This window comes from Bos indicus, chromosome 9 (assembly GCF_029378745.1).
Source record: "Bos indicus isolate NIAB-ARS_2022 breed Sahiwal x Tharparkar chromosome 9, NIAB-ARS_B.indTharparkar_mat_pri_1.0, whole genome shotgun sequence".
Taxonomy (NCBI): domain Eukaryota; kingdom Metazoa; phylum Chordata; class Mammalia; order Artiodactyla; family Bovidae; genus Bos; species Bos indicus.
Genome location: NC_091768.1, coordinates 51,156,266 through 51,228,354, shown reverse-complemented (window position 1 = coordinate 51,228,354; position 72,089 = coordinate 51,156,266). Strand labels below are relative to the sequence as shown.

Here is a 72,089-nt window from a genome sequence, read left to right as displayed (position 1 = left end):
AGGGAAAAACAGCTTAAAGGTGGTAATGTCAATGATTCTGATTTTATATTTTCAAATGAATAGGCACTCCACTGTGGTCTGCACAGTAGCTGTGTGTAGTCTATATTGAGAATTCTTGGTCTTCACTTTGGTCGTCACTTTCAGGAGGAAAAGAGATTGGCATCAAACCTAGAAATAACCTATAATATTTCGGAGCTGATAATCCAACCTAACCATTATGAACTTTTCACCTTTCTGCTTTTGAAAGTTTAGCTGCTAACTGGCCTCTTTTCCCCCATCCTTTCTTCCCCTCCCCCGCTGGAATATAAGAGATTTCAACAGGCTGTTAATACTCCTTGATTAACTTTGGCAGATTCTACAGTCTCTAAATCATTTTCATGGAGCACACTGCATTCTGGGACAAGTTATCAATTTTGCGTTCCAATGACAGCCTTGTCCTTTTCCATTCACATCCTTTACTCTCACCCCTAAGGGAGTTAATCCTAACCATAAAGTGGAAAACTGTAAAGGGGAAAGTGTCTAAAAGGTTTGAGTACTGAGAAGCACAAAATTGAGCTAAAATAAAGATGTGAGACTACTTAAAGCCTCAGCAATTGGCACAATACCTAGGGTGAAGTTAGCGATCAATTAAAGTTCGAGTGGGTACAAAACATTAACAGTTATGTCTTTTATTGATGATATACTTCTATATACCAGGCCATTTTTCTAAGCAGTTGATCAACATTATCTCAGTGAACGTTCACAACGAAGCTTCCAATATAGGCAGTGTTGTTCCCACTTCACAATTAGCAAGTGAAATTCAGAAGTTATGCAGTAACAACCATAACACAATCATATGGGAAAAATTCCAAGCCCAGGTGTTCCTGACCTCATGGTCTATGCCCCCTTTATGACCCCAAAATGAATGAAGGGATAATCGCTTTTTTATTGTGGTTTCCAATGACAGTTCAGAACACTGATGCTCAACGACTCCTTCACCCATAGCAGACTGATTTGGAAATCCCATGGACAGAGGAGCCTGGAGGGCTACAGTCCCATGGGGGTCACAAAGTGTTGGACATGACTGAGTGACTAACACTTTCACTATGGGGCTTCCCAGGTTGCACTAGTGGTAAAGAAACTGCCTGCCAATGCAGGAGACACAAGAGACGTAGGTTCAGTCCCCGGGCTGGGAAAATCCCCTGGAGGAGGGCATGGCAATCCACTCCAGTATTCTAGCCTGGAGAATCCCATGGACAGGGGAGCCTAGTGGGCTACAGTCCATAGGGTCACAAAGAATCAGAGAGGACTGAAACCACTTAGCAGGCTCGCATCCTTCATTTATAAAATGACTCCTGCACAACTCTGGTAAGGGATATGCTACTGACAGCACTAAAGTGTCTCCTTTGGGTCAAAGATCATTTCCAAGATGCTGAGGTACAGGTCATTTATGTGATATGGGGCCAGAAGAACCCTGTTCCATCTTGGATTGAGTGCAACAGTCACTGAGTTTGTATAGACAGAAGTTAGGAAAGTGGTTCGGACAAGGCGATGGCAACCCACTCCAGTACTCTTGCCTGGCAAATCCCATGGGCGGAGGAGCCTGGTAGGCTGCAGTCCATGGGGTTTTTAGGAGTCGGACGCGACTGAGAGACTTCACTTTCACTTTTCACTTTCATGCATTGGAGAAGGAAATGGCAATCCACTCCAGTGATCTTGCCTGGAGAATCTCAGGGACAGAGGCGCCTGGTGGGCTGCAGTCCATGGGGTCGCTAAGAGTCGGACACGACTGAGCAACTTCACTTTCACTTTTCACTTCTATGCACTGGAGAAGGAAATGGCAACCCACTCCAGTGATCTTGCCTGGAGAATCCCAGGGATGGGGGAGCCTGTTGGTCTGCTGTCTCTGGGGTTGCACAGAGTCGGACATGACTGAAGCGACTTAGCAGCAGCAGCAGCAGCAGGAAAGTGGTTCAGTCAGACCCCTAATGAGGACAACTGACAATTTAGGCAAGAGAAAGCAGAGTTCATCGTGAGAACAAAGGATACCAGAGGGAGAGGAAGGGATGGGGGTAGAGGCTTCAAACCATACTTCACCTGCTTTGACATTCCACTTTGATACAGTAATTCTAATATTTGCAAGACCAGACTCAAAAATTCTCACCATGTCTAACTGTGTTACTGATCAGCTTCCCTGGTAATCGAAAAGTTTTGAGTGTAAAAGAACAGAATCATCCTCAGGAGAATCATCCAACATAAGAGAAAATTTCTTTAAAATTTTTTTTGTCTAGATACTTCATATTTTCCCAATAAAAATAAAATAAAGCCTAATCTAAGTTAATTTTCATCAGGGTAACACTGTACTCATTTTGCTCACATCAGCAGGATAGAAGTTCCCAGAGAAGAAAAACTATTCATCCTAAACAAAGTGTGGATTTAAAAAAAAAAAAAAAATCACAAAATGATTAAATCTCTCTTCGGAATACTATTGTCTTCTAGAAAAAAAAATTTTTTTTATAGGACCAAAAAAACATGAGCCCAAGAAAAGAGAGAGAGCCACAATTAATCCATTTCTTTCACAAATGTTTATTAAACATTTCTTCTGTGACAGGCACTGAGGGAAATAAAAACATGAATGGGATCATCCTCTCCAACTGTCTATTTGAGGACACATACACATAAACAACTACAAAACAATTCAACAGGGGCGGCAGCAAAGGTTTACACGAGGCCCGGCTGGAACAGAGAGAAGGGAGTCAGGTGTTCAGCCTCTCTGTATGGAAGAAAATTCCAGAGAAAGGACATTTAAGTTGTTCTTAAAGGAACAGTCCCACGTGCAAATTTCTGGAGGCAAGACAACATGAGGCCTGTTTGGGACCAGCGTGAAATTCCACATGCACTTGGAGGAAGAGTTTTGTATTTCTTGAACATTATGTAGCTGATGTCTACTTTTCAAAGGACTTTGGATGCATGCACGCATGCATTTTTCAATCTTTAAAATACCTTTCAAAATAACTCAGATTTTACAGATGAGAATACTGAGGTTTAGAGAAGTTCAATAATGTGTCTAAGATCTCATGTGAACAAAACTAATATACAAATAGCTGTACTCTAGCACAGGTGTCTTTTTTATAATTTCTACATAACTGACATATAACATTGGATAAGTTTAAAGTGTACAATGTGTTGATTTGATCCATTTATGCACTGAGATATAACCACCACCCGAGCATGAACCAACACCTCTATCACAGCATGTAATTATTTCTTTTTTGTAATGGGAATAAGTAAGGTCTAGTCTCTTAGCAATTTTGAAGTTTATAATACACACTTGTCCATAATCACTATGCTGTAGCAAGTTCTAACCATTACACCGCACTGCCCATGAGGATAGAAAAATAAATTGTGAAGGACTTTATATGTCCTGCAGTAGAATTTGAACTTGATAGAATATGACCATCAAAGGTTTCAACAGAGTCAGAATTAGGATATGGAAATGTTTCTCTAATGGCAGCATGTAGAATGGACTAGAGGGCTTCCCTCGTGTCTCAGTGGTAAAGAATCTGCTAGACAATGCAGGAGACACAGGTTTGATCCCTGATCTGGGAAGATTCCATATGCTGCAGAATAACTAAGCTCGTGTGCCACAGCTATTGAGCCTGTGCTCTAGAGCCCAGAAGCTGAAATTACCAAGCCCATGTGTCACCACTACTGAGGCCCAAGCACCTTAGAGCCTGTGCTCCACAAGAGAAGCCACCACAATGAGAAGCCTGCCCACAACAACGAGAGAAAAGCCCGTGCAGCAGTGAAAACCCAGAACAGCCAAAAATAAATTAATTCATTAAATTAAAAAAAAAGAATGCATTGACTTTGGTGGAGAATTTGTTACTTAGAAGATATATTTGTTAGTTATTTGAAGTGCTGCTGCTGCTGCTAAGTCGCTTCAGTCGTGTCCGACCCTGTGCGACCCCATAGACGGCAGCCCACCAGGCTCCCCCGTCCCTGGGATTCTCCAGGCAAGAACACTGGAGTGGGTTGCCATGTCCTTCTCCAATGCATGAAAGTGAAAAGTGAAAGTGAAGTCGCTCAGTCATGTCCGACTCTAGCGACCCCATGGACTGCAGCCTACCAGGCTCCTCCATCCTATTTGAAGTGAGAATTATACCAATTAAGAATTATACCAATTAATGGATCGGACATCAAGGAAATTAGAGGTAAGAAGACCTGTTAAAATTTTATTGCAAAAGCACAAGCTAGACACAGTGAAGATTTTCATCATGATGGTGAGTCTGCGCAGGAAGAAACAGAACAAACAAAGATTTAATGGTTACATTAACAGCGTTTGGTGACCCTAGGTACAGGAGGTGGAGAATGAGGTGGAAACTGGAGTCCAGGGTGACATAGTTTCTAGCCTGAGCCACTGGGGAGATGCTAAGTCCCTCGGTCAAGCATCAACAAAGGTGGAAATGCAAGAAAAGGAAGTTTGATTATGGATGTTAGTAAGTTCCCTTTCAATTCAGTTCAGATCAGTCGCTTAGTCGTCTCCGACTCTCTGCGACCCCAGGAATTGCAGCACGCCAGGCCTCCCTATCCATCACCAACTTGCGGACTTCACTCAAACTCACGTCCATCGAGTCGGTGATGCCATCCAGCCATCTCATCCTCTGTCGTCCCCTTCTCCTCCTGCCCCCAGTCCCTCCCAGCATCAGAGTCTTTTCCAATGAGTCAACTCTTCGCATCAGGCGGCCTAAGTATTGGAGTTTCAGCTTTAGCATCATTCCTTCCAAAGAAATCCCAGGGCTGATCTCCTTCAGAATGGACTGATTGGATCTCCTTGCAGTCCAAGGGACTCTCAAGAGTCTTCTCCAACACCACAGTTCAAAAGCATCAATTCTTTGGTGCTCAGCCTTCTTCACAGTCCAACTCTCACATCCATACATGACCACAGGAAAAACCATAGCCTTGACTAGATGGACCTTTGTTGGCAAATGTCTCTGCTTTTGAATATGTTATCTAGGTTGGTCATAACTTTCCTTCCAAGGAGTAAGCGTCTTTTAATTTCATGGCTGCAGTCACCATCTGCAGTGATTTTGGAGCCCAGAAAAATAAAGTCTGACACTGTTTCCACTGTTTCCCCATCTATTTCCCATGAAGTGATGGGACCGGATGCCATGATCTTCATTTTCTGAATGTTGAGCTTTAAGCCAACTTTTTCACTCTCCACTTTCACTTTCATCAAGAGGCTTTTGAGTTCCTCTTCACTTTCTGCCATAAGGGTGGTGTCATCTGCATATCTGAGGTTATTGATATTTCTCTCAGCAATCTTGATTCTAGCTTGTGCTTCTTCTAGCCCAGCGTTTCTCATGATGTACTCTGCATAGAAGTTAAATAAACAGGGTGACAATATACAGCCTTGACATACTCCTTTTCCTCTTTGGAACCAGTCTGTTGTTCCATGTCCAGTTCTAACTGTTGCTTCCTGACCTGCATACAGGTTTCTCAAGAGTCAAGTCAGGTGGTCTGGTATTCCCATCTCTTTCAGAATTTTCCACAGTTTATTGTGATCCACACAGTCAAAAGCTTTGGCATAGTGAATAAAGCAGAAATAGATGTTTTTCTGGAACTCTTGCTTTTTCGATGATCCAGCAGATGTTGGCAATTTGGTCTCTGGTTCCTCTGCCTTTTCTAAAATCAGCTTGAACATCTGGAAGTTCACAGTTCACGTATTGCTGAAGCCTAGCTTGGAGAATTTTGAGCATTACTTTACTAGTGTGTGAGATGAGTGCAATTATGCGGTAGTTTGAGCATTATTTGGGAGATGTTAAATTTGAGGTACTCCTTGAAATACATTTCAAGTGTTGAGAGGAGGTAAAGCCAGAAGATAAAAATTTGTTTGTCACTGTCAGAGGCATGGCTGAAGCCATGGAGGGACATGAGTGAACTTAGCAGTGATGATAAATTTCGTCCAGAGGTAGAAGAAGAGATCACCTAGGATGTGACTCGTGGGTGAAAGAGCTGAGATGAGGAAGAGAAGTCCACAGACAAAAAAGGAAAAGAGGGAGGAGAGATGGGGGAAAGGAAGCAAAAACAGAGAGAAGTAATAAAAGAAAAGTTGAAGTAAAATAAAGAATTGTTGTTGTTCAGTCATTCAGTTGCTCAGTCGTGTCCAATTCTTTTCAACCCCGTGCACTGCAGCACGCCAGGTTTCCCTGTCCTTCAACATCTCCAAGAGTTTGCTCAAACTCATGCCCATTGAGTCGGTGATGACATCCCACCATCTCATCCTCTGTCATCCCCCTCTCCTCCTGCCTTCACCTTTCCCAGCATCAGGGTCTTTTCCTGATGAGTCAGCTCTTTGCATCAGGTGGCCAAAGTATTGGAGCTTCAGCATCAGTCCTTCCAATAAATATTCAGCGTTGATTTCCTTTAGGATTGACTGGGTTTATCTCCTTGCTGTCCAAGGGACTCTCAAGAGTCTTCACCAGCTCCACAGTTTGAAGGCATCAATTCTTCGCCACTCAGCTCAGCTCTCACAGCCATACATGACTACTGGAAAAGCCATAGCTTTGACTCTACAGACCTTTTGTCAGCATAAGGAATCTGACCATCTTAAATTTCCAAAACATAATCTTACTTTTAATAGAAATTTGGCTTGTAATTTCCTTATATTTCATTTTCCCTTTCATTAATGGTATTTAAAAATATGATTATTTTAATAGCTGAATAGCCATTGTATGGGTTTCCCTGATAGCTCAGCTGGTAAAGAATCTGCCTGCAATGCAGAAGACCCCAGTTTGATTCCAGGGGTGGGAAGATCCCCTGGAGAAGGGATAGGCTACCCAATCTAGTATTCTTGGGGGCTTCCCTGGTGCCTCAGACAGTAAAGAATCTGCCTGCAATGCGGGAGACTGGGTTCGATCCCTTGGTTGGGAGGATCCCCTGGAGGAGGGCATGGCAACTCTCTCAGTATTCTGGCCTGGAGAAACCCCATGGACAGAGGAGCCTGGAAGGTTACAGTCCATGGGTTTGCAAAGAGTCAGACAAAACTGAGCAACTAAGCACACACAGGCACTGTATTATCTGTAAATAACTAACAAATATATCTTTTAAGTAACAAATTCTCCACCAAAGTCAATAATTTCTTAAACATAGAGGGGAGAAGTTTGTCACAGACCTTGGGAAAACCCTGTCCCCCTAAAAAAGAAAGAAGACACTTTCACACAGGAGGAGTTTAGGCATTTTCTACTTTTGCTTTTCCATGAGAGCAAATTCAGATCATTGAACAAAGAGCATTGGTAAATAATTTTCAATGAAGTGAGAATTATACCAATTAAGCAAACATTGACAGAATTCTCATTTGTAACTTGTCTCCACTAATTAAAAAAGAGATAAATATTTGCATTTCTGATAAATTAATGATAATCATTAAAAATCATATTTGTCTAATACAAAAATGAGTTGGGTTCTTTTTGAAACACTTTTTCAAAGACATGAACATGAATTTCTGTATGTGAGAATTTTTTACATACTGTAACACTCTATCAAGAGAAACAGGACTTATATTTAGTACCCAAGTGTGTGCTTCGTGGACCAGTATACCTAGTCTGGAAATAACCAGAGCTGGTGACATCTATGAATCTCACAGCCAGCACTGGATAATTTGATCTCAAATGAATAACAGTGGTTTAAAAGCCAGAACCATGGAACCATGAATGACAGCTCCCTTGGCTATCTTCCTTCTCTCTTTGGTTATTTGTTCTTCCAGCAGTCAGATTTCAATGAAAATCAAAATTATAGGCAATACAAATACCACTTGTTGTTTGAATAGGATAATAAAACTTAAGACGTATACATTATCCATATATGGGTATGAACATTCCTCACATTACATAATCAATATATCCCTTCAAAGTGTTATACAAATAAATTATAGTAAATGAGCTAATATTTTAAGTGCCTACCACTTAAAGAAATATTATGTTTCTATAAAGTGTCAGTCAGTCAGTTCAGTTGCTCAGTCGTGTCCAATTCTTTGTGAACCCATGGACTGCAGCACGCCAGGCTTCCCTGTCCATCACAAACTCCTGGAGTTTATTCAAACTCATGTCCGTTGAGTCGGTGATGCCACTCAACCATCTCATCATCTGTCGTCCCCTTCTCCCATCTTCAATCTTTCCCAGCATCAAGGTCTTTTCCAAGGAGTCAGTTCTTCACATCAGGTGGCCAAAGTATTGGAGTTTCAGCTTCAGCATCAGCCCTTCCAATGAATATTCAGGACTGATGTCCTTTAGGATGGACTGGTTGATCTCCTTGCAGTCCAAGGGACTCCCAAGAGTCTTCTCCAACACCACAGTTCAAAAGCATCAATTCTTCAGCACTCAGCTTTCTTTATAGTCCAACTCTCACATCCATACATGACTACCGGAAAAGCCATAGCTTTGACCAGATGGATCTTTGTTGGCAAAGTAATGCCTCTGTTTTTTAATATGCTGTCTAGGTATATGCTATAAAGTGTAGCATTTTCCAATACAATAATTATCTGTTAGGTTTGCTTACAGATGCCTCTGCTAATCCCTTCATAAGTGAATCAGTCCTTACTTGATATTTTTAAAGAACTTAAATTTTCAAACATTTCCCCTAAAGCAGAGCACAAGTACAGCCACACTGCTAATATCATCAAGTCAAACCCGTAGGTAGCTTTCACAGCCACCCTCAGAATGTGGCCACTCCTGGGTTGTGATGAGATTCAAGGACTACAGGCTGCTGTGTGGGGAATGGAGTGCAGGTGGATGGAAGGAGAGTCCAGTTAGGAGGTACTTTTACTGGTCTGGAAAAGATGATGATGGCCTGGACTGGGATGGGGCAGTGGAAATGAGGAAAATCAGATGGATCAGGAGTAGTCAACTAGACATGTTCATGGATTAGATGTGAGATGACAAAGCAGTGAGTGGAGATTATCTGGATGGATGAGACCCTGCTTCCTGAGATGCAGAAGACTTGATTGGAGCAAGTGTGGCCAATAGTTCTTTTGAGGCCAAGTTTGAGACGCCTTCTAGGTATCCAAGTGGATGTCAATTTTCTCTGACTTTAAAATATTGATAATACGTACCTTGGTGGGTTGTTGGACAGAGTACAAATAGTATATTTAAATCACCCAGAAGACTGGCTAGCCCACAACAGGTACCTCATAGCAGAAGCTGTTTTTATTATTATTGGACATACACAGGAAGGAGGTTATTGGGACTAAAAGTCAGAATTATCGATTCAGACTTTGGAATCATCTGCACAGCTTAAATTCACTGCAATAGACTTAGAGCGCCTACCGCGACCCAGGTATTGGGCTAAGCAATAAGGAACAGATACAAGAATGACAAAAACACAGTGTTCCCTCTTTCACAAAGCTCAGAGTAAATTGTAGAGAACAAAATGCTCAAAGGGCTGAAATTAAAAAAGAAAAAGAAGAGGCTTCAACTTGGTGAATCCTCTGTTGAATATGCAAGAATTAAGAGGAGCCAACAGAGACAGGGTGGAGAAAACTAGGAAAACAAGCTGGATAAGCCCAGGGTCCCTGCCACCCAAACAGGGCTGTGTTTCAACAACGGGACTTGATGGACATCACTAACTAGAAGGAAAGCTGAAGGTGAATCAAGGCTAGGAAAATGTCAGAAGATCACAGGTGACTTTTGTCATTTTCATGGAGAGTTAAAAAAGTCAGAAACTAGATTGCCAAAGATTAATTAATGAGAAAGCATATAGAAAGTAGTGTCCCTAGGATTAAGAATGCCCCACAGCAGAAGTCTGACAGGGTAAAGAAGGATGGAAAGAAACAAGAGCAGCTCACCTGGCAGGACCTAGGACTCAAAGCTATCAAAGACACAGATGAAAGGTTTTCACCCAATTCTCCCTAAGAGACAAACTGAAGAATGAACAAAACTCTGGCCCTCAAACAACGGAAGACCTAGGGACAGCTGTCTGATATCTTCTCCAGTGCTTCATTTTATTTACACAGGCTACATATGCATATGTGTGTTTCTATAGACTTATACACACACACACTTAAGGACCTCTTTTATCAATTCTCTTTACTTTATGAGAAAGTTGAACCAATGTAGCATCAATTCATGGTTATAGTTTCAAAAAAAATACCATATTTTACGTTCTCATACTTGAGTTTTTCTGTCCTAACACTGTTTTGCACTCAGGTTTTATTGTGAATTCAAGAGCACCATGGAATGCTGGTTCTTTATTCCAGGTTTCACTATTAACTGATGCGTTAATAGTGGACACAGAATCTCTGGACACAGAACTAAGCGTTTGCAAGATTCTATTCTGATACTTATAAAAGGTGGTTGGAAACCACTTTCTTATGGAAAAAAAGTATGACTGTCTCCACCTCAGGTCACCCTAAGTAGATGAAGGGCAATTCCAAGCCTCTAAAAATTAAGGAAAGCACTAATTTTAAAATTCAGTAAGCTTGATATTGCCAGGTTTTAGAGATGGATAGGATATAAAGATGGACACGGTCAGCTTGATAGCCAAGTCCATGGCTGGTGCTGCTGGGTGAGGTCACTGTTATAACAGAGAGAAAAAAAGATGAAGAGACACAGGTCACTGTGTAAAAGTGTACATGGCCACGCTCTCGGCATGACTAAAGGGAAAGTCTAGATTGAGATTTATATTATTTAAATGGGAAACATGTTCAACTAATTGAGTTACAGACTCAATTTAATATGCACAACTAGTTCATAAAGGTGTGTAAAGATGTGACCATTCTCAGTTGAAGATATATCTATAGCTATAGATGATAGATAGCTTCACACTGCTTTTAAACGGCCATATTAAATATTTTAATGACTATCTGTAGTCAATTGTGTGCTTAATCTGTGCTAGGCACTGTTCTAAACAGTTTACATGTAGTAATTCAATGATCAACACAACCACATCAGGTGAGGACTATTAAAATCCCCACCTTTCAGATAAGAAAGCAAGACCTAGAAGAGTTAAATAACTTATCCAAGATTATATGGCAAGTAACTGGCAGTCTCGGAATTTGAACCCAGGCAGTATGGTTCCTGTTCATCTATCTCACCATCACTTTATACACTCTGCTACAAATATTTATTTGCCCCCTCACTATATTACAAATATTGGGGTGTGCACTGGGACACAACAGTAAATGAGGAAAATAGGGATTTTATAAAACAATGGAGGATATAAACAAATGTGTGTATAAAATAAAGGATTCTAGGTATCAGCCTAGAGGAGATACAGGGTGCCCTAGGAGCACTGGGTCAGAGCAAAACTCAGATATGTTTGGAGGGAGGAGGAATCTCAGGGAAGGAATCCTTGAAACAAAAACTGGAAAGAAGAGTAGGGAATCACCAGGAGAAATGAAGTGGGGGTGAGAGGGTGAAGAGTAGGAGAGGGAGAGAGAGAGAGTCCTAAGGGAAGAGAGTGCATAGAGCATCTGCAGAACTGAAGAAGCACTTTTGGAGTTGGGGAAAGACAGACAAGAAAGGCGAGGTGAACTCAGACACGTGAACAGGAGCCAGATCACCCAGGTACCTGCCATGATGAAAACTTTGGATTCTGCTTTCAACCAAAAAGGAGCCAGTAAATGGTGATAGAAGTGGAGTTTCTTGATCGTATTTGAAATGTATAAAGAACATTGACTGCTGTGTGGAGTCACCTGTAGGAAGACAAGCACTAAGGTAGAGACTCATTAGCAACTCAGTGCAGTGATGTACGTGAAAGAGTATAGTGCCCTGATCAGAGCATCAGTCAGTTTAGTTCAGTCGCTCAGTCGTGTCCAACTCTTTGCAACTCCATGAATCACAGCACGCCAGGCCTCCCTGTCCATCAACAACCCCCAGAGTTCACCCAAACTCAGGTCCATCTAGTCAGTGATGCCATCCAGCTATCTCATCCTCTGTCATCCCCTTCTCCTCCTGCCCCCAATCCTTCCCAGCATCAGGGTCTTTTCCAATGAGTCAACTCTGGTCACGGGCAAAATGAGAAGAGAACACGTTTAAGAGGAATTTAGGTAAGAAACACAGAACCTTCAGGGAATGGAAATAGGGAAAAGAGCTGTCAGGGTTGACTAACAAATTTCTGGTTTGCCAAGCAGTCTTTTCCAGCAGGTTAAGGCAGCCTGGTATAGGTCCGAAGGAGGCAAAGAACTAGAGTGACCCAGGATTGCAGTTCTGTAGGCCTGTGGGGCAATGGGGCAAGTGGGTGGAGGCTGCTGGCAAGAGAATAATTTAAAGGATGGATTATAATATCTAAGTTAAGTAGGGAAGAAAAGAGAGAGAAGTTAGAAGGTAAGAAATTAAAGGAACTAGAGGTTTTTACCAGGCTACAGAAAAGATGCACTGAGAAGAAATGATGGATTGTGGTCAGCAACTGGGATGCTGAAACAGAAAAGTTGGAACAGTCCCATGGAACACAGACTTTAACATAGAATGGAGGGAAATATCAAAAGAGGGTTGGGTGTTACCTTAAAGTCAACAGGGTGTCATGTCACAGAGGGGAGACAGGTCTGAATGACGAAGAGGGGGCTGTGTTGTGCTTAGCCCCTCAATCGTGTCTGACACTTTGTGACCCCATGGACTGTAGCCAACCAGGCTCCTCCATCCATGGGGATTCTCCAGGCAAGAACACTGGAGTGGTTTGCCATGCCATCCTCCAGGGGATCTTCCCAAACCAGGGATTGAACCAGGTCTCCTGCATTGCAGGGGGATTCTTTAGCATCTGAGCTACCACTGACCACAAACTAAGGATGCCTCTGCCAACCCCTTCTCCCAACCCCAGGCTCTCCCATCCCCTCCAATAGAATCATCTACTCTTTACAGTGACAGCAGGGCTGTGAGGTTTGGTGAGTTTCATTACTCCCAACAGGGGCACAAAGGGCTGTTGCAGCCTAGTCTCTAGAGGACCAGGAAAACCAAAGCTTATTCTCATGAAACCTCTGTGACCCTTACCCTGGCTGTTGCCCTCTCAAATGCTATGGTTTCTTCACATGTAGAGAAGAGGAGGGGCATAATGCTTCCCCCTACATTTGCATAGATCACCAGAGGTCTTTCTCCAGCCATGCATTCAAAAATTATTTATTGAGTGCCAGCTATGTGCCAGGCATACAGTACCAAGCAGGACAGATGTCCTACCCGGCAAGCAACCCAGGCCTGTCTCTGAGGATTTTTAAAACCACTATTCCAGCTGGAGGGTGAAGAATCATGCTTGTGCTGGCCTCAAAGAGACACCATACTGGCAATGCAACTGGAGAAATAATAAATAAAGCTAATGTGTGAGGATTTTTTAAGTAAGCAAATTATCATAGATCTCACTATTATTTTCTTGCGTGAATTCCTTGAAGGAAAAAGTGCAAATTGAACAGCATAAATATGCAAAATAGTTGGCATGCAAAGGAGAATTTTTTTGCTTTTCCAAAGATTCAAGAATCATTTATTTAATTGATAAATAATTGACATGTAACATTACATTAGTTTCAGGTATACCACATAATGATTTGATATCTATATACACTGTGGAATTAGCACCACATTATGTCTAGTTACCATCTGTGGTGAATGGATGGATAAAGATGTGGCATATTTACATACAATGGAATACTACTCGGCCACAAAAAAAGAGTGAAATTTTGACATTTGCAACAATATGGATGGACCTAGAGGATATTATGCTAAGTGAAGTCAGTCAGATAAAAAAAGACAAATACCGTATGACTTAATTTATATGTGAAATAAAAAACAAAACAAAACTCAGTGATCCAGAACAGAATGGGGATTGCCAAGATTCATTCTTGAGTTATAAAAATGAAAATATTAAGCCTGTGAGAAGAACTGTAATGCTATATGTAATCCAAATAAGTATGTATATGCATTAAAAAAACCTAATAATTTAGAAGCAAGACCATGTTTTAACACCTTCCCAAATAACCAGTTTTAGTTGCCCAACTTGCAATATTCACATAAGAAACTATTTGCTCCTTTATATTTATTTTCAAAAAAACCCTACAAATTGTAGAATAGTAGAATGATTCAAATTTCACTTCTCTATTGATAGATTTTATTTTAATACATTTATAAACATACAGCTCATTAAAATCTTTGGTCTAGACAAAGACTACAGAACACAAAGATAATTTTAATGCCAAACAGATCACAAAAGGAGGCAAATTTTTGCTTTAGTTATACCAGCACAGTTATAGTACTCAGCTTAAAGCTACAAGAAAAGGTGCATTGTTTTCTCTGTCTACCTGCTTATCTTCCTATTTATCAAAATTTAATTCGAACACATTATTTCAGATCAAGCTAAGATCATTTTAGCAGGCGAAGACTTGACCTACATGCTACTGAATGAAATACATGGTATCTGTGCTCTTCATAGAAATATGGTGAGAAAAAAAATTCATATATACATACACATATATTTGTGTTTATCTTATACCTACACAATAGGTCTGTAGCAATTCAACGACCTATTCGTTAGCATGCCTAAAATATTAAATCTCTAGATAGTTTTAAGTGAACTTGAACTTGATTGTTTCTTAGTTCTGCCTCAGAACCCCATGTTCACGTGCATGCAATTTCCACAGAAGCGGAAATGTGGATGTTGTGGGTCAGTGAGCATTCCTTTCCAGGGTGCTTCTGAGATGAAGCCCCACGATTAACACAGTGCCCTTAATGACGGGCGGGGGACTAAACATTCCAAGATTGGCCTGGATTCTTGCCAGAAGGGAGAGAAAGGGGTCTTTGTATGTGGACATCTGAAGGGCGGGCATAAACATGTTAGTTGATACTTAACACCCAAAACCAGTGCCAAAACCGTTAGCTCCCCTCAATAGCTTACTCTGATTTCAACTGTCCACGACAATGGAACAGCCACCTCAATATACAAAACTTGCTCTTTAAACATCCTCCGAGGAATTCCCAAAATAGCAGCTGTTAGAAGCAAACAGACTCCAATTCATAGACCTAAGCAGACCTTCTAATGTTTTTCTGCAGACTTTACTTTTTTTTTTTTTTTGGTACCTACGCGACCATCTATGCATTTTTAATAATTACCTTGTAGATTACGTGATGCCATTCCTCCAGGCACTTGGAGAATGAGCCGCGGGATTCACATTCAGATGAAATTGCTAGTTTTTGCGGCAAGCGGCCCAGCTAATTTATGTGGTGAATTTTTTATACGTTTCTCCCCCGGTTCTCCTTCCCTGCTGTCCTCGCCCCCTTTCTTCTTCGGTACATTAAGAGATTCTACGGCGCCTGCAGCCACATCCGCCCCGGTGGCTGACTGCGGCGAAGCCAGCCCAGACTTGCCCGCCGGGGAGCGGACCCTGCGCGCCGCCTCAGCACTGCTCCGCTCCCTCGGAATCCCCTCTGGGGTCTCGTCTGCCACCCCCTTCCACCAGGCCTGGATCTAATCTCACACCTTCAGTAACTTTTGTGGGCTCAGTTTAGTTCCTGGCAGTTATCTGTGTTACATAAATTCCACTCGGAAAGCAAGCAACCTCCTATCTCTAGAGAACCGTAGGCCAGGCAGGTTGCTGCAGTAGCGGCAGCTCCAGAAACTTTGGCTTAGGAGTGGCCACGTGTAGCCAGATAAGAGAATAAAACGGTATGCTTGCAATTCCAAGGGCTTTGATTGCCTTCTCCCCATATTTATTTATGCAAAATAGTAAGTCTACATTAAGAGGCCATTCGGTGATTTTTTTAATATACATAAAAATATATATAGTATACATTATGTATATATATACGTATATAGGACAGACGGTTAATACATTTTCAAAAGAACTAGGGCTTAACTCAGAAATGTCAGTTTTCAACGATCTGCTCAGCAAACAAGTCTGGTCAGCACAGGAGGTTGGCATCAACCTGGATGTTTATTTGGGAAGGCAACATTCCCACAAGCATCAGCCACTCTAAGTAGATCACTATTCCTCATGAGGAAACCACTTAATGGAGATACCTATAAAACACTATTAAATTTGAAACTAGTTAACACATTTTAAAAATTAAGTCTAAGAATATACATAATAGCTTTTAAATATAAAAATGATAACATGAAGTGGCCATTAGTAAGAATGAAAATAAGTTTTTGTTATCCTTAAATATCTTCCATAATTTTTAAATCATCAAGCACTCTAATATATTTTATTTATAGTGTTCAGAAGTTTCATTTAATAAACATCCATTTATTTGGAGTAGAATTACAGTGCTACGGTGAGAAACAACACACTTTTGGTTAACTAGAGATTCCAGTAAAGGTGAAAGCAGACATTACAAACTTAACAAGCCTTTTGTGTGACCTAATTGCATTAGAATATATTAGTAAGGTTGCATATTGTAGGTTTTATGTTTCATTAGAAAGGTCATCTCCGATTTAGGTGGAATCGTTAGAGAAAAGAGACCACACTAGCAGAGTGTTCTACAGGATGAATGTACTTTGCTTCATTAGAATTATCTCACTGTACCTTTGTATTCTGATTTTACAGTAGGAAGAGACCATAGGACAGGTTGGAAGTCCCAGATTCCATACTCCTCTAGTTGAAAACCGATGGGTAATTACACCATGACATTGTTTCTCCAAAACACAAACAACACTGTAAATGCAGCCTACCTATTTGTTCTGATTGTAATCAAAGATATCAGCCCCAAAACCTGGTAAATCATAGAAGACCTTACCTTCCAAAGTGTAGTGTTCTTTAACATTTGGGCCACTGTATTCAGAAATCTTGTGCTGTTTTGGGAATTCCCTGGTTGCTCAGTGGTTAGGACTCTGTGCTTTCACTGCTGAGAGCACAGGTTCAATCCCTGGTTAGGGAACTAACATACCCCAAGCAGCACAGCATGGCCAAAAAAAAAGAAAGAAATCTTATGCTGTTTTAAGACATCACAATGTTCAATGCCAGAGTTGTTATTGAAACAAATACATTTCAAGTTTTCTGTGCAGAATTCCTAAATGTTTTTATAGATTTAATAAAAACAGAAGCCTCAATAATCCTCAATTGGTATTATCTGTAATTACACCAGGAAGAAATTTTAGTTGCTCTCTTTCTCTCACTCATGACAAATAAATAAATAAACATACATTAATGATTCATTCTAGTAAGAATTTTGTGAGAATTCCTAACTTCTGTTAAAGGATAAAAAAGTATTCTTTCATTTAATCTCTAGATAACATGGGTTGGCACTTGTGTTTGGTTCTTTTTGGTTACAAAGAACTATACAGATTACCTAGTATAATGGGCCTTATGTAAGGATGCCCAAGAGAGTAAGGAATCAGGATAAATTTTTTCCAAGCAAGACCTGTGAAAATGCTAACCATCACTCACCCTCCCACTGAAAAACCTGTTCAGCGGCTACCATCATGTGCCTCCACTTCCTGCTCCTTCTCTAACTTGGGGTTGTGCTTGTCTCATTTCAGAGCCTCCCTTCACTTCAGAGCCATCCTTTTTGGCCTCATTTCGTTCTGTTTAAAGCCAAGCTCTTTAAGAACAAGGATGCAATTTGGGTAATCAATCCTCGTGCTGCTGAGAGCAGCCACAATGGAAGGACCTATCTTACCTGACCATTCAAATACTGACCCAGAAGATGGCCCTGGCTCTTAGCACAAACCAAACTCTGGCTGTGGCCAAAGTAGCAAGGTCCTGTGACAAAGCAGGAAATGAGTATACAAGGAACTGCTTGCTCACAGGGGACTCTGGGTTTGTGACGATCACTCATAGCACCAAGAGGATGTATCACCTTGGCGCACACAGAGAATACCTCACCAGAGTCAGCGTCAAACTACTTACCACCCATGAGAGAAATTTAAGGGACTTGCTAGCTAACCATCCCTCTACCAGGGTGGATATCAAATGCTCTCATTAGTGCCATATTTTCTACACCCCTGTGGAATTGTTCAGAAACAAAACAGGACACATTTGAAAAAGCTGTGCTTTATATTTAGGTTTAAGCTTTCTGGTGGTCTAAGTAAAAGGGGAAAATTGGACACTGTAAGATGGGGAAATAAACGTTTTCTCTGGTGCACATAAATTTTTTCTTAGCACATATCCCTGAAGGAAATTATTCATTTATTTTTTTCAGAATATTCAGAACTATCCTTTTCAGTCTTCCTTTTGCTGTCATTTATATTAATGAAAAGGGGAGAATCTTTGTTTTGGAGAACCTTTATTGCATTCTCTGTACGAACACAATTAAGAACATCACATATGAGTCTTCTCACATACAGCTCTACAAGAGAAATTTCCTTCGGGGATACGTGCTAAGAAAAGTTTTATGTGCACCAGAGAAAATGTTTGTTTCTCCCTCTTGAACAATTATCCAAGTTTCCCTTTTCACTTAGGCCACCAGAAAGCTTAAACCTAAATATAGAGCACAGTTATTTCAAATGTGTCCTGTTTTCTTTCTGATCTTGTCTTTTGCTCTAATTCCATTTTCCCTTAATCCTGATGTTTTAAATGTTTTATATTTTGCCATTCTTTGTGCAAATTAATTCAAATCCCTTGAGGAAATAAACAGAGTAAAATAAATAATACTTTAAAGACATACATGACAAAATACAGCCTAAGACCCAAGAAAACAGCGTGCTAGTTTATTCTATCATACTAAAGTTCAGAGACCACACAAAGGGCCCTTGCTGGCTGGCTGTTACATTGAACTAAGCGGTCAATTCAAAACCACTGCAGAGGAAGACCTTACCAAAAAGAACTGTCCTAAATGTAAGTAAATATCATAAGCAATTTTAACTATGAAAAATATCACAAGTATTTAACCTCTATGGACTTTCAAACAGCAGTTTATATTATCATAATCACAATGTATCAGTCAACACCGTTTCTAACAACATTTTTGTCATGGACAGTACTGTATAGATGTAAGAACCCAAGTTAAAACTGACATAAATAGAAATATATAAATTTCCATATTTTACCAATAAAAAAGGAAGAAGACTAATCAGCATGATTAGGTGACTTTTTTGTGAAAGAGAGGGAGGGAGGAAGTGAGGAAGGAAGAAATGTAGGTAGGTTAAGGCGCCTCAAATCCTTATTTCCGTTGTTTATTCTATAGCGTGAATAAATAATTCCTATTTTTAGTAGAAGAAGGAGATACAGTGCCAAATGGCCATTACTGAGTCTGCTTCCCCAGTGTTCTTAAATAAAAGGTTGCCCAATAGTACATAATGTTCTTTTAATTTAACCCTAAACCACCTTTGGTCTCCACAAAGTGGGTTTTAGGCAGTGAGGTAGCCAGTGTTCAAAAGTACTCCCGTTCTGAGAAAAAGGGAAACATCCCTGTTAAATGTGCAAGTCTAACCCCCAAAACCTTCTCAGGTGGAGCAAAATAATCATTTTATGTTGTCCTTCCAAACAAGATCTCTCTGTATCTCATACATACACATACCCCCTTGTATTCTTCCACCAGACAAACGAAGATACTTTGCTACATCCACAGATTCAGGCAACATGCTGCCTTACAAAATCAAATAGGAACAATAAAATTACACAGAGATACTCTTTCAAGGCAGAAGAATTTTCAAAGTGATAAAGGAGACTCCTAAGTTTCACATCTCTCTCTAATGAAGATGAAAACCATGTTAAATACCAAATCACTTGTCTAATTACATCAGGAAATACTGTTCTGTATTTGCTAATGAAATGTGATGCTACTGTGTTCACTGAGAGCCAAAACAAAGTGAAGATATAACATTCTAATTACAAAAAGGCAATTGGTAAAATGGTTGTATGCTTTGAACTGTAATAAAAATTAATAAAATTATGTAAATACTAACACAGTTACTGAAAACGTGACACTCTAATTTTAGAAAAGCCACAGAACATAATGACTTAAGAAACTTCAAACCATTTTTAACCTCGTTCTCTTCACAGAGAGAAAACTAATGAGAAAATGTTTGTCTAAAAGGCTAATATTTGTTTTAATATATTTACCCCATTGCTCTATGTGTGGAAGCCACTCCATATCCTTTTGGCAGTTAAGGGGAAATTTCTAAATAAATAAATATGCAAGCATGAGTTTTCCAGCCACAGCATTTTGCAATCTCCCAGCTAAGTCACCATTGATGCATTCATAAACTTAAGGTCTTAATGGCCTTACTACATAGAATCCTGTTATAATGCAGGAGCCAGAGGATACACACAGCCCCCTTATCATATGCTTTCCAAGTTTCAAGAAAGAAGGAAAGAAGATGTATCACACATCACTATGTACACAAAGAACAGGAGTCGACCTCCACGATCAAGTCCATGGTATAACCAGGTGCCTTGCAGTAGGTCATTATCGTAGCTGGTACTTAGTGGTTCTCCACAGTGGGCTTTGTTCTATACTAATTTTTCATCCTAAAATCTCTTTTAGAGTGTTCATGTTGACTCAAGAAATGTAGTGTCTTTAAAATTAACCTTAGGAATATATGTTCTATTAAATTTTCTAATAATTTAAACATGAAACTCATTACTAAAATTCATATAGCCTACTCCTACAATTTAATTCTTTAAAATTAATGTCTCCATTGGCTGTGACAGAGATCAGTGAAATGATAAGCTTTCTTACTTTCATCACTTAACAATATCTTAGTCAAGAAGCGAATATGGCTCTAAACCAAATAAGCAATTTAAAAACTCTTCAAACGTTGTGTCTCTGAATCATCTGAATAAATATCATATTCTTTACTAACAGTCTTCACTGATAAATGTGCTTATTTGCAATACACTTACTCAAGGAGTTATAAAGAGACTAGAGATAATGTAAAAGGTCCCCACTTGCTTTAGTATGCAGGAAAAAAAAAACTACTTCAAGCCTGAAAATATATGATGAAGAGTATATCTTCCATTTGGTTCTGATTACTTTTTGTAATCTACCGGGAGTTAATGTAACTGCACATATCTTCTGTGTTTCTATAGAAGTCTTCCCTAAGGTAGGTATGAGAATTAAACCAGCTGCAGAGGGTGTGAATTTACTCCAGTAAAATTGGTACAAATACACTATCAAAATTATGCGTATATGAAAATTGGGAAGATTTTTATTTTCAGTCACTTTCAAGATGTGATTACATCAACAATGAAGGATTTACTTAATCCATAAAAATATAACATTTTTTGTGCTTTTAATGCAGCTCTTAAAAATACACACTTCACGTATCAAGCACACTGGAACAAAACCGGAGTAGTATTTAAAACACCCAGATTAAACATCTAAATGATAACTACTGCATGGTCCTGCACATCTGTTCTTTGTAGTGTTTTCCAGTAATGCAGCGGAGTGCAGCATTTCAGCAAACCAATTCAAACATGAGAATCACTATAGCGCAAAAGCTCTTGTCACTGTTTGTGATTGTCTAATGGTATATGGTTCAGTCATAAAGGGCAGCTGACAGGCTGGTATAAGAAATGAATTTTCTTCTTCCTCCTGACACATCAGGGTAGGGCCCCCTGCTGTAATGCAGAAAATCTTTTATGCAAAAAGAATACACCATCTTTCAGCACATGATTACTATTCAGAAGATTCTGATTAGGTTTTTTGGTGCATTTTTAAAATATTGATACAAAATTGCACAAAGAGTACACTAGGTCTAGGCTGATGCCTTATCTTTCCCCCTTAGTCCTTCTGTGACCTTGGACATGTTACCTTCATTTCCCCATCTTTGAAATGGGAATAGTAATAGTAAAATATAGTACCTGTCCTCCAGCAAAATGAAATAAATAAAATGAATGCTTATTTATTAGTTAAGAATTTCAGCAATGTGGAAAAATATCACCAGGCAATGTTAGGGAGACAATGTTATCTTTTCAAATACTTAAAGAAAAACAATCATAATAAAAGCCCTAGTCAAAAATTAATTAAACACATGACATTTTTAATTTTGATATTTTATATATACTGTATAAAATGTAAACATTTCACTCTCCTGGACACAGAGCAATCAGCAGTCCTGAATAAATCTGTGATGAAAACTAACATTTATTGTCTGTGGGCTGTGTGCTAAGCACTGTGGGAAATACATTATGTTTATTTTTTCATTTAATCCTCACAACTTCTCTAAGAAGTTAGCGCTATTGTTAATTCCATATTATGAAAAAAGAAAACTGAAGCCTGGAGACTTCTGTAAAACAGCCCCTACTCAAAATATCCAGGGACAGGAGGATGTTTTGAACTTTTTAAGAACTCTGGCTGTCCAGCCTGCAGTCATGAACTACTACGTTATCCTGTATTTATTCACTGGATGAGCTACCCAGTATCAGGGGAAAGATGAGAGAGTGGAAAAAAAAAAAACCAGGGAGATGTGGGGGCTGGAGAAGAGATGGGTGCTCACATGGGAGAGGAGCCCTCAGTCCTCTAGACAAAACCCCATGGAAGAGGGGCTCCAACAGGAGGCACATGTAGGTGAGTGGAGGGGCAGGTGCAGAGGCTTGTCAGAGCAGGAGCAGAGTCGTGGGCCTCAGCTAAATTGGTGTGAGAATCAAGAAGGAATGAGGTTTATCTGTACCATTTTTCTAGATTCTGCATATATGCATTAATATATAATATTTGTGTTTCTCTTTCTGTCTTACTTCATGCTGTATGACAGACTCTAGGTCCACCCACATCTCTACAAATGACCCAGTTTCATTCCATTTTACAACTGAGTAGTACTCCACTGCAGACTTAGAGAATGGACATGTGGTCACAGGGAAAGCGGGATGAACTGAAGAGATTGGGATTGACATATATACACTACCACACGTAACACAGACAGCTAGTGGGAACCTGCTATGAAGCACAAGGAGCTCAGCTCAGTGCTCTGCGATGACCCAGAGAGGTGGGGTGGGGAGGGGCATGGGAGGGAGGTCCTAGAGGGAGGAAATGGAACCCGCCTCCCAATGCAAGAGACACAAGTTTGATCCCTGGGTCAGGAAGATCCCCTGGAGCAGGAACTGGCAACCCACTCCAGTATTCTTGCCTGGGGAAATCCCATGGACAGAGGAGCCTGGAGGGCTACAGGCCATGGGGTCTTAGAGTCAGATACTACTGAGGGACTAAACACCATCATAGTTGATTCACTTCATTGTACAGTAGAAACTAACACAACATTGTAAAGCAACTGTACCCCAGTAAAAAAAAGAAAAAGAGTGAGGAAAAGGACTGGGCAGGTGGGCTTCCCCTGGGAGAGTCAGGATGATTATACCAATAACAGAGGCGAAGCTGAGGTTGGGAGGAAGGCTGGAGGCACACTAGTCACCTGGGAAAGGAAGCTCGAAGGGAAGCAGTACTAATGAATGTGATTTATGTGAGTTCATGTTCATAAGGCCATATAAATGCAAGTTGTTATTGCTTGAGGAGTCTTATATTCACCAGAAGACAAGTGTTACAAAAGAGAGACGAAGGAATAAGATATCTCGTGCAAATTAACTGGAGCTGCTAGTCTGTGGCTAAGAACGGCCTCCCTCTGGCTGAGTATCACATTATCTGAGATGGGCAGGGAATGGATTAGTGTTACTTCCAGAGGTGGGGAGAGAGATCTTCAAAGCACACCCTCTCAGAGACTGAGGTGCTGCTGGAATTTTTAAGAAACACAAAGATGCCTCATTCTCTGAGGAAGAAGAGGGGCAACCAGCAGAAATACTTAAAGGGAGGCTACAGTTGGTGGGGGAGTAAGACAAGTCTGGGTGGTATGGGCATCCATGGAAGATACTCTTGTAGGAAGCCTGAATGGGAAAAGGCCTCATCTTGTGAGTTTGAAAACATCTAAATTGACTAAAATGCCAAGTTTTATGTTTACACATCAGTGTTTCTTGAACTGAGGTCTGTGAGTATATTCTAATAACTCTAAGATTTTGTTTGCTGGCTATTTATGGTCACAGTACTTTCTCACAACTACTTGATTGATTTATCACACCTGACATTGTCCATTATTTTAATTCAGAGAAATGGGGCAGAGATTATAGCAAAACCCTGGGACAAGACTATAGAACCCTAATACCATACAGCAGACCCTTCAGTTTTATATGGCCCACAGAGTCAAGTCATAAGCAAAGTAAACTGAGTGGTTCCGAGAAGAATCTTAAATAGATTAAACCACTGTGCTGAAAACTTAGGATTTTGACTCCTTTAGAAGAAACCTCACTAAAACGGGGCTGATGTCCCTTAGGAAGAGCTCATTATGGAGTTAAATGACTAGTCTGAGGTGTTTTTTGAGGTGATTTTTAAATATTCAAGGGGAAACTGTTTTAAATCATTTAGAAAGTCTCTTAAAAGCTATTGCAGAGGATTGGGAAGACCAAGGTCATAAAATGTAAATTAATCCCAAAGTAAAGGGTTTATAATACAAAAGAAACAAAGGGACAAATTCAGGTTTCCTGGGACCTTAAACTTACATAAGTCGGGGTCTTTTTTAAGAAAAAGAATTTTAAATTATAAATTAAAAATACATACTAAAATGAGTATTTCCAAATGATGCTGGTAGGAGCCCAGGCAAATGAGGAGTCTTGAAAATTCAGCATCATCAGCCTCATAGTACATCCACTTCTGGGAGGAGCTAAGAAAGAGGACATTCCCTCATCTTCTGAATCTCACAACACAGGACCTAAGATCCTTTCACTGGAATAAATTAAAGGTGATCTTTCTCATAATTAGAGACAGCAATAAAGAGAGGTCAGTTGGTGTTCAAATTAATGTATCAAAATGATTCCTATAAGGAGCCAAGAGCCAGGAATACAGTGATTAAGCAGCAGTGGGGGATAAGTCATGGATAATCCTATAGTTTAAAAAAAAAATTTAATGAGCACCATGTATTAGAAAATAATGTGGCATGACCTTGTCAAGTTAACATCCACATGCTGTAAACCTGACAATTCTGCTCTAAGCGTGTGCATATGTATGTGTGTGTGTATATGTTAGAACAGTTTTGCATATGTCCACCACAAAACATGTACAAAAATGTTCAGAGCAGTGTTTCTTGTAACCGCGAATAATGATCATAACAGCCTAAACCTCCACTGCATGTGCGTGTGCTAAGTTGCTTCAGTCATGTCCGACTCTTTGCTACCCCATGGACTGTAGTCTTCCAGGCTCTTCAGTCCATGGGTTTCTCCAGGCAAGAATATTGGAGTGGGTTGCCATGCCCTCCCCAGGGGATCTTCCCAACCCAGGGATGGAACCTGAGTCTCTTAATCTTCCACATTGGCAGGCGGGTTCCTTACTGCTGGGCCACCTGGGAAGCCCCAAACCTCCACTGCCACATTAGAAATAACTGTGGTTAATTTATTCAATGGAATATTAGGCAGCATTAAAAATGCACAATGTAGACCAATTGCAGAAACCACAATACTGAAGAGAGAAAAAGTAAAGTCACAGAAGACTAAGCTATATAATTCCATTTTAATGAAATTTAAGGACAAGAAATACAAAACAATATACCATTTAGGGATACATACATAGAAGGTTCCAGAAAAACATCTACTTCTGCTTCACTGACTATGCTAAAGCCTTTGACTGTGTGGATCACAACAAACTGTGGAAAATTCTTAAAGAGATGGGAGTACGAGATCACCTTACCTGTCTCCTGAGAAATCTGTATGTCAGTCAAGAAGCAACAATTAGAACTTGACATGGAACTACTGGCTGGTTCAAAATGGTGAAAGGAGGACAAGACTGTATATTGTCACCTTGCTTATTTAACTTATATGCAGAATCAAGATTGCTGGGAGAAATATCAGCAACCTCAGATATGAAGATGATACTACTCTAATGGCAGAAAGTGAAGAGGAACTAAAGAGCCTCTTGATGAGGGTGAAAGAGAAGAGTGAAAAGCTGGCTTAAAATTCAACATTTGAAAAATGAAGATCATGACGTCCCATCCCATCACTTCATGGCAAATAGAAGGGGTAAAGTAGAAGGAGTAACAGATTTTATTTTCTTGAGCTCCAAAATCACTGTGGATGGTGACTGCAACCATGAAATTAAAAGACACTTGCTCCTTGGAAAGAAAGTTATCACAAACTAGACAGTGTATTAAAAAGCAGAGACATCACTTTGCCAACAAAGGTCCATAGTCAAAGCTATGATTCTTCCAATAGTCATGAACGGATGTGAAAGTTGGACCATACAAGGCTGAGCACGGAGAAATTGATGCTTTTGAATTGTGGTGCTAGAGAAGACTTTTGAGAGTCCCTTGGACAGCAGAGGATGAGATGGGTGTATCCATCATTGACATCAATAGCATCATCAATGGGCATGAGTTTGAGCAAACTCTGAGAAATAGTGAAGGACAGGGAAGCCTGGAGTGCTGCAGTCCATGGGGTCACAGAGGGTCCGACACAAATTAGCAACTGAACAACAACGAAGTGTTGAATAAGTGGGTTAATGATTGATCCAAGCAGTAGAGCATGGGGAACTCAAGCAAAGCAATGACAGAAGAGATAGGAGGAAAACTGTGACTACAAAATTAATTAAAAGTTAATTTTCATTTCAAATCCAAGAACAGAGGGGACATTGGAGACACTGTGGTTTTAATCCAAAGGGATTCTACTTTGCTTATACTGTCCTGTGCTATGCGGTGCTAAGTCACTTTAGTCATATCCGATTCTTTGTGATCCTACGGGGTGTCCTGCCAGGCTGTCTGTCCATGGGATTCTCCAGGCAAGAATTCTGGAGTGAGTTGCCAGTACGTCCTCCAAGGGATCTTCCTAACCCAGGGATTGAACCCAGGTCTCTTACATCTTCTGCATTAGCAGATGGGTTCTTTACCACTAACAACACCTGGGAAGCCCTTATACTACTTCCAAATAACACCACAGTGAAAATCTCTGTGTAACAAATTGCTCATTCCCTAAACTTCAACAATGACCAATTAAATCATATAATGCAACCAAATTTCAGTAAAAATTTGACTAGTGTCCTGAAATTCGTCAGGATAAATTTTTAGGATGAAATTTGAACTACAATAGTGAGAGAAAAAGAAGGAACCAATAGAAAAATAGTAAAATTTGCTTTGACACTTATCCTGGTAGAGGTAGGGACATAATAAAAGTATAAACTATTAAAGTGTTCATAAATCATTTTCATTATTGATTAATGTGCTGATCCATGGTCAGTCATCAGAAGCTATTTGGGAAGGCTTGGTATCCATTGCTCATTTTTTAATTACTGAAATCAAAGGGCTCCCCACAATGAGTGCTGGACTCATACTTTAGTGTTCTCACTGTTTCTTGAGACCCAGGTTGGATCTGTTTACTTAAGGATGGGCTGATAGTGACTCTGCTTATTTCACACCCCAACCAATCCTCCTCCTGTACTCCCTGTCCATTCTCTGTATTGAAATAACCTGTCAGGTAAAAAATAAATCCATCTCTCCCAGAAAGTGTCACGAGGTCTAAGAAAACCACAGAGAATGAAAGCACAATAACAGTATACATGTACACATTTGTAAAATATTTAATAGATTTCCTGTCACATAGCAGAAGATCAATAAATGGAAACTGATTGATTATTTCTTCTACTTGACTTCTGCTGTCACTGCCCAGATCATTGCAATAGAAGACGATGAAAGGAAGTAAACATGAGGCCCCTGCCCTCAATGAGCCCAAAGGATGATATCACACCCACATCAAACATGGAGATGCCATTCCAGCAAATAGCAAGGCCAAGCAAATATAACTCTTGGCCACTTCAAACACTGTACATGCTTGTACAGTAACACAGTGCACATTGTACATACCACTAGCCAGAGGAACAACAAATTCAAACCACAAGTGTCAACCACAGGTAAGGAAAGGATTGAAGAAACCACCTCTCTCATTTATACAGAAGTCAAACCCCCGAAGGATACACCTTGAACGGATGTGCTCACCTCCTACCCCGGTTGATTTTCCTTCAGTTTCTTTGGTCCTGTCATCCCACTCTACTGTCCTGAGCAGGGAATACAGCCGTTGGGGTCAGGATTTGCAAGTCTTACATGTGTCCTGTAGCCCCACAGTCAGGAACATCAAAGCTTTGGCTCCATCTCTTCTCATTCCGAATTTCTGTCCAGATAAAGGGTGCCATCTTTTGACTTACCATATAGAAACTGCCACTTACATACATTGAGACTTTCTGCTAAAGCTTAAGAGTGATTCTCAAAAACCCACAAGCCTAGAGAAATGTTCCAATTTGAGAGATAAACTCCTTCCTCCGTGACTAACAAATGACAATAACTAAACAGGTGAAACTCCACCTCCTTAGGCCTAACAAGGTAATAATGTATTAATCATTTGCCTGAATGGTATACGAATTACACTCAAAAAAGAACAACAAGGGATTTCTACCACAGAAATTGAACAAAAATAAAACAATTGCCCACGTGGCTAAAATCTTTAGCTATCTTCTCATCTGTCGAAAGTGTCCTGCTTATGTAAGTCAACTACACTTCAATTAAAAACCAATTTTTAAGTGTCATCTTTAGATGTTTGCCAACCAATAATTTAAATTCTCAATTGTAGCACCATGGTAAACATTTTGGCAGAAAAGTTGAAATATGGGTTTTTTTTTTTCTGGCGAGGTCTTTTCCCTGCAAATGACCATTTGAAAGTGAAAATGTTAGTCACTTAGTTGTGTCCAACTCTTTGCCACCCCAGGGACTGTATCCCACCTGGCTCCTCTGTCCATGGGGTTTCCCAGTCAAGAGTACTTGAGTAGGGTGCCATTCCCTTCACCAGGGAATCTTCCCTACCCAGAGATCAAACCCAGGTCCCTTACTTTGCAGGCAGATTCTTTACCAACTGAGCCAAAAGGGAAGCCTCCAATGGCCATTTGATCATTAATAAACACTGAGCTCTTACTTTGTCTTAGGTACTGTTCTAGGCCTTGGGATATACCACTGAACAAAAATAAATCCCAATCCTCATGGGGCTTCTGTGCTACTGTAGAGAGACCAACCACAAAATTAATAATACAACAATAAAAATAATAAATAAGTAAATTACATAGTAGGTCAGAATGTAATAAAAACTATAGGATAAAGTAGAGCAGGGTAGGCAGTTAGGGGAGCAAGGAGGGGACTTGAAGCCAAGATGTTATAACTTCAAATAGGGCTGTCGGGATAGATCTAATGGAAACATTAAAGTTTGAACAAAGATCTGATTGAGGTGAAGGAGTTATCCATGAGACTGTCTGGAGAGAAAGTGTGACAGAGAGAAAACAGTGCAGAAATCTAAGAGGGGACATGTGTGGTGTGCTGGAAACACAGCAAGAAGGCCAGTTGTTTGAGCAGAATGAGTAGACAAGGAAATGACTCACAGAGAAGGCAGAGAATCAGATCATTCCGGGCTATGGACCACTGTAAAGGTTTCAGATTTTACACTGAGAGAAGGCGAAACACAGGTTGGGGTAGAGGGTGTTGAAAAGAAGAGGACATGATTTGACTTTAAATGGATAAACATATTATTATGGGGCAAGAATGAAGGAGCAAATCCATATAAAGATCATCATGGGACTTCCCTCGTAGTCCAGTACTACTGTTCTCCACCCAGGTACCCTTTCCCAATAAAATCTCTTGCTTTGTCAGCAAAAAAAAAAAAAAAAAAGTCCACCTGCGAGTGCAGGAAACACAGGTTCGACCCCTGGTCCAGGAACTAAGATCCCATATGCCGTGGAACAACTAAACCTTTGTGCCGCAACTACTGAAGCCCAGGCACCCTAGAGCCGGTGCTCCACAGCAAGAAAAACAATCACAATGAGAAGTCCTAGCTCCGCAACAAGGAGTAGCCCCCGCTCATCACAGCTAGAGAAAGCCTATCCGCAGCAATGAAGACCTAGTGCAGCCAAAATTAAATTAATTAATTTAAAAAATTTTAAAAGACCATCCCAGTGACTGGGATGATAGTAGCTTGAAGGAGGTAAGAGCAATGAGGGTGATAAGAGATCCGATTATGGGTACATCTTGGAGGTAAAGCAGACACCTGGTAAGATGTGAAGAGTGAGAGAGGGAAGATGCAAGGAGGACCCCAGACTCAGCATAAGCAACTGTGGGCTTACTACCAAGTGGAATGAGGATGCTTGTTCATGTTTGGGGGGAAGTTCGGGGCATTCAGAGAACAACACCAAAGAGAAAAAATAATAATAAAAGGAGGAATCCTCATGAGGAAAGAAAGAAAATTCCCGTGTCTTCTTTTGACTCAAAATCAGACAGAGAGCTAAGAATTTATTCTGTATTTGCGTACTAATTTGACACAAACCCCCTCTGTCTTTCTCTGCCTCTCTCTGTCTCTATCTCTTGAAAAAAGAGTGTTTTAAAAGAAAGATATGCATGGAGGAGCTTTCTATGTCTGCAGTTTTTAAAACTGTAGTTGAAAAATCACATTGCTGAAAGAGATCAGGGCAAGATTTAGTCTTTGTAAAATTTTTATTTCAGACTACATAAAGAGATGAATACTTTGTAAAACCCCTCTTGAAGGTAATTTGTCATTCTTGATGGTACTTTGTCTAACATTAATACAGCCACTTCAGCATTGTCTGATTAGCGTGGTGTATTTTTTCCCATCCTCTTACTTGTAATACATTTGTGTCATTATATTTAAAGCACATTTTTGTTGTAGACAGTATATACTTGAGGCTTGCTCTTTTATCCAATCTGAGTATCTCTACCTTTTAAATGAGATATCAAGACTATTTATAGTTAATGTGATTAATAATATAATTTGGTTTAGTCTCCCACATTCTATTTGCTTGCTATTTATTCCACCGGCCTTTTTTTCTTTTTGTTCCCCTTTTCTTCTTTTTGTTTCTGATTTCCTTTGAACTAATTGAGCATTTTTCATGATTTTGTCTTCTCTTTTGTTGGCTTATCAGATAAGGTTCTTTGCTGTGTTATTTTAGTGATTGTTTTAGGATTCATGTGTAAAATCGCAGCCTACCTTCAAATGACATTATACCACCTCATGTATAATATAAGAATTTTACAATACTGTTTTTATTTCTCTTTCCTGAACTTTGTTCAATTTTTCTCATACGTATGTCATAACCCCAAAATACATTATTATTTTTGCTTTAAACAGTCAACTATATTTTAAAGGGGTTTAAATGTCTTATGTTTATCCATATAGCTACTAATCCAGTATTTTCATTTCTCTCTGCAGATCCAGATTTCCATCTGGTACCATTTTCCTTCTGCCTAAAGGACTTCCACGAACATTTCTTATAGTACTATTCTGCTAGTGATGAGGTCTTTCAGCTTATGTCTGAAAAGCTGAAAAAGTCATTATTTCACCATTGCTTTAAAAAAAAAACTTTCACTGGTTACAGAATTCAGATAAACTGCAAACATCCACTTGGGTTCCCCCTCTCTGCACTGTAGCTCAAAATTCTCTCCCAGAAGTAAGCTGGAGCAATCAGGAGGCTTTCCTCTCTACTGCCCCATTTCTTAGGAATCACTGTCCTTCACTGCATGATGCCAATGTCTTGCAAACTATTACTTCGTGTATATTTCTTTCAGTTTTGTAATTGCTTAAAGTGAGAGGGTAAATCTCGTTCTTCTAAAGCAGGTTTTTTAAGATAGGAAAAAAAAAAAAAACAAAAAACAGGCAATTCCATCCAAAATGACCAGAGTTATTTTCAATTGATGGCTAGTTAAGGAACGGTCTAGGAAAAAGGAGAGAAGTATAAATTTGAAATCATGTTGATCCTTCAACTAAGAAAAATTGCTGCTGACCTCCTGTTTGGCTAATTAGCTATTACAGTCTTCAGTGGGATGCTTATCATTTCTATCAAAAATCAAGTTGAACCAAAGTAAAAGAGGAGGAGGAGCAGGGGCAGGAGGAGAGGAAAAAGGAGAAGAAACTTGAAGAGTGGGACTTATTGTAAAAATACAGAATACTAAGGTCAACACTAAATTCCTGTCATATGCTTCTTGTTATGTATTTCCCAGCAAAACATAAAGCAAAGATAAAATTCTCCATCTTCAATACTCTGGGAAAGTTTGCTTCCTTCAAATCTAGGACTTAATTGGATTATCCAGTTTTTAAACTTTGAAGAGCATGATACATAATCTTTTCATATTATTTCGGGCAATAGAATTTAGGGGAAATTTTGATGCAAAATTGACAGCAGTTTTCAGATAGTGACCAGTTAAATTTAAGGAACCCAGCTGCTATGCTAGAACCTGTATTACACTATGGTTTCAAGTTTGATTGGGTGCTACTATTATTTTTTCCCATGAAATAAACATTTTTATTTGGGGCTTCCCTGGTGGTTCAGTCTAAAAGAATCTGTCTGCCAATGCAGGAGATGTGGGCTCAATCCCCAGGTCAGGAAGACCCCCTGGAGAAGGGAATGGCAACCCTCTCCAATATTCTTGCCTCAGAAATCCCATGGACAGAGGAGCCTGGCAGGCTACAGTTCATGGGGTTGCAAAAACAGGGAGTTACAATGTTTCCTGAAACTTTTTAACTTATTCCCAGCAAAACAAAAAGTAGCCTACACTTTGTAGAAAATGAAAACTAAGAATTTAAAATCCAGATTAATACTAGGAATGAAAGATGGTACTTATCTTTTCACATGAGACGATATAACAATATATTTCTCAATGAATAATATAATAATACTCTATACACTTATGTAGAGGTGATAAGACATCTATTAGATGTCTTATAAATATGAATTTGCTTTCTTAAGAAATGGGAAGCTTTTAATATGTGGTATAGAAACATATGATTCTGCATTAAAAATGCAAAGTTAAATTTATTAAATAACCTTGTCAGTAAATAATAATGTTTCTCCAGCAGAGAATCATCCTACATCTCTATTGTACAGAAAGGACATCAATTTCATCTCATTTTGTCTATCAATCAGCTTTGAAATGCAAATTCCAAGAGATCACAGAGCGATCACATCGCCTATGAAAACTATCTGATCGACACAGTAAAATTTTCAATAAAGGTAAGAGTTTTCAATCTATAATGCTGCTTAAAGAATATCACTTTAATTAATAGATACACACACATATATATGAAATTCAACAAAGCAGAATTGCTAGGGATAGAGGACACAATCCAATGGATTAATAGTTGTTGTATTTCAAAACTCTTCTTAGACAATCTCAAGCTCTTTCCTGAAGATTCTTTCTACCCAGCAAATGTGGAAGGGAGCATGAAGGATGTTCATTGATATAAAATTAAGCTAAAAGATACTTTGGCCTCAATTATCTAGATATTTTGAGCAAATGCCAGATGGTTTCCTCATTTTTCACTTCCTTTGCAAGAAACAAACAGCCTATGTCTTCTTTACAGGAAAAACTTTGCTCCCATTATATCACTGACAAATTTAAAAAGTATAAAATGACTTAGAGATGAATCATCTCTTAAGAGACCAGAGACTTGAATAGTTTCCCCTTTTGAGATTGGACTTCTTCATGATTTCACAAAGATCTTGGCACTTTAAGTCTGGGAGAGCGGTGTGTGATCCCACCCAAGTAGAACTCTAGTGTCTGTACTAGTTTAACCCTGTGACACTTTTCTGGGCTCCTAGGCACACTGTCTCCCCCCTCACCACCCAGCACAGTCCTGAGACTTCACTCCTTCCCTCCACCTGCTTTGATCAGTCCAGGCTCCCCTAGACAGACTGGCTCCCAGGTCCACCGGTTGCATTTTCTCAGCTCATTCTCCTAGCAGTTTCTGCACTGATGACAGAAAAAAGGAAGGGAAAAGGGCATTGAAGGCACATGCTCTGGCTGGATTTACTTGTACCAACCCCACAAGCTGAAATTTGAAAAATTTAGTCAGTGTGCATCAAAACACTTGATTTGACTATATTTTAATTGTGGTGTTTGCTTATTTGACTGAACTGAACACTAAATGGCTCTCTTCTTAAGTGCCAAATGATCCTAGTAGCCACTTACTTTCAGGAATAACAAACTAAAAATATTTGTTAAATGAAAATTACAATTCTGGGATGATATACGCCAACCTTTAAGAGATCAATAATAAATAATTCCATTCATGAGTCTAATCATCTAAGAGGTGTGTTCTGCAACTCTGGGAGGCCCGTCAGGATGCAGGATGCCTAGATGGTAAGTATACACTGTACAACATAACATTTTGATTTGGCTGTGGATGTCTGGTAGCACCCTCTCTGGAAAACACTAAAGTGAAAATCATTTCTGTCATGCTACTTGGGTTGTCTTAACAAAACAGTTTCAACTGCCTTGGAAAACTATGGCTTTGCCCACAGGTCTGTCTATGACCCTACATGTGAGGTATAAAGGCATCAGTTCAGTTCAGTTCAGTCGCTCAGTCGTGTCCGACTCTTTGCGACCCCATGAATTGCAGCACCCCAGGCCTCCCTGTCCATCACCAACTCCCGGAGTTCACTCAGACTTACGTCCATCGAGTCAGTGATGCCCTCCAGCCATCTCATCCTCTGTCGTCCCCTTCTCCTCATGCCCCCAATCCCTCCAAGCATCAGAGTCTTTTCCAGTGAGTCAACTCTTCACATGAGGTGGCCAAAGTACTGGAGTTTCAGCTGTAGCATCATTCCTTCCAAAGAAATCCCAGAGCTGATCTCCTTCAGAATGGACTGGTTGGATCTCCTTGCAGTCCAAGGGACTCTCAAGAGTCTTCTCCAACACCACAGTTCAAAAGCATCAATTCTTCGACGCTCAGCCTTTTTCATAGTCCAACTCTCACATCCATACATGACCACAGGAAAAACCATAGCCTTGACTAGATGGACCTTTGTTGGCAAAGTAATGTCTCTGCTTTTGAATATGTTATCTAGGTTGGTCATAACTTTCCTTCCGAGGAGTAAGCGTCTTTTAATTTCATGGCTGCAGTCACCATCTGCAGTGATTTTGGAGCCCCCAAAAAATAAAGTCTGACACTGTTTCCACTGTTTCCCCATCTGTTTCCTATGAAGTGATGGGACTGGATGCCATGATCTTCATTTTTTGAATGTTGAGCTTTAAGCCAACTTTTTCACTCTCCTCTTTCACTTTCATCAAGAGGCTTTTGAGTTCCTCTTCACTTTCTGCCATAAGGGTGGTGTCATCTGCATATCTGAGGTGATTGATATTTCTCCCGCTAGTCTTGATTCCAGCTTGTGCTTCTTCCAGCCCAGCGTTTCTCATAATGTACTCTGCATAGAAGTTAAATAAGCAGGGTGACAATATACAGCCTTGACGTACTCCTTTTCCTATTTGGAACCAGTCTCTTGTTCCATGTCCAGTTCTAACTGTTGCTTCCTGACCTGCATACAAATTTCTCAAGAGGCAGATCAGGTGTTCTGGTATTCCCATCTCTTTCAGAATTTTCCACAGTTTACTGTGATCCACACAGTCAAAGGCTTTGGCATAGTCAATAAAGCAGAAATAGATGTTTTTCTGGAACTCTCTTGCTTTTTCCATGATCCAGCAGATGTTGGCAATTTGATCTCTGGTTCCTCTGCCTTTTCTAAAACCAGCTTGAGCATCAGGAATTTCACAGTTCACGTATTGCTGAAGCCTGGCTTGGAGAATTTTGAGCATTACTTTACTAGCGTGTGAGATGAGTGCAATTGTGTGGTAGTTTGAGCATTCTTTGGCATTGCCTTTCTTTGGGATTGGAATGAAAACTGACGTTTTCCAGTACTGTGGCCACTGCTGAGTTTTCCAAATTTGCTGGCATATTGAGTGCAGCACTTTCACAGCATCATCTTTCAGGATTTGAAATAGCTCAACTGGAATTCCATCACCTCCACTAGCTTTCATGAGGGCAAAAACACAAAGCAACCTCCTTACTTTCTTAAATGTGTGAATACCACCACTTGGTTATGAGTTCTGTCTTTAATCCACAGGAATTAATCCATAGGAATGAGTTCTGTCTTTAATCCACAATGGAGCAGAGCTGATAGACTATTCACCAAGCTAGACAGAATGACCTTGATGTGTTTGACAATGAGATTCAGACAGAAAGTAAGTTTAAGCTGCCTGTACCTCTAGAGTCGAAGTTCTACAGATACAGTATGTGTGTGTGTGTGTGTGTATGTGTGTGTGGTGTGTGTTAGTCACTCAGTTGTGTCCAACTTGTTGCTACCCCTATGGACTTAGCCCACCTGGCTCCTCTGTTCATGGAATTCTCCAGGCAAGAATACTGGAGTGAGTTGCCATTTCCTCCTCCAGGGGATCTTCCCAACCCAGGGATCAAACCCTGGTCTCCCGCATTGCAGGCAGATTCTTTACCATCTGAGCCACCAGAGAAGTCCAAAGATATGTCATATTAAATAGCGAAAGGTTAAATACTTAGACAACTTCCCTTCATAGCATAGGACATGGCCTTTTCTCAAAGGAGAGCATAAGAATGATCCACATTGCCTGCACTTTTGTTTGGGTGAGGCCAACAGTTGCTAAGGATGTTTACCCCTTCTGTTACACATGCCACATATGCAGTAGTTACAGGGGTCAGTTCTAGGAGCAGCTCCTCCATGAAGTGATGGTTGTATTTCTTCCTCTCCATAATAAGTTAGGTCATTTATATCATCTCACTATTGTCTTTGCTGCCAGAAATGCTCACAATCACAACCACTGCTCTTTAGTGTTATTTTTCCCTTCTTAAACTGCTTTTCCTCTTTTAAGAATTCATATGGGACTTCCCTGGGGGTCCAGTGGTTAAGAATCTATGTGCTAATGCAGGGATCGATCCCTGGTCCCAGAAGATTCCACACACCTGGGGGCAACTAAGCCCGAGAGCTGCAACTACTGAGCTTGAGCACCTAGAGCCTGTGTTCCACAACAAGAGAAGCCACCACGAAGAGAAGCCATGCAGTGCAACCGGAGAGTAGCCTCCATTCACCACGACCAGAGAAATCCCACATGCAGCAGCAGAGACCCAGGGCCACAAATAATAATCATAATAATTAATTTCCTCCTCCATGGATCACAATAAACTGTGGAAGATTCTGAAAGAGATGGGAATACCAGACCACCTGACCTGCCTCTTGAGAAATTTGTATGCAGGTCAGGAAGCAACAGTTAGAACTGGACATGGAACAAGAGACTGGTTCCAAATAGGAAAAGGAGTTCGTCAAGGCTGTATATTGTCACCCTGCTTATTTAACTTCTATGCAGAGTACATCATGAGAAACGCTGGACTGGAAGAAACACAAGCTGGAATCAAGATTGCTGGGAGAAATATCAATCACCTCAGATATGCAGATGACACCACCCTTATGGCAGAAAGTGAAGAGGAACTCAAAAGCCTCTTGATGAAAGTGAAAGAGGAGAGTGAAAAAGTTGGCTTAAAGCTCAACATTCAAAAAATGAAGATCATGGCATCCGGTCCCACCACTTCATGGGAAATAGATGGGGAAACAGTGGAAACAGTGTCAGACTTTATTTTTCTGGTCTCCAGAATCACTGCATATGGTGATTGCAGCCATGAAATTAAAAGACGCTTACTCCTTGGAAGGAAAGTTATGACCAATCTAGATAGCATATTGAAAAGCAGAGACATTACTTTGCCAAAAAAGGTTCATCTAGTCAAGGCTATGGTTTTTCCTGTGGTCATATATGGATGTGAGAGTTGGACTGTGAAGAAGGCTGAGCATCGAAGAATTGATGCTTTTGAACTGTGGTGTTGGAGAAGACTCTTGAGAGTCCCTTGGACTGCAAGGAGATCCAACCAGTCCATTCTGAAGGAGATCAGCTCTGGGATTTCTTTGGAAGGAATGATGCTACAGCTGAAACTCCAGTACTTTGGCCACCTCATGTGAAGAGTTGACTCATTGGAAAAGACTCTGATGCTTGGAGGGATTGGGGGCATGAGGAGAAGGGGACGACAGAGGATGAGATGGCTGGAGGGCATCAATGACTTGATGGACGTGAGTCTGAGTGAACTCCGGGAGTTGGTGATGGATAGGGAGGCCTGGCGTGCTGCGATTCATGGGGTCACAAGGAGTCAGACACGACTGAGCGACTGATCTGATCTGATCTGATCTGATCTGATTAACTTAAAAAAAAAGATTCATATGTTCTTAACATTTGTCCTTTTGTAAACTGACTTGATTTGCTTCCGGTAAAAGTGAAAATATCTCCCTGTCTTTACTCCAAGCCATAGACTCCCTCCTCATCAGCACAGTCGCATCCACAACTTTCCAGCATCTGCTCTCTTTATGGTATACATCCCTTCTTGTAAATGATCAACCCGCCAACTTCTCTATCTTTCTCTCTGCATATAAACCTGCTGTAATAGTCTCTATATGAACTAGAACCTGGTTTGGAACCCATGTGCCCTGAGGCTAATGTCCATTTCTCCATGCTTCATTCATAGCAAAATTCTTTAAAAGAAGAGTCTGGGTTCACTGTCTTCAATTCTCCTCCTCCCATGCCTTCTTGAACCCTCCCTGGTTACATGTTTCTTCACAGCACAACTGAGTTAGTTTTCATCAGAATCACCACTGACTCTATATTCTATTTTTTTTTAATTGGACTTTTTAATTAACTTTTTGGAGTTATGTTGTGTCAGTTTCTACTGTACAGCACAATGAATCAGCCATACATAGACTCTCACTTTTGGACTTTCTTCCCATTCAGGTCACCACAGTGACCTGCAGTAAGTAGAGTTCCCTGGGCTATACAGTAGGTTCTCATTAGTTATCTACTTTATATGTAATATCAATAGTGTATATGTGTCAACCCCAGCTCTGTATTCTTCAACCCAATCCATCCTCTGCCTCTCTTTAACCCTGAGTGTAGGTAAGGCAAGTGAGGTGTTCATTGCAGTGCAAATTTTAAGCAAGTGCCCCAAACATTGAAAGTAATATTTCACTGTAATATTTTCAAAGGAAAATAAATACAAAAAATTCATGATGAACCAAATACCAAAACTGTAAATGAAGATAAAATCTGGCCAGGCCAGGACCAAAGTGAGAGGCGTAAGTTAAGTGGTGTGAGTTGGAGGGTCTGATCTTGTCTTGACTTAAATTGTGATATTTTGTTTATCACGGATTGTTTAAGTAAAATTTTATTTTTATAAATATTACATTGATATTAATTATTTTGATGACTGCGTTTCTTGCTACCTCCTTTAGATTTTGTACCCGAGGCAAGTGCCTGGCTCTCCTCACCCTATCTCAACCCCTGCTGCCACTCCCTTCAATCGCTTTCTGAATTTGGCTTTGAGGGCATCATCTTCTCTTTCTCTTTCAATCTGTAGTGACTCAGATGGTAAAGAATTGGCCTGCAATGTGGGAGACCTGGGTTCGATCCCAGGGTTGGGAAGATCCCTTGGAGGAAAGCATGGCAACCCACTTCAGTATTCTTGCCTGGAGAATTCCATGGATAGAGGAGCCTGGTGGGCTACAGTCCATGGGGTCACAAAGAGTTGGACCCAACTGAGCAACTAAGAACATCCTAAGAACATCCAATCTCACAGGTTACTCTTTTTCAGTTTCCTCTGTTGGTTTCCCCTCATCCCCTATCTCTCAGATATTCAGGGCTCAGCTCTAAGACTGCTTCTCCATCTGTACTCATCCCCTAAATGATCTCATCTGCACCCATTGTTTTATAATTTTTAATATTTATCTTACTTATTTATTTAGCTGCCTTGGGTCTTGGTTGTGGCACACAAGATCTTCCATCTTTGTTGTGGCATGCAGGGTCTTTAGTTGTGGCATGTAGAATCTAGTTCCCTGACCAGGGATCAAACTTGGGCACCTTGCTTTGGAAGCAGAGTCTTACCCACTGAACCACTAGGGAAGTCCTCAGGCCCATTGCTTTAAATAGCACATATGCCCTGACAACAGCCAAAATTTATCCCCAAACCACACTCTTCATTTTCACCCTTAAACCATCCACCTCTATGGTTTTCTGCATCTCCATAAAGAGCTATTCCATCCTTCCAGTTGCTGAAACCAAAACCTTTGGGGTCCTTCCTATCTACTCTCTCCCTCTCCTCTCATATCATATATATTCCATCAGCAATTCTTGTTGGCTATGCCTCAAAATAAATGCAGAATCCAACCACTTCTCACCACCTCTATTACCATTCCAGTCCAGGCCACCATCATTTCTTGCTCAGACAATGACAGTAATCTCCAGCTGATTTCTTGGCTTCTTTCCTTTGCTTCCCTATAGTTCGTATTGAACAAAGCAGCCAGGGTGATCAGTTTTCAATGAAAATCCAGTTTTGTCCTATGCTTAAAACACTTAAATGGCTCTCCATTTAACTCAGAACAAAATCCAAACGTAGCCTCCAACTCTGGGTCTCAAACCTGAGCTGCAACAGAATCAGAAATGTCTGGAGTCTTTTTAAAACACAGATCAGATTTCTGGGCCATACCTGGAGTTTCTTGACTCAGGAAGCTGAGGTGCAGCACAGTAATTTGCATCTCTATCAAGTTCTGGGAGGTGCTGATGCTGCTGGTCTGGAGAATACACTTAGAGAACCATGGCCAACAGTGCTCTGTGTGATCTGTGACCGCTCTCAACTCATTGCTCGCTGCCTTATTCTGTACTCAAGCCACACTAACTTTCTTGGCCTTCAAGCCAGCTCCTACACCAGGATCTTTGTATCTTCCATTTCCTCTGCCTGGAACATTCCTCCCCTAGATATCCTCATGGCCACACCCTCCTTGAATTCTCTCATCAAATACTTTTAATAAGGTCCTCGTGTGCATGCATGTAAAGTCACTTCACTCATATCCAACTCTTTGCAACTCTGTGGACTGTAGCCTGCCAGGCTCTGTCGTGGGATTCTCCAGGCAAGTATTCTGGAGTGGGTTGCCATCCCCTCCTCCAAGGGATCTTCCCAACCCAGGGATCCAATCGGTCTCAAGTCTCCTGCATTGGCAGGAGGGTTCATTACCACTAGCGCCACCTGGGAAGCCCAGTAAGATCCTTACTAAACATATAAAAACACCAAATTTGCCTCATCTTACCTTGCATTGCTTTTTCTCCGTAGAACTTATCACCATATATTCTTTATATATTCACTTGATAACTTGATTATTTCTTGTGCTACAATGTAAGATTCATGTGGGCATAGACTTTCTTTTCATAGTTTAATACAAAATCCAGAGCTTAAAATGGCACCTAGAACATGGATGCTCAATAAATACTTGTGCAGAAATGAATGAATAAATGATGTCAGAGGCATTCACAAGAAACCATTCCCATGTCTATTTGCAGATTGGAAGTGGTCATCGAATGTATCATGTGAACCTGAGCAAGTCGTTTAAACACTGCACCCTCATCTTGATTCATTGTAAAAATTACTTTAACTGGCTTAATCATCCAGAAAACAAAATGGACATCAATTCAGTGACCAGGAGACAGTTTCCAAATCCTTTTTATGTTTTACCCACAATCCTGACCTGTTATACATAGAGATCCACTTTGGTTGGCTAAAAATAGAGTCCTTTTACTGTGTTGCTTCCTATAGTCCGCCTGTTCCTATAAAGAAGCATCTCTGAGTCTTATTTCCCTGAATGGTTTTTTCCCTCTATCACTCTCCTCTATCACTTTCTTTATAATCCCCCAGAGAGTAACCCATTTTTGCCCAGCTAACAGTCATTCACTTTCTCCCTTACGAGAAGTGGCCCCAGTTCAGTTAAAGTGTCCGTCCTCTCATATGACTCAGAATAAAACCTGGCAAGGAATACAATTCAGATCATTCTGATTCCTTTGTGAGTACCTGGTTTAGATAAGTGCACAACACTGAGTTCCAGTCTACGGACATAGTCTTCTGGGGACTTCAGGAAACTTTCACTTCCTCTCAATAAAGAGACACATGAGATGAAACATCTTTCTTCTACTATTGGACACTGTGATATGTTATGCCTGAAACTGCATGAACAATTTTGCAACAACGAGGAAAAAAGAAATGGCAAGAACGTGGGTTCTTAATGAATCAGTGAGCCAATAAATTGACAACACTCTGACTCAGGATTTCTTGATATGTAGGACAACAGAAGTTTCTTATTGTTAAGATAGTTGGCTTTGGTGTTGGGAGTCATTACTCACATGCTTGCTGATACAGAGGGCTGTGTTCACAATAACATTGCTACACAACGGCCCAGTTACACACATAATTTGTAGAAAAGGCAAACTCCATATCCCACATATAACCTTATATCCTGGAATAGCTCTTTCCATACTCCATAAACTGCTTCCTCAGGTTTGAATGCCCACCATGAAGCATCTTATGCTGAGCTGCCCATGTTAAATTTCATATGGGCCCCAGTCTCTTTGAGATAACAGCAAAAACCCCAGATATCTGCTTCCTGGATGTGGCTCCAAAAGAAGCTGGCTTACATATATAAACCAATGGATGGAAATAACTAAAGTTTTTATTCCATATAATGACCAAAAGCAGTAACCTCTGATTATTATTATCATGAAATCTAGGGAAGAAAATGTATCTTGAACTTTGTAGGACCTTTCCATACAATCAGCTCAACAGAACTTCAGTCGAGTCTCACAGATAAAAATGGAACAGCTATATGACATTTAAAAGAACCCCTACAGATATGCATAATTTGAATAATTGTAATATTTTAAAGTTTCAGAAATTTCCAAATCAAAAACATTCTAATATAACTATTAAATATCTCAATAATGCTCAAATGTTTATCCTCACAAAATATTTGCATCACTGAGGTTTTTTTTTTTCTTTTTAAAATCACTTTAAGAAATGGAATCTTTACCTAACTGGGTTGCTGCTGCAATATGGATAGAAAATTCAGTTTGTTTGTTTGTTTTTGTCAGTTCCACCTCCAGCCTTCTTTTGGCAAGATCTAGGGGTTTCTTCTAGGGTTTAGCTAATAATCCTTACTCAGGAAACCTCCAGATGGACATCGCTGAGATGCTGCTTCAGTTTTTTTCTTTTCAATTTGGACATGCCATGCACAACCTCACTGATGTATAAAACATTAGTACAAAATACAGAAAAGTTCTTTTGCTTTTTGCCTGCGTAGACCCTTTTTATGATGAGCTGAGATGTTTTTCCACAGGCAAAAGTTTTCCCAAAGAAAAAAAAATGAAAAATAAAAAGCTAAAATAGAACAAACAGAAACTTTGCATTCAGATTTTTACAGTTTCCTGCATAAAAATATGAGGATGCTATGAAGTCTCTGGGAAAGCAAAGAAGCCCAACTAGAGTGGCACTTTCAAGAAAGAATGCCCAGAGTACCGTTGCACATTTCAAGAGTTAATCATTATGGATCAGATTATCAAAGAGGCCTCCATCCTAACATCCAAAATTCTATTCACTGTTTCCATATTTTCATGAGAATCATAAGTAAATAAACATTGCCCAATTGTGTTAAGTGGATATAATAAGAGACGTAGGAATCATGATGCAAAAATATTGACTTTGCATGATTTCCTTATAGTAGATTTGGTAAATACTTTAAGAACATGGAATCATATCAGTATTTTTATGTTGTTATAGTTCTTCACCTACAAACCTTTAGAAATTCACGTGAGCACTTTATCCATACTAGAGCACTGTAAACATCCTTCTAAAATAATGAAAATAAATCCTGGTTTTTAGCTTTCCCTTCTATTGGGAAGTATAGTTTCTGTTTTCTGGGAGTTAGTGTAGTGATCTGATCTGACAGATCTAGGTTTCTATCCTGACTCTGTCGCCTACATGCTCAATCCATAATGTTGGACAAATCCACTAACATGAGAAACCCTCAGATTCTTCATTTGTAAAATGAGAAGAAAGACCACAGCTCCCCACACTCATGTTTATCAAAGGCTTTGCACACTGGATTATAATTGTCTGGTTGCTTGTCTGTTTCTCCCAGGATATTATGATATTCTTCTTCCCTGAAGAAAGGAAGAATACCTTTCTCTCTTTAGAACAGTGGTTCTCAGCCTTGAGGGCAATTTGAATCTCCCAGGACGTTGTTCCCAGCCCCAGTGCCCATGCTGCATCCCAACCACTGAAACCATTATCTCCGAAGGTGAACCAAGATATCTTTGTTAAGTTTTCCAGGGGATTCTCTGCATTAGAACCAAAGTTGTGAACCATGGCTTTAAAAGGCTTAGCACAGTACCTGCTGTGTGGGCGTGTTACATCGAATGAATAGGAAATTTCATCAGTAAATGAGTGAAGATGTCAGAGACTACATTATGCTATCTCCCCCAGCAGACTGTGAGCTCATGAGAGAACCAAGGGGCGTATTGCTTCCTATCCCCATCTCTTAACACAGTGTCTCATTCACCTTTACATCCCTTGGCTCAATGTTTGGTTGAAAAAATATGAAACATGAAAGAAGAAGAAAAGAGTTTTCTTGGTCAATGAATTTTTTAAAATATTTTTTTAAGTAGAAGAGAGTTAGAGATTAGATTTTGCTCACGTGTTTCCAGTGGAAGGAGAGAAACAAGTGTTCTGCTGTTCCACTTCCACATGTATTGTGTGCTAACTCCATAAACACAGAACCGTGTATTGAATAGTCAATGTACAACAATTTGGCCTTGACTGATTACTCTGAGAAAATCATGAAACAAGTGGGAAAATACATCCTTTTTGGCTTTTCTCTGGACTTTTGGGGGCTCTCCTGGAAGAGCTGAGCACATCACCCAAAAAGGACAGGCTCACACCTCATGAACACAAATGTAAACAATGCATCCTTTACTGGATGGCCATTTATTATAAACCATCCTGAGTAGCCAGGGAGGCCTGCTTCCAGTTTCAGTGAATGTTTGCTCTTATGCTTCCCTCACCCACAGCGTGAATGAGATGAGGTTTACTTGCTCTCCTGGCTTAAATATAGCTAGAATGTTCCTGAATTCTGTGAGACAAAGCCAGAGAGACTCTCATTTTTGAGGGTGAAATATTTGCTGAGTCTCTTCTGCAAAGTTTTTCTTCAGCACATAAAAGAGCTGAAAAATGTGTGAATATTTACTTATTTTCTCATTGTTTTATTTATACATCTTGGTAAATTTATATCCTTTAAATAGTGTGATAGAATTATCATGACATTTCTTTAATTCCCTTTGAATTCTCACAGGAAGTTGTATATGTGAGTAAATACAAATTGCAATGAAAGCAAAGTTAAAATAAATACATACATAAAACAAAAGCCAAAACATAAAATCTGCCAAGTGTTTGAATGATGATGATTTCACTTCATCTATACAATAAATTTATTTTCCTTAGAGAGTCACTGGTTCCACCTACTGGAATTTTGACATCCTTATTATGCAATAATGTTATTGTATAAATGCCTAAGATAATAAGACTGATGGCCCAGCTGAACTTAACTGAGCAAAGTTATTGAAGAACAAATCTTACTGGGTCAGCTATTAGAATAGATCTGAAGTTCTTCTTACAATTATAAACTGAGAACTGAATATATGCCCTGTGTAGAATGTAGAATCTGCTCTTGTGTACAACAAAGCACACACACACACACACACACACACACACGGGCAGTCCTCACTTCACATAGTAGGAGTGTAAAAAGACCATTCAAGCTGAAACCATGTAGAGTGATCTTAATAATCAGTGAAAAATTCACTGATGAATTCTATGAAACATTTGAAGAATTACCATCAAGACTTCTCAAACTCTTCCAAAAAATAGAAGAGGAGGCAATACTTCCTAACTCGTGCTATGAAACCATTATTATCCTGATACCAAATATAGACAAAGGTATCACAAGAAAACTGGAGACCAATATTCCTTATAAACATAGATGTAAAAGTCCTCAATAAATACTAGTTAACTCAATCCAGGAGCATATTAAATGAGTATACATCATGACCAAGTGGGATTTATTCCAGGAGTGCAAGGTTGGTTCAACATGAAAATCAATCAATGCACCATATTAATAGATTAAAGGTAGGAAAAACCACATAACTGTCTCGATAGACAGAAAAATCATTTGACAAAATCCATCACCCTTTCATGATAAAATCACTGAACAAACAAGGAACTTTCTCTGTTTGACAAAGGGACCCACACTAACATCATACCTGATGCTAAAAGACCGAAAGCTTTCCCTCAAGATCAGAAACAAGACAAGGACATATATTCTCACCACAGCTATTTATACTGCACTAGAAGTTCCACCCAAGGGAATCAGACAAAAGGAAGAACTAAAATTATCTCTGCTCAGAGATTATATGATATGATATGACATGTAGTAAGAAAAAATTATTGAAACTAATAAATGAGTTCCAAAAGTTACAGGATTTAAGATCATATAAGATCAACATATAAAAATCAGTCTCATTTCTGTACACAAGAAATGAATAATGTAAAAATAAAATTAAGAAAAATATTTCATTTATAATAGCATTAAAAAGAATAAAATATTTGGGAATACATTTAACCAAAGTACAAGATAGGTGTGTTCCCTGAAACTACAAAACATTATTAAAAGAACTTAAAGAAGATCTAAATAAATGGAAAGATGCACCATGTTTATGGTTTATAAGACTTAATATTGTTAAAATGGCAACAACCCCCAAACTGTTCTGCAAATCAATATAATCCCTGTTAAAATTTTAGCTGTGTTTTTTTCCAGAAATGATCAAATTGATCCTAAAATGCATTTGGAATTGCAAGGAACACAGAATTCCCAAAACAATCTTGAAAAAGAACAAAATTGCAGCAACCACACTTCCCAATTTTCAAAACTTACTTCAAATCTACAGTAAACAAAACAATGTATGGTACTGACAAAGGAATAGGCATACCCTGTTAACGGAATACAACTGAGAGTCCAGTTGAGGCCATTAGTGGCTGAAAACTAAAATATGTATGCTAATAGCATCCCCAGCAGCTGGGATAACAAGTCTCTCTTGAACAGGGAGTTGGATGGCATACCCCTGGATCCACTTTGCTGATGTGTATGATTCCATTGAAATTAAATATTTTTTGGTGAAGAATACCTTGGATGAAGTTAATAGGCAGGAAGCAAACACTGTGAAGACATCAACAATGTTTATAACTAATAATTACAAATATCTAGAGTCTACAAAGAAACCCTGTAGCAATACCAACTGAAGAAAGATGGATAATGCATATAAACAGGTAATTTACAGAAAAGAAAATCCAAGCATGAAAAATGTGCTTAAACATAATCAGAGAAAAACAAGAGAAAATGAAAAGGAACGCACCTTCATACAAGTAGACCGGCAGAAATAGGAAGGCTGGATAATATCAAGTTGGCCAGGATGTAGGATAGCTCAAGGTGACTGTACATCCCGATTTGTCTGAAACAGTCCTCAGTTCAGTTCAGTTCAGTCGCTCAGTTGTGTCTGATTCTTTGCGACCCCATGAATCGCAGCACACCAGGCCTCCCTGTCCATCACCAACTCCCAGAGTTCACTCAAACTCATGTGCATCGAGTCAGTGATGCCATCCAGCCATCTCATCCTCTGTCGTCCCCTTCTCCTCCTGCCCCCAATCCCTTCCAGCATCAGAGTCTTTTCCAATGAGTCAGCTCTTCACATGAGGTGGCCAAGTACTGGAGTTTCAGCTTTAGCATCAGTCCTTCCAATGAACACCTAGGACTGATCTCCTTTAGAATGGACTGGTTGGATCTCCTTGCAGTCCAAGGGACTCTCAAGAGTCTTCTTCAACACCACAGTTCAAAAGCATCAATTCTTAGGCGCTCAGCTTTCTTCACAGTCCAACTCTCACATCCATACATGACCACAGGAAAAACCATAGCCTTGACTAGATGGAACTCTGTTGGCAAAATAATGTCTCTGCTTTTCAATATGCTATCTAGATTGGTCATAACTTTCCTTCCAAGGAGTAAGCGTCTTTTAATTTCATGGCTGCAGTCACCATCTGCAGTGATTTTGCAGCCCAAAAAAATAAAGTCTGACACTGTTTCCACTGTTTCCCCATCTATTTCCCATGAAGTGATGGGACCAGATGCCACAGTCCTAGTTTACATTTAATGTCCATCATAATTAATATCTGCTTTCATTGTCAAAAGTGTCTCTCTCCATTTAGAGCATAAATCACATGATCTCCCTGGGATAGAGGAATCATCATAGATAGTTGGTATAAATATAGACTAGTATAGCCATTTGGGAAAACAATCTGACACATTATTCAATCACATCAAGTATTTAAATAAATAATGGTGCTGCAATTTCCCTCTGGATATCTGGATTATGGTCTTCCCTGGTAATTCAGCAGTAAAGAATCTGTCTGCAATGCAGGAGATAATGCAGGAGACCCAGGTTCAATCTCTGGGCTGGGAAGATCCCCTGGAGAAGGAAATGGCAATCCACTCCAGCATTCTTGCCTGGGAAATCCCATGAACAGAGGAATCTGGAAGGCCACAGTCCATGGGGTCGCAAAAGTCAGACATGACTTAGCAACTAAACTATCACCATTTGAATTATGAAATACATATATCTGATATATATACATATGTACATATATATGTACAAAACTCACACAAAAGTCTATAAGGAGATATCTAATAAACTGGTTAGTGTAGCATTATGTGTAGTGGCAAAGAGTTAGAGGCTATCTGAGTATCCATAATTGGAAGAGTAAAGCATGAGGACACATGAGGAGCAACACAAAAAGTGTAAACATTAGAGCACAGATGGATTTTAAGACAATGCTGAAAGACTAGAGGAGAAGTGTGCGGCTATACAGACTGAGCACAGGGCACAATCTCCAACTTTTTTGTATGGTTTATTTTTTTACCTACTGAAGCTTGACAGATACATACACAATCAAGAACTGTGTAGCAATTATAAGCGATGGATTAGATGTACACACAGCAACATAGATATTCAGTTCAGTTCAGTTCAATCGCTCAGTCATGTCCAACTCTTTGCGACCCCATGAATCGCAGCACGCCAGGCCTCCCTGTCCGTCACCAACTCCCGGAGTTCACTCAGACTCACGTTGGAGTCAATGATGCCATCCAGCCATCTCATCCTCTGTCGTCGCCTTGTCCTCCTGCCCCCAATCCCTCCCAGCATCAGAGTCTTTTCCAATGAGTCAACTCTTCACATGAGGTGGCCAAAGTACCGGAGTTTCAGCTTTAGCATCATTCTTTCCAAAGAATACCCAGACTGATCTCCTTCAGAATGGACTGGTTGGATCTCCTTGCAGTCCAAGGGACTCTCAAGAGTCTTCTCCAACACCACAGTTCAAAAGCATCAATTCTTCAGCGCTCAGCCTACTTCACAGTCCAACTCTCACATCCATACATGACCACAGGAAGAGCCATAGCCTTGACTAGACGAACCTTTGTTGGCAAAGTAATGTCTCTGCTTTTCAGTGTGCAGTCTAGGTTGGTCATAACTTTCCTTCCAAGGAGTAAGCGTCTTTTAATTTCATGGCTGCAGTCACCATCTGCAGTGATTTTGCAGCCCCCAAAAATAAAGTCTGACACTGTTTCCACTGTTTCCCCATCTATTTCCCATGAAGTGATGGGACTGGATGCCATGATCTTCATTTTCTGAATGTTGAGCTTTAAGCCAACTTTTTCACTCTCCACTTTCACTTTCATCTGGAGGCTTTTTAGTTCCTCTTCACTTTCTGCCATAATATACAGTAATGAGTGAAAATGCAAGAAACAGAACAAGGTTTTCAACACAATGTCACTTATATGAATCAAAAATAATTCCTTCAGAAAAACAACATGTATTTTCAAGAATACATGGAATTCTTGGTGGGAACGTAAATTGTTGCAGTCACTATGGAAAACAGTACAGAGGGTCCTTAAAAAACTAATAATAAAACTATCATAAGATACAGCAATCCCATTCCTGGGCATATATCCAGAGAAAACTATAACTTGAAAAGACACAGGTACTCAACGTTCATAGTAGCATGATTCACAAAAAGCCAAGATATGGAAGCAACCTAAATGTCCATCAACAGATGAATGGATAAAGAAGATGTGGTACATGTATACAATGCAATATTATTCAGTCATAATAAAGAATGAAATAATGCCATTTGCCACAACATGGTTGCAACTAGAGATCATCATACTAAGTAAAGTAAGTCAGAAAGAGAAAGACAAGTATCATATGAGATCACTTACACTGGAATCTAATATATGATACAAATGAACTTAACTATAAAACAGAAACAGACTCACAGACATAGAAAACAACAGATGGTTACCAAAGGGGAGAGGAAGTGTGGGAAAGGGATAAATTAGGAGCTTGGGATTTTTAAAAAAAAAAAGAAGAAGAAGAAGAAGAATATATACAAACAGAACGGTGGCCTATGACAGAGACAGGAATCTGAGTGAGAGATGGGGATAAAGGAGAAGGAAGGAAGGAAAAGAGGAAGGAAGGAAGAAGGGAGGGAAGAAGGAAGGAAGGAAGATAGATATGAAAAGGGCTTTGCACAACCCAACAATGATGCTATGCCATGAGCTGAGCCTTTTGATTAACTTAACTCTCTGCCCTTAAGAGCATAAGAATCATGAAGGAATCAAGCCTGTTTCCATTTCAAGCAACAGAAACTCAGACTAATTTCGGGGGGGGTGGGGGGTGGGGGGGTGGGAGTGATTTTTTGGCTTACATAAAAAAAGAATCCAAGGGTAAAGGTGCAGCTGAATCCAAGAGCTCCACTATGTCATCTTATGTTACTTGTCATATGTGTTTCCCTGTATTGGTTTCTTTCAAGCATCTCCTCTTCATAACAGAGCTCTAAGAGGATGAATGATTTTACTTTAGCAGGTAGGGTAATGAGAACTTTAACTTTTTTCTTCTTCCTCACCATTCTAGACAAAATTATGAAACTCCAGTACTTTGGCCACCTCATGCGAAGAGTTGACTCATTGGAAAAGACTCTGATGCTGGGAGGGATTGGGGGTAGGAGGAGAAGGGGATGACAGAGGATGAGATGGCTGGATGGCATCACCGACTCGATGGACACGAGTTTGGGTAAACTCTGGGAGTTGGTGATGGACGGGGAGGCCTGGCGTGCTGCGATTCATCGGGTAGCAAAGATTCATCGGGTCGCAAAGAGTCGGACACGACTGAGCGACTGAACTGAACTGAACTGAATTTTCATCGACTCTGATTGGCCTATTCAGGTCATGTGCATTTTCTGAACCAGTCATGATAGGGTGCAAATAGTTTCATAGGCCAAAATAGGTCATTCTTCCCCAGACTGTGGGGTCAGTCCCATGAAAACCTGTTACTAAAGACAAATTCTACAATACAACTCCATTAAAACAGTTCCAACACTGCCCAGTTACTAATAAAGAATTCTATAATGGCACCGTTTTTCCAGTAGAAATTTCGTATCTGGGTAGATCACAGAGGTAGAACTGGTCTCTAAAGAGAGGACAAAGAAGGTGACTCATGGCCATGTGGCTATATTTTAGGAATGCTGCAAATTCCTCTTGCCTAAAATATCTTCCCCATCTGCCAACCACAGTCTTAAATTCCAGTTCCACTACTGAGATTCATTGTTTGGGGCCTATAACATGGACCCTCCAACATGCTTTGGAAACACATGTAAATACTTCTTAGCATGTATCAGCTTTTAACACCTTGACACTGATTACCTTACCAGACTGATGATGACAGGGAAGAGTCTAAATAGGCTAAAATGTCACAAAGGGCAGACCTGGAACTGTGGGATCAGGGTGATAGGCAATAATGAGAAGGGTAGAAAGGGATAGGATGCTCGAGACCCAGCCTGACTACAATTTTTCTTGGTAACAACTTTACTGTGTGTCAGAAAGAGCATCCAACGAGAGGATGTTTGGGAGTCTAGTCCCTTCCCCTAACAAGACAAGTCCCATGTTGGAGACCTAGCTGTAGAAGAGCACCTGGCTGTGTCTGCTGAGAGAGGTGAGATTGTTTAAATAGAAGATGCTCAACGGGAAGAACCTTGGACTCTAAGAACCTTACTGATATATTTCTAGCTTTTAATAGTTAAAGAAAGATGTTCCCAGAACGTTTGTTGATCTCTTCTATTGACTCTATTGACATGAAAGTGCCAGTTCCTAAATGATATTTTGCTTTGTCTTGTTTCTGGCTAGTGCAGTAGCAGTGATAAAGCAATACTCCAAAGCTCACTTCCCACATCATTTGGGACAAGTTTTTTTGTTTCCCTGGGGGCTCAGTGGTAAGGAATCCACTTGCCAGTGCAGGAGACTTGGGTTCAGTCCCTGGTCCGGAAGATCCCTTGGAGGCAGAAATGGCAATCCACTTCAGTATTCTTGCCTGGGAAATCCCATGGGCAGAGAAGGTTGGTGGACTACAGTACTTGGGGTGGCAAAAGAGTCAGACAGGGCTTAGTGACTAGACAACATTTTCCTTCTTTAGAGTATCCCAAACTTGAACTCTTCATTACTAAGTTTCTTATTTCACCAGGCCCCATCTTGCTAAAAGGAATTGTAACAATGCATAACAATAAAAATCTGGCCCAAAGTTTAGTAAGTAGATGGGGGGCCGGGGAGGGAAGGGAACTTAAACTATCAGCAGTGGTTATCTCAAGGATGGGAACTGTGATGTAGATGAAGGTAGTGAAAAAGAAAAGTTACATTTTATTCCATATATTTTATTTTTGCTTGATTTTTGTTGACAGTGATCATGTATTCATGGATCCTTTTAGTAATTTAGAATTTAGTTAAATTTGCACTTAATTGATTCTACTAACTAAAACTTGTCCTCACATTTGGGATTAAACTTGACAGAGGCAGGGCTAGCTCTGTGGCCTAGATAAATGCTGACCTCACAGAGAACAAAAGTATCCTATAAATGTCCCCACTGTCTGAATTAAGCTTAAGAGTGATGCTCAAATTACAAGACACCAAGTTGAATAAAAATGCAAAATGTTCCAATTCTTTGTTACATCTACTTTTTCCTTTTTTCAAGAATGAACTACTGCTGTTCCTGAGAGCATCATAAAGATACAGGTCGTTTATGCTGCTACCCTGTATGGGTTTCAGTTGGTAGTAAATGGTTTTCTGAGAGGTTTGAGTTAAAGCTCTTATGTAAATAGAGAGAGGCTTACATAATGCTCTTTAAACTAGAACTTTGAAGACAATCTGCAGTAGGCATATGAGATCTGTCTGTGCAGCAAATGGCATCTGAAAAGTATCAGGAAGCCATCCAAGATTTGGTTCAAGAAAACAGGAAGAATAAACACCCACGGTGCAAGCTTCTGATCAATCGTTTAGCCAAACCTCAGCCACAACCAAACAGACAATGTGTAAGAGATGTGCCTTAGGTTTATAGTAGTGCTACTAAGCCAAAGTATATTTCAGCAGCGCTCTTGAGCACGGTTCATTGTCAATTTCTACGTAAAATTCTCCAGGGGCTGGAGCCATGCCTTCGGCCGGGCCGTTTCCCTCCCTGTAATGTTAGACAGTGCATCATCTCACGGAAGAGGCTAAACTGGTATTGATTCTCCTATTTTTAAAAGGAGTAACCGTTTCCAGCAAAGGCACGCTGGGGGCGGGAGGTGGGGGAGAGGGGTGGTCTGTGTAACGGAGAAAACACTTCAAACTGAAAGCGCTGCCGAGAAGGGAGGAGGGAAGCTGCGGTGAGCGAGCGGCGGCTTCTCTCTGCCCAAGTATCCGGGCTGCAAAGTTCTGGCCACAACAGCTGCGACGCTTTCTTTCTGTAGACCTGCGGCGAGAGTTGTTTCTCTGTCAAAAGAGAGAGATTTCTGTACTTCTCAGGGAGGCGGGCCGCACCGTCTTCCGACCGTTTCCACTGTCGCCTCGGTTACTCCGGTCCTTACGACCTCCGTTCGGAACCCCGTCCTTGTACAGCCAGGAGGGAGAGACCGGGGAGGAGGAGCGCGCGCGCTGGGTTTCAAACTCGGGCGAACTTTGCAGAAGCCCCCGGTCTTCACCGGGCTCCGTGCAGGCGCCCCTCCCGATTTCCCAGTCCTACAGCCCCGGGGCCCAGAGAGAAAGTGGTCTCTAACTTTCAGGTCCATTCCAACCCGGAGATTGGGTTGCACCGGGAGTTAGAGGTTCGCGAAATAACTACTGCGGCCGAGCGAGCTCGGGGCCGCGCGCTCGAGGTCGGAGGGCGGACGGCGGGAGGAAGCCTCCGGGCCTGGAGCCCCGGGAAGTGTCCCGCCCTGCTCGGCCCGGGATGAGTCCCTCTTCGCCGGCCCCCTCCTCATCCCTCCGCTCCCACCTCCCCCTACCCCACTCCGGTCCCTACAGCTCCGCGGAAAGGGGACCCCGCAAGCAGAGTCCCCAGCAGCCGGCATCTGCCAACTGCCCTGACACCCCTTTTCCCCTGCCACGTAAACACCATTGAGAACTGCGTAGACTCGCGTTCCCGCACCTGCCCTTTCCCCAGAAGCCTGAAAGTGGCTGAATGGAAACACTGACACGTGAAAACTCTATTCTGAGTGACTTAGCGTCCGCCGCCTTGAGGTTTTAATCTTGCTCTGCTCGTCCCGCCCGGCGCTCGGGGCAGATGTCCACAAGGTCCAGGAGTTCTTTACTGTCCCCGGGGGAAGGTGAGACGAGGAGGATGGGGAGGGTGGAGAAGGAAACGTGAGAGGTCTGGGGCCACTTGGTATATACAAGAGGATATCCTAATCCCAGGAACTGAGGTCCCCTGCATTGTTTCCAAGCCAAATGCACAGAGCAGCTTTTTTCGAAGCCCTGGGACCCCCAAGTCACGTCTTATGAACCGAGAGAACGGACGCGCGCGCCACCACTGACCATCTTGTCCTGGAGGTGGGGGCCGGTGGCTGTACTGTTCACTTTAACCCTGCCGCCTGCATCAGCAACAGGTATTAAAGTAAGGAGACCCATGGAACATCTGGTCCTCCTCCCCAGCCACCTTGTGGCCGACGCCCCGGCCCTGTGTTGCCCCAGACAGGGTAAGACAGAGTCTCAAGGTCACTTGTGGCCAACAAGGTGTGAGATTTCAAAATGTCAGGGCACTGCTTGGGGGACAAGCTTCTTGTCAAACCTCTTCTCAAAGGAACTGAGTGCCCTTGTCTTGGCCTTTGACTGTTTCCCACCTAAGAAAACCTTTTTTCTTTTGCAAATACAACATCGAGGATCTCTCGCGTCCCGGCAATTCTAGCTTTGACATTTCTTCTGAAAAGTGTTCGCGGCGGTGCATTTTGGCTGGACTTCCCTTCCTTCCGCTTCCCTGCAGGGATCTTACTGCCTAGTTTTCTCAGCCTGAGACAATGACCAGTGACCCAGGTTTTCTCCAGACAGTTGATACGGGTTTCTCTGGCGTTCCAGGTCTACTTGAGGACCGCCCACCAAGCTCCTTGCTCTCCAACTACCACTGTCTGTACAGATTGGAAGAGATTCACTCTCTAAAATATGACCTCTTCCAACCTGAGGGCTCTTTCCCATGAAGCCAACGGAAAGAAGCAAAGGAAAGCAGCGGAGTTGGTGGCTGGACACCCCAAACTTTGCCCTCAGAGAAGGAAAACCTTCCATTCCTGCCTCTCACCACCGTGCATTGTATTCCTGAAACCCGGGAATGAAAATGGAAATTGTTTGATGTATGAGGAGACGTTATCTAATTAGGGCATAAGAAATTTAATCTTTCCAGCATGCAGGTCATATAATTAATGTTAATTTAACGCTCAAATTCTCAGTCATTAATTTTTATTCTCTTAGATGCAGTTTGGCAGGGGCCCCTGATCCATGGCAATGGATTTTACTAGATGTGAGAGCACACTTGGTCTTAGGAGTGACTCACCGCAGACCTTCCCATCCCAGTAACAAGATCGCATCATGTATGCATTATTAAGCCACGTAATTGAACGGTCCATAGTTTGCATATCAGACTATTAAAATAATGTGTTTTGCTTTTCTCCGAACACGAATTGTTCAAGCCTCTGCGAATATGTGGCGATTCTGATAATTATCACCAAATTACTGCAAATGTTCTCTTCATTAACATGATTTCTTTCAAGCATTTTCAAAAATGTGAATATTATTATGAATTAAGGAACTTCTTACAAAGTTGTCTCAACTTTTTTTTTTCAAAGAGACCTGTCACTTGGAAGGAAAGGATATAATTTAAGTCGGGAAGGGAGAGAACTTCTCTTGCTATGCTTTTCAAATGGCTTCCTCCAGCCAAATAAAAGTTTTCTGTCTGGATTTTCACACAGTTTCTAGGCAAGAGGCAGATACAGAGAGAAGAAAGGGAATATAAAAGTCACAGGAGAGTAAGAGAATTGATTTTTTTTTTTTTTAAGTTTTTACTATCTGATTCCCTCCTGGCATAGATAACTTGTCCCCACAAACAAATCATAACTTTTTTGCCACGCCCAGAGTAAACGAATATTCCCCCCTTTAAAAAATACCAACTCAAATTTTTCTAAAACTAACAGATTGTAATTAATTAAATAGTGCTGTTTTCCCTAGTTGTCCTAAGCTTTGTGGTTGGAGAAATTATAAGCCAAATCGTAAGGAGCCTTTATTGTAACACTCCCTTCACACACTGTGTTCAAAGTTGAATAGTAAGATATTAAGAAAACAGAAAAGGAAGAAAGAACACTATTGCAAAATAAGAGTCTCTTTTAAATGTAAGAAATTTGCATCTATACACCATTCCAGTAAAATTTCCCTTTGGGTGATTTTTTAAACTCATAACAAACAGCTCATTCTGCCTCTGGTGTCACCGCTCCTTCCCGGTAGAGCGTCGCTGTCGCGTGCAGGTCTCTCTCCTCCGACGGCGCTTCCAGAGCGGAGACGCTCCCACCAGTCTAAGCAAGGAGGGGGTTTCACCCATCGAAACGTCTCTCGAGTTTGAGAGGGTTGTAAGAGTTTTCCTAAATAAAATATGGCAGGGAAAGTGTAGGGAGGGAGAGAGAGTGTGTGGCGCATCCGCCCGCTCCGGCAGTAATCTGCTTGGCTGTTCCCTGCTGGGCTGGATACCCCCTCCCCTCGTTCGGTGCCCGGATCCTCCCGGCCCCTCTTCTCGAGCCCGCTGTCAGCTCTCCGGGGAAGGGGTGCCAGGCCCCGGGCGGCACTTTTATTTTGGCTGAGAGGAGGGAACGTTGCTCCCAGGCCCGAGGGAGGCGAACTGAGCCCTTCTGTTTGGATTTCCCTCCTCGCTATAGCAACCAGCAGCATCCGGACAAAAATGCGCCCTCCCTGGACAATGGCCGGGCCTCCCGCTTCTCGCCCTCGCCTTCCTCCCCCGGATCGCAGCCAGGACCTGCCTAGGAGCTCAGTGGCTCGGTGGCCGGCAACGCCCCCACCCCCAGCCCGCGGCGTTCCCTAGCGGTACCCCCGGGAGGTCAAGCCGGGGCGCCCGGACGCCGCCGCCCGTTCTCCCTACCCGGGCTTACGCCCCACGCAGGCCGAGGCCCGGACACACTGCCTCCCGGCGGAGTACGCGGGATCCCACCGCGGAGTTTTCCGCGAGATTGTGTGGGTGGTTGGATGCCCCTGAGGGGCACCAACTCCAGCTTTTTTCAGTGTTTTTAAAAAAAGGTTAGTATAATGCACGAAGCAGACTACTCCTCCACCCCGCACATTCACGTAAATATAAGCATCCTAAACCACGGACCTAGGCTTGATCTCTGACTTTCTTTCACTCTCCCAAGGTTAATTAAGTTCCCTTCCACGAGCTCCTCGCCTATTCATTATTCTCTTCCTCTGACCTAGGGCGTCAATATGATCAGGCCTGTGACTCTGCCTGTCCTGTTTTCCTATTTTTGCATTTAATGCTGGGACCCAGCTGCCCCCAGATTACCATCAAAACTCGCAGCAAAGACCAGAGGGGTGAGATGGTCTCATTGCTCCAACCTAAGGCTCCTTTTTTCTGAGTCTTCTACCAGACAATGCCAGCCTCTGCATTCCCAGGACCCACATTCTGGAAACCAGTCTTTTTAAAAAATAGTCATCTCTAGCTTCACTAAGCCCCAAAGTGCCTAGAATGACAGTTTTGAAACTCAGAGATCTAGAAGAAGATCCCAGTCCACAGCTATTATCGCTGTGGTCAACTGTACAAAAGAAAAACTTCGCTCAGTGCACCAGGACACTAACAATAGGACTTAGTGCATTCTTACACTTTAGCGGGGATTTGTATCCATACTCTGTCCAACCAGAATAAGAAAAATGAAGTCCGACTTCAACTAAATGGAGCCTTGTTTCCCCCAGTGATGGAAACCCAGCCCTAAATCTTGGACACATCACCATAAAGTAGCTGAGGATACTCTTCCCCTGCACCTGTGCACAGGTGTGTGGGGGTGCTCTTGGCCCCTCCTTCTGCTTCTCAGACTGTGCCCCAGAAGATAAGAAAGAGAAAGGACTGTGGCAAGAACTTACTCTCAGTACTATCTCTAAAAGCTTTGGAGTGAAGGAGGTTTCTGTTTAAATTACTTTTATCTATTAAAAAGTTGTCATTTCCTCCTGCTTTAGGGCAAGGGATAAGGGTGGGAAACACCTTCAGGCTTCATTGTTAGGAAGTCATTGAATGTTAGTCCTTTGAAAAGGAAATTTCAGAAAGGTAACTAAGAGCCACCAATCCCCTCAAGTTGTGTCCCTGCTATTTCAGTATAAACAAGCTGTATTAATGCCAAATAGAATTTGCCTTGTACACTGATGGAATGTGTCCTTTATGCTGTCTCCCCTGTAAGGCCTCATACTCACCACTCAAAATTTAGCAGACTTTCTTTGATAAATTACTCAATGTAATCCTTGAAATAGCTAGACTGCCTGCGTGATATGGTTTTAGAAGTCTTCAAGCCATGCCTGTCTATAAAATATTCACTTGTGGACTACAAAAGAGGGGGTCACTTTTAATGATGAGATTGAGAACATGAGAAAAGGAGAAACAGAATATCCACAAATTCAAATAATTTCATTTTACAATACTGAACTTAGAACATTACATCTTACTGGTTTACACAGTAGTAAAGGTAAAATAGAATCATCCGTATGTGAGACATGGACAAACACAGATTTGGCAAGAATATGAAGAATGGGCGTTTCAACTTTCAGAAAACTTTTCCTTCTTCAAAACCGTTTATGACATGGAGACGGACGCACATTTAGAAACTTGTAAAATGTATATATAGACAATAACATATAAATCTATGTGGAAATTTTTTAATTGGGAAGACATTGTGCTGCATAATTAAAGATATTAATTTCTGTTCTTTTTAAAAGTAAATGTTTATTGTGTCTCACAAGAACTGGCAGCTTGGAAATGCATTTTCCTTGCTTCTTACAAATGCATCTCTAAGCCTGTAAGTCTTCAAGCTCTAAGGAGGTTTTCATTAAAGGAGCCAGCTGCCTCTTTGTGTGGATTGGTTGTTTAAAGCTGAAGCTCTAAAGTGGAAACCTCAGTTTTGACATTCTGTAGGCCCTTAGCAAAGAAGTTCCATTTAAATGTGGGGAAGCTCTCAAACAACTCCTGGATACTAGCAGAAGAGCAGAAAGTACAGGAATACAATGACTGGAATAAGGGAGAAAGGAGAATAAGAGAAGGGACTTGGAATCCTCCTCCAAGGTGGATATATTAAAAAGAAAATCCCAGTAGGTAATTTTACCCAAGTTTAAACCAGCTGCCACCTTGGAAGAAAATTCCCTTTGTTTCCTGATTTCCATTATCATAAAACTATTAAAACATCAATAAGAAATAAATTAAGATCTATCAAATGAATAAATACCATCTCACCTCTATCTTAATAAGTGCATCCTTTCAGCTCAATGTTTAGGAGTGATTATGGCGGTTTTTCTGCCAAGACTTGGTATGGAGCAATACAATAAATGATATTTTACACATGGTGTGTTTACTAGATGAAGTTAAAATCTAGTTCAAATTAGAGTGTACAGGTTGATATCATTAGTGTTACTCATGTGAAGACTTTGGGAGATTCTGGTCAAGGTGCTGGGCACTACTAAGACCCAGGTCTGGCTCACGCTTTTGAGAAGTGTGACAATGTGGGGATAAATATCCTTTTGGTTTAGCTCGGATTCTGAGTTATTTTCTCTCCAAGCAGTGCAGTAGGAAGTCCGCACCAATTCCTCAGACCAGTCCAGGTCAGGATACCGACTCAGCTGAGCCCTTGCTGAGACCTAGAGGAAGGGGATGGGCTGGTGAGGTTGCTCAGGACGCCTGGAGCTTGTTCTCGTGAAAGGGGCCCGGGGGACCCAGCAGTCAGCCAAGGAGGCTGCGAGGCCGGCGTGAACCGCTTGCTCAGCCATTGTCCTAGCCAGTGATCTCGGGGAACTGTACTGGAGTGAGGGAGATATCAAGACACCTTGTCAGTTCAAAGCATTTTAGGTTTGTTTGAAATCCTCTCCACGTCAACGTAAGCAGCCTCTGTATTCGAACAGTGCTTTGAACAGTGAAAGGGAATGAGCTGAATCAAAACCTGGAGGTGTCTCCCCGAGACACTTTCAACGTGCTTTTATGAGGGTGGAGAAATGCAGGGAGACGCGTGGACTCTGCTCCGGTGGTGTCAGCCGCAAAGAAAGGCGCCCACGACGGTGGGAGGAAAGGAAGGGAGGACCAAAAACCCCTCATCGGGGGTCTAAAACCTCTGAGGTTCCTGGAGCCCCAGGAAGGGGCTTCGCCGGGAGGCAGACTGGAAGCCGAGGTACCCAGGACCCGGCGTTCGCGCCAACCGGGCCTCCGGCGACAGGCGGAGAGGCGGGGGTGGCGCGGGGGGAGGTGGTACCCAGAGACACTGTGCGCGCCCAGCCCAGCCCGCCCGGTGATTGGCCAGGCTGCGGGGGTGGGGGTGGGGTGCAGAGGCTGAGGCTCAGGGGTAGGGCAGTGCTTTGTGTACTCCCGGGGATTTATTGGGTGCATTAATCGAGTAGAACCACCCGGCTTACCCTGTTGGGAATGTTTCGGCTCCGTTGCCTGCCAGCGAAATGAAGCGAAGGTGGGGGGAAGGGGTGGAGTGGAGACCTGGGACGTCAGCATGGGCTGAATCTCCGAGCAGTCATCGTCAGTGAAGTCCCGCTGCAGACAGGAAGTTTGGATGTACACATGCAGCCTATTCTTGTTCCCCCACCCAAAACCCCAGCGCCCAAAGCCTGAAACTGGGGGAAGGGAGGCAGAAGGAGAGGAGGGTTTGGGTTGGGGGGAATTTTAAACTGACTCCGAGTCTGGCCGCCTTGGTTCCCTCGGAGATTGGAAACCTTTTTCTTCCCTCGAGTGTTTCACCCCCACCGGCTGCAAAGGGCCTTGTCCCTTGAGAAATGAGAAATCAAATCCAGAGAAAAGCAGACACCTGCCCCGGAAGGGGGAGGGGGCGAGCTTTTCAGCATCCGGACGCGGCCCTTCCCGGCGGCTGGATCCATCCATCTGTGGGAGCTCCGAGTTGTCCCAGCCGAGCGGTTGGGGAGGAGGACAGCCGGCGGCCGGGGGTAGCGGGGCGGGGGGTGGGGGGGTGGGGTGGGGGTGGAGGTGATGAAAAGAGGCGCGGCGGGTTGGGCCAGGACGTGGCTGGCGAGTGGCCCGTGCGCTCCCAAAGCCCCAGGATAACCAGGCGCCCAGCGCTGGGGACACGGAGGCGCTGCTGAGGGAGGCGGTCCTGCCCTCCACCCAGCCCCTTCACTCCCGGTCGAGCAGCCGCGGGCGCCAGCGGCCGAGTCTGCGCGCTTCCAGGCTTGGACTTTTTCATTTTTTCCTAGCCGGGCAAAGTTACGGGATTCCTAGCAGCCCCCAGGCGCGCGGCCAGAGTGGCTCCGCGCTTGCGCGAGAACCCAGCGCCAGAAGGTGTGTGTCCTCGCCTCGCCGCGCGGGTGCGCGCGTGGGGAGATGCAGGTCCGTTCGGTTGGCGGCCTGTGGGCTCGCCCCTCCCCTAACCATTTCTCTCTCTCTCCCCCACACACGCTCATAAACACAGGGCACGTGGAAATTCTCCGCCAAAGCGCCTTGCCCGGGCGAGTGCTCAACTCGGTGATTTATAAACAGCTCAGCCACTCCCCAAAGACCTCCGCTCCTCGTTAGTCATGATGAATTCTCCGGCCCGTTCCACTTTGCTGTCTAGATTAAGATGCTCGGAGGCCCCAAAGTGCTCCCCTTGAGCGTTGATTTGGCTTCCCTCACAAACTCACGATCGCCGGCAACGCCAGCACTAAAGGCAACGACGGAGGGTCGGAGGGCGGAGGGTGAGAGGTGGGGACGCAATTCACTTTCCCTGTGGTTGTGTTTTTACCCCCCCCCCCACCCACGCCACCCCCTTCCAGGGCAGCAACTTCTGATTCGTTTTGCAGTGTTCGCGCGGTACACTCGAGCGTGCGTGGTTGCTCCGCTGCTACAGCACCGGCCTGCGCCGGATCCTCCTACCCTTGCTAGCAGGCTCCGAAAGCGGCGGCAGGCACCTGCTCCGGGTGGCTGCGGCGCTGACGGCGCGACGCGCTCGTGCTGGGTAGAACCGTACTGCCGGTGCAGGGTCCCGCAGTCTCGCTCCGGAGTTCTCTGCTGAAGGCTAAGCAGACAGCTTCGCCAGTGAGCGCCTGGAAGCTGAGTTAGACCACCCCACCCGCTGGCGTCCGCCGAAGTTTAGGATTCGGAAGATTCCCCTAGTACAGCCCATTTTCCTTCACTCGCTCTTCCTCTCTTTCGAAGCAGCTAACGGAAAAAGTTGCATCCAAAAGCTCAAGGAACACGGAAAGCGCTCACGCAGTCGAAGCCGCCCTTGGTGCCTCCCTGCCCCTTACCCAGAGGCCGAACACCCCCTTGACAGCGCTCCTTGTCACAAAGAGAAGGTCTACTCGAGTAGGATCCTAGTTTTCCCTAAATCCAAACCTGTGCGCGCCCCCAGTGTTTGAATGTGTCAGAGACTTTTAGAGTTTTGTTTTGTTTTCAGTCCAGACCGCTGCGCTGTTAGAACAGGCAACTCCTCCGCTCCTGAACAAGTAGTCTCTTACAAAACCGAGGCGCCGGTGGAGCCTGCCTTTAATGGGGTCCTCACTCCGAGGTGCTGGAAGACCATCCGGTCTGGAACCTAAAAGGAGGAGATCTGGCGCTAGCGGGGTGGGGAGAGGCGAATAAAAGCACCTTTGGGGAGGCAAAAGTGTCACACCTGGAGCAAGAAGCACATGGGCACTGAAATTCTAATAGTTGGGGAAAGGAGACTTCAACGTGTGTGTGTGTGAGGGGGGGTGTAGCCTGACTTCTGGCTCTAGGTATGAGACGTTGGGGTGTATGTGTGTATGTGTGTCCCAAGGTGAATAAAAGTCGGACTCCCCCTGGATTGTGGGGACTCAGCCTTTCTCTTCCTCTTTCTTCACTCCTTCTCCCGCCCTATTGGGAGGAGAAGGTGGACCGACACCCCGCCCCCCCACCGCCACCCAAGTCTTGCAAGTGGCTGTGGTCGACAGAGGGCCGGGGCGCCCCCGCCCCCCGCCACTTCTCCGCCCGGACCGCCAGGCGCGTCTGCTTGGGAGACAGATGGGGGGCGGGCCCATCCTAGAGGGTCGGAGGAGGCCGGGGGTGGGGGAGAAGGGGAGGTGAGAACTCTGAGAATCTGAATGGGGCCGGGGTGGAGGGGGGTGGGGATCAGAGAACAGCTAAAAGGACTCCGCGCCCGGGGTGGGGGGGGGGGGAGCGGAGGAGGGGGCATCTCTGCGCCAATCAGTGGCGCCGGCCTGGGAGGTTGCTAGCGGTATCCACGTAAATCAAAGGGCGCGGAGCCAATGGGAGGGGGTGGAGGGGGCGGGGCCCAGGCGCGTGCCGCTGCGAGCTGGCGCTGCCAAGAGAGCGGGAGAGAGCTGGAGAGAGCAGGGAGAGGGGGGAGCGCTGAGCTAGTCGGAGAGTGAGCGAGAGCAAGGAGGGAGAGGAGGAGAAAGAGAGCGAGGGCGGGCGGGCGGGAGGCGGCGGCGGCGGCAGTAATAGCAGGAGCAGCCACAGAAGGCGTCGGAGCGGGCGTCGGAGCTGCCTGCTGGCTGGGAGAGAGAGAGAGGAGAGAGACGGAAAGCGAGCGAGGAGAGGAGCCCGAGGCGAAAAAGTAACTGTCAAATGCGCGGCTCCTTTAACCGGAGCGCTCAGTCCGGCTCCGAGAGTCATGGCGACCGCAGCGTCTAACCACTACAGCCTGCTCACCTCCAGCGCCTCCATCGTGCACACCGAGCCGCCGGGCGGCATGCAGCAGGGCGCGGGGGGCTACCGCGAGGCGCAGAGCCTGGTGCAGGGCGACTACGGCGCGCTGCAGAGCAACGGGCACCCGCTCAGCCACGCTCACCAGTGGATCACCGCGCTGTCCCACGGCGGCGGCGGCGGGGGCGGTGGCGGCGGCGGCGGGGGCGGGGGTGGCGGCGGGGGCGGCGGCGACGGCTCCCCCTGGTCCACCAGCCCCCTGGGCCAGCCGGACATCAAGCCCTCGGTGGTGGTACAGCAGGGGGGCCGAGGCGACGAGCTGCATGGGCCGGGTACCCTGCAGCAGCAGCAGCAGCAGCAACAACAACAGCAGCAGCAGCAGCAGCAACAGCAGCAGCAGCGGCCACCGCATCTGGTGCACCACGCCGCCAACCACCACCCGGGGCCCGGGGCATGGCGGAGCGCAGCGGCTGCGGCGCACCTTCCGCCCTCCATGGGAGCGTCCAACGGCGGCTTGCTCTACTCGCAGCCCAGCTTCACCGTGAACGGCATGCTGGGCGCCGGCGGGCAGCCGGCGGGGCTGCACCACCACGGCCTGCGGGACGCGCACGACGAACCGCACCACGCGGACCACCACCCGCACCCGCACTCGCACGCGCACCAGCAGCCACCGCCCCCGCCGCCCCCGCAGGGCCCGCCTGGCCACCCGGGCGCGCACCACGACCCGCACTCGGATGAGGACACGCCGACCTCGGATGACCTGGAGCAGTTTGCCAAGCAGTTCAAGCAGCGGCGGATCAAACTGGGATTTACCCAAGCGGACGTGGGGCTGGCGCTGGGCACCCTGTACGGCAACGTGTTCTCGCAGACCACCATCTGCAGGTTTGAGGCCCTGCAGCTGAGCTTCAAGAACATGTGCAAGCTGAAGCCTTTGTTGAACAAGTGGTTGGAGGAGGCGGACTCGTCCTCGGGCAGCCCCACGAGCATAGACAAGATCGCAGCGCAGGGGCGCAAGAGGAAAAAGCGGACCTCCATCGAGGTGAGCGTCAAGGGGGCTCTGGAGAGCCATTTCCTCAAATGCCCCAAGCCCTCGGCCCAGGAGATCACCTCCCTCGCGGACAGCTTACAGCTGGAGAAGGAGGTGGTGAGAGTTTGGTTTTGTAACAGGAGACAGAAAGAGAAAAGGATGACCCCTCCCGGAGGGACTCTGCCGGGCGCCGAGGATGTGTACGGGGGGAGTAGGGACACGCCACCACACCATGGGGTGCAGACACCCGTCCAGTGAACTCGAGCGGGAGGGGGAGGGGCAGAGCGCGGGGCTCCCCCTCCCCTTTGGTCCGCGGCCCTTTCCCGACCCCCTTGTTCCCTCTCTAACTTCTGATTGTTATTTTCTTTTTAATTATTATTTCCCCGTCCCTTAAAAAGAAAAAAAATAATAATAAGGAAAACAACTAAGGCACTGGACTATCCTTTAAACGGTAGCAGGTGTAATGATGTTTTGACCTTTACAGACTAGTACCCAGGCAATGGAGTGGAGTGTCTCCTAGAGAGAGTGAGCAGAGTATGTGTGTGTGTGTGTGTGTGTGTGTGTGTGTGTGTGTGTGTGTGTGTGTGTGTGAGAGAGAGAGAGAGAGAGAAAGAGAAAGAGAGAGATGGCGAACACTGAGTTAAATACCTGGCAAAACTAAATAAATTACCAAAAAGAAAAAATTCCACCAAACCGTAGTAAATACAAAACACAGCTCCTGATGCTCGGTGTTGGCACATGCTGCTGTGTTTATTCAATGTGGATCCCCATCAGGAAAGAGGGAAAAATACACACGTTCTTTGATGTAGGCAAAACTTAACCACATAAATTTGCACTGCAGGAAAATTGAAGTTTACATGAACAAAGTCACGAGCATGTTTTTTCTTTCTCCCACCGTTAATTTTGAAATTGCCGGGTTGGGTTTGGTTTGATTTCTGGGAGAGAGTTGAAGCCAGCTTTTGGCCACTCTCCATTTCTAATGCTCTTGTGTTGCCCCTCCTTATTCCTACTGTTTGTGAACTTTGGTTACCTTCAGATCCCATCTCCTTACATTAGGATAACGTTTATTTGCTCCTTTTACCAAAGCAAACCCGATCGTCTTCATACAAAATAAACAATTCTCTGCTTTCAGGAAATGGGCATGTTCTACCCGCTTTATCCAAGGCAAGAATCCTGTTTGGAATACAAAAATGAAAGTGAAGCATTGGTTTCGGTGACCAGCCACAAAGTAAACTTCATTTTCAGGCAGTGTTTCTGGGGGAGGTTGTGGAGGGGAGAAAAAGCGAAATCGATAGTGAGTGACTGATTGCTTCATTTTATCAGGCGGGGCCCATTGTGAAAGAGCTCAGAGGAAATGCCGAGGTTAAATATATTTTCAGAGTTGTCCAACAGAAGGAAAGTGGCACCTTGAAAGGAACAAGGGAAATATATATCTTCAGACACCACCGCTCAGTTGTTTGCCTTCAGTTTTAATAACTTAATTATGAGGAATTATTTGTGCTGACAGCAGCAGTTAAACTTTGTTCCTCTAATAGCTTTTTTTTTTTTTTAACATAAAATAATCTGGGAACTTAATGGTGTATGCATAGACTATGATTCTTAGCACACAAAATACCCACATGCCTACAGAGAATATCTCCACTCTAGGCTGACTTTTGTCTTCACTAGCTCATTTGTTTATCAAATCATATATAAGGTCCCACACCCTATTCGTATGTAATTTATTACAGAACATACCAGTTTGACTTGGACAGCTTTCCCCCCTCTTTTACTAAAGAAGCCAAATGAAGTATAGGAAAACAATGTTATTTTCAATCCTTCCTACTCTCCCTTTGTTAACAGTTTTAAGTGCGTTTTTTTTTTTTTTTTTTTGACCTTATCTTGATGGAAAACGGTTGACTCCCTTAACAAAAGACTCTACTGAGAAGTTTAAGTGGGGGAAAAAAAAAAAAACTTGTAACTTTACTGAAAATAAATACCATTAAACTGTGATCAGTTAAAATATTAAATAATAATCAGCACAAAAGGGCGCTAAAAGGGAAAATACTTTGTATTCACCTTAAAAGTTTGGGGCTTTTTTTCCTGGTTAGGTCTTAGACAAATTTTTATTTTAAAAAATTAAATTCTCACTACCAGAAAATGATGGTTCAGCATCAAATTAGCATTGCAATTAGTAGTTAAGGTTTTAGGAACTATGCTTTATATTGTCTTTTCAAACACCTGTGATTGTTTCATTTTCAGTGTTTTTGCAAGATAAATGATGGCTTATAAATGGGCATATTTATTTGCCTGTATTTCATTTCCCCCAGTGAAGGTCTCAAGGAGATGGGCATGGAGCTCCTTGGGGGTGCATCATGCCGCCTGTTCCTGAGGTGTGGGAACTGGCCTTTAGAGAAGCAATCCAGAGCAGGGCATAGAGCCAATGGTAAAGGGAGGAAATGAATTTTCAAATTCTTATTACCAAGTGGGTAAGGTCAGAAGCTGGAGTTCAGGGGATGTGTCTGTAGCCTCTAACTCTCATAGGTTTACTAAGATGAAAGTTACCACTGAACCTTACCACTATGTATATATGTTTAATATCTGTCTTTTGAAATGCAGAAATAGTTTAAATGTTTCTTTGTCTATTTTCTTTTTTTTAAATGCTACCCAGGGAAATATTTTCATATCATTTTTAAGTGGCCTGCCTCAATGTATATTTATTTCTTTTAAAGCAAAAAGGTTCTGGAAACTGTTTTTCTGTAGCTTTAAATGAGTAGGTAAGCAAAATCTATATGGGATGTAATTTTTTTTTGTTCAGTCTCTTTAAAAATACTTTGTTTTGGTACATTTGGTTGTGCTTGTGGGGAAAATAAAAACGCAGAGATCCTTATATATTTATGTTAAAGTAATATTTTATTATCTACATAAAACAGAAATGCACAATACCTTCGTAGTTTGTTCTAATTATTGAAATATCTTTATTTTATTTTAAAAATAGTGCCAAGTTTTAAGGGGGGAAAACCCTAGACCTTATACTGACTGAGTTGAGTTGTGTGTAAACACTTCCCTTCCTTTATACTTCATAAAGTTTTGGAATAAATTTTATGCATATACTGCCAGATTTCATGTTTATAACTTTCAGGAGCTTTTTTTTTTTTTAAGAGCAATTACTCTTCTGGTTCACTTTTCTTTGCAAAAACTATCGGTCCCAAACCTTGCAGTTACTATGCCTGTAGCATTTCATTGAAATGGTCCCTGGGTTTGAGCTTCAATTTGTTTCCATTTCATGGTCTGACAAAGAGATATTTGTCCTCTGATATATCTGCAGTGTCCCTGCATCTTCCTTCTAGGTTAGCTTTACCTTATCTGATTGTGCTTTTTTGGAGAGCATCCATGAAACTAGGTGAACTTTGATCTTTACCCACATGTCCTCACATAATTTGGGACCTACAGAAGAGCAAGGCTTAGTTAAGAGAGTTATTCTTTTTCATGATTAACAAATATCTTTCAACAAAGAATGCTTCTGGCAATATGCACTATGTGTGTTTGCCAGGTGATTAGAGGTGGGTGCTATATGTTTTTCCTTTCAGGCTTACAGAAAAAAAATGGGATTTGCAATGGTTTATACGGTAGTGTCTATTTCTCATCAGCCAAGCAAACAGGATCTGAAACAGGAAATAAAAGAAAAAGAAAAGAACATATGAAAGAGACTCAAGATTGGGATGTGAATAACATTGTTTCAGATAGTCTTAGAGGGAACATCACACTTAACCAAAATCAGTTTTAAGGTTAGTGAGAAATACAAGCAGTGTTGCATTAGTTTACAAGTTTGCTGATGTATTTAAAACCCTCCTTGGAACAGTGGTTTAAGTATATATGCCCATTTGAAAGGTAGTTTCTGGGCTTATTACATCTGATCATCCTTTCTAACTCCTAGTCAATAATACCCAGGTCCCAAACAGATTCAGCCAAATGACCTTATCAATAGTCTGAAAGAGAAGTGACAGAAAGAAGAAGTATTTTGTGACCGCAGTCATGCTGATGGGTAAAATGTTTAAGCTGGCTATAGATTTGAGTTCTGGGTCAATATCCCCCTCCATTGTAGGCAGAAAACAAGCAGCATGTGCCCTCTGCAGGGCATTTGAGTGGACCTTGAGAAGGTGTTTTTTGTTCTTAGCCACAGGGGCTACTGACTGGAAACCGTCACGTGTTAAACGGACACGCCATGGTTTTGACCCACGCCTGCCATTCCGACTCTAGAACTACTCTGGCAGTTTTTGATGCCCTTTTGGGGAGTGTATGGCATGCTAAGATGAAAAACTCCGTCATTGCCACTGAGAGAAATCTGTGGGGCAGTCATCCCTAAAATGCTGACTAGCCATGACCAACCCTTTCGTTTTCCTAAAGACAATAACGCAGAATACAGCCATCCTGAAAGAGTTCCTGTGTTTCCTTTTAAAATTTATGGTGTAAGATGGGGAAGAAACAATCCTGTGGGAGAGTTATGTGATGGTCAGCTGGAGGGAATGGCCATAAATAATATTATGCTTGGCACTTCTAAACATTCTCGGTTCCCACGAAGTTACCTCCTTTATATTTCAGATGCAACAACAATAGCAATATTCTCCTTCCCCTCCAGCTCCTACTGGGGGAGCCACACTGGTTGGCAAAATTTTCTGGTGAAATGGCTTTAATAAAGGCACTCATCTTTCTATCATTTTATTTCTCCAAAAGCAACTAATAAAGAGATGCAACAGCAACAATGGGGGTGGGGGGGGCGGTATGTGAACGCACTGGTACCTGCCCTTGTGTGTCTATATGCTGCATTCATTTGCCTTTTATTTGCCTTACTGTGGAAGCAGCGACTTGGATAGTGCTGGATTGCAGGGTGAGAGAAATGATCTTTTTATCACTGGTCTCTGTGATTTGTCTTTGTTGATTTTTCAATCAGTTTATAGAACTCAGTTCTAGATTCTATTAAATTCCTAGACAAGGTAAAGAATGAGGGAAAGAACGGAGCTTATACAGAAAAAAGGAAGAAGGATGGTGAAGGGAAGGTCAAAGGTATAAGTGTTTTTTGGGGTCTGCTTGTATATCTCAGTGAGGCAAAAGGGACGGTGTTTATTTAAAATGAAAAGAAAAAGATGCATCTTGAAGTACTATGGACAAATCTTGACAACATGACTAAATGGGACCTACAGCTAAATTTTAAACAAATGTTTTCCCTGTTCAGGGAAGTTTACTTTTTCAATGATGCATAGTCTCTTAACAGGGGGCAGATGGTGGTAGGAGAGAACCAGGGTTCCTGGTACCTATCACCACTTGATTCAGGATGGGAAATAATGCACAAGTGGCAGGGGCTTGCCACTTAACTAGCAAATTATGGAATAAACTTGCTCACCTTTGTAGAACTTAAGCCAGACTTATTTCAATGCCCCTTATGTAGATGTGAGTACAGAGGGCCAGAAAATGGCTTTTTAGTTTTCTTTAAGGCTTTGCTTGGTTATGGAGATAAAGAAAAATCAAAATATTTTCACATTGTTCTTGTATTTGGTGGGAAGCTAGGAAATATGTTTCCTCCCCCCCCCCCTTTTTTTTAAGAAAAAAAGTTAATTAACTTTATCATGTAGTACTTTCCCTTTACCATAATAACAACTCTGCTTGGCTTAGCTATTAGAGATTTTAAATACAATATCATGTCGCATCAAAACAACCCTGGCCTCTCTCATTGTTCCCAGAATTCTGGTTGTTGATAACATGAAGATGTATTACTTTTTTTAATGTCTTAAATGTTATTTAATACATCAGTAAAAGTGCATCTATATCTTAAACTTCATTTCTTCCACGTCTTTTCTGAGTTTTTATAGCTCTTTGTCTGGGATTGGGGTGGGGGGGACTTCCTTAGGCGCCTCGCCTATGAGGAGCCTGGGCTCTGGGGTGGTGTGTAGCTGGCAGCAAACAGCTCTCTGCTCTCAGAATGGGGAGCTGTCATCTAGAGAAAAGAAGAAAATAAATGCCCCACAAAGACTCACTTGTCACTGATTTCAGAAAGACAGGGGAGCACTTGGACCCCATCTGAGTAATATGGAGGGGATTTTGATTGTTATAAATTGTATACGATTAACTCTCAGTGTGCAGAACGACGGTGATAGGAAACCTCGCGGTGGAGTAAATTTGAATCTGCATCCATTTTGATTTGGAGCATGTATTTTTCCTCCCACCAGTGTTTCCTCTGGGTTTGTTGTTCAAAAAGAAAGAAAGAAAAAAGCCACGCACAACTAAATATGGCCAAAGTTTGGCAGCAGAGTGGGAAAAAGAAAAAGTTTCTTGCGGGCTTGTAAAATCAGCCATTGTGAATTACTGGGCTCTACTGTTTGGGCAAATCCTTGTGCAAAGTGTTGGGAGTCCTCCGTCCTGCTCTTAAGAAATCTCATTCCGTCCGAGGAATTTTGTGTTCCACAGCACTGGATTCTGGAGAGAATGATTTGACATTAACAACTTTGTGTTTATTTGTTTGCTCTCCTAACAATATTCCTTCCAAGTTGTTACAGCGACTGAGCCAGGCGGACTAGTGTCCTGCGCGCGGGTCTCGGCTTGGCGCCCGGGAGACACCGCAGCCCGGCTGCGCGCCCCCTACCTCGGAGAGCCCAGCTTGGAAAGGTAGACCCGGTTTGCTCCCCTCATCCCCCTCCGGCTGGGCGGTTGGGGGACAGAAGGGAGAGGAGCCCCGCTTTCTCCCGATTCCAGCCCTGGCCTTCGCTGAGGGATGCAGAACCACCTCTAAGTGTTTTCGCCAGACATGGAGATTCTCTGAGGCTCCAGAGGCGGACGCCCCAACCCTTTAGGGGGAGGTTGAACAGCCCAGACCTTCTGAGCCATTCCAGCACACTCCTTGTCCAGGCAGATCCTGGGAGGCCGAGAGAGGGTAGACGACGGGCAGATCTGGTTATCTGGCGAGAGGAGATCTGATGGTCAGGAGAACGAGGGCAGATGCCCAGGGTGCGACCGCCGCCCCTGGGGAAGTTGTAGTCGCGCTGAGTTGGCGAGGTCTCTCCGGGGGCGCGCTTGGCCCGGGCATAGATGCCTTGGGGGCACAGAGGTGACTAAGGGTCGAGGGTCCAGGGGCAGTGAATCTCCTAGCTTTCTGCCTGCGCAGCTTTTC

At 42.5% G+C, this 72,089-nt stretch overlaps 1 protein-coding gene across 1 annotated transcript; it reads left to right on the top strand.

Moving 5' to 3' along the window:
• Positions 1–63,717: 63,717 nt before the first annotated feature.
• On the top strand, positions 63,718–68,046 carry POU3F2 (POU class 3 homeobox 2). The gene has a single exon (XM_070796046.1). It carries the CDS (start codon positions 63,890–63,892, stop codon positions 65,204–65,206), a length of 1,317 nt encoding a protein of 438 aa, XP_070652147.1. The 5' UTR covers positions 63,718–63,889; the 3' UTR covers positions 65,207–68,046.
• Positions 68,047–72,089: the final 4,043 nt, after the last annotated feature.

Bases quoted from the DNA above. Each gene is read 5' to 3' on its own strand.
- POU3F2 (XM_070796046.1), top strand. From the start codon at position 63,890: ATGGCGACCGCAGCGTCTAACCACTACAGCCTGCTCACCTCCAGCGCC.